General features: G+C 57.3%; 1 long non-coding RNA gene and 3 gene segments (V, D, J or C); all 4 read right to left on the bottom strand.

The window, feature by feature from the left end:
• Positions 1 to 4,872: 4,872 nt before the first annotated feature.
• Positions 4,873 to 8,353, bottom strand: LOC118714874. The segment is given in 3 exon segments: positions 4,873 to 5,086; positions 5,780 to 6,196; positions 7,882 to 8,353. Coding segments are annotated over 3 exon segments (1,035 nt in total).
• Positions 8,354 to 15,929: 7,576 nt separating this feature from the next.
• Positions 15,930 to 16,220, bottom strand: LOC118714877. Its single transcript, XR_004986705.2, has 2 exons — positions 16,025 to 16,220; positions 15,930 to 15,976 (listed from the first exon to the last, which is right to left on the bottom strand). It is a non-coding gene; the product is annotated as an uncharacterized LOC118714877 (long non-coding RNA).
• A 10,519-nt stretch (positions 16,221 to 26,739) lies between these two features.
• LOC123652026 lies at positions 26,740 to 40,906 on the bottom strand. The segment is given in 4 exon segments: positions 26,740 to 27,017; positions 29,065 to 29,481; positions 31,178 to 31,441; positions 40,852 to 40,906. Coding segments are annotated over 4 exon segments (1,014 nt in total).
• A 630-nt stretch (positions 40,907 to 41,536) lies between these two features.
• On the bottom strand, positions 41,537 to 56,033 carry LOC118714884. The segment is given in 7 exon segments: positions 41,537 to 41,603; positions 41,692 to 41,807; positions 44,167 to 44,499; positions 44,765 to 45,079; positions 45,321 to 45,656; positions 45,736 to 46,047; positions 55,699 to 56,033. Coding segments are annotated over 7 exon segments (1,728 nt in total).
• Between the last annotated feature and the right edge of the window lie 13,497 nt (positions 56,034 to 69,530).

The following is a 69,530-nucleotide window of genomic DNA, read 5'->3' on the forward strand; positions in this document are numbered from 1 at the left end:
TCTTTAGTCCGAGGCCAAGGCCCTATCCATGGAGCCAGACCAGCAGGTGCCACGATTCAGTGTTAAGTGGCAGGCTGTCTGATTGGACCATTTTCCAACATGGACAGAGGGCGGCCCCCAGGGACAGTGAGCTGGGTACGGGCTTGGGCACCTCTGGGGGCAGGGCTGGCCGGTGCAGGCTGCCTTTGAGGCCCCCTCACTTCATGGAGGGAAGGCCATGGTTCCTGTTTGTTTCTTGGGAACAGGAGTCTGGGAGCCGTGCCTGACGACAGGAGGGGCTGTGGTGCGTTTGGTCTGCTGTCTCAGCAAAGCACTCATGGCACTTCTCAGACTCTCTTCCCGGGAGCCCCAGAGGAGGGAGGTCAGGACAGGAGGTCACCTCGTTTGGGAAGCAGAAAGGAAGCGGCAGTCCTCAGGGTTGGAAGGTGGAGCAGTGCCCAGGCCCTGTCCGAGTGTGCTTGCTGCCGCTGACTTGCGGACCGGGCTTGTCAGGCCCTTGTCGAGGTGTGGGTGGGTGCGTGTCCTGTTGTCACAGCCGCTGGACCAGATGTTTATGCACTGAGGTGGGGGGGGCATCCCGAAGGGGGGAGGCCGCAGTGACGGGGGAGCGGCAGGGCGTGGGGGCCACGAGACCATCACACGCCTCTGGAGACTGATGCCCACTGGGCCGTGCCCCAGGCAGGGCCTGGCCGGGTCTGTGGCATGGCGGCACCAGGAAGGGGTGAGGGTGCGAAGTGCATCGGTGCCAATGTGCTTCATGCAGGGTGTCAGGGGCTGTCTTATAAATGTGTTTCCTGAACAGAATTGACCTGCAGCACTGGCTCTTGGGCCAGCCCGGCGCCCACGCACTCGGAACCCCGGGCCACCGACTGTGGGGCCCGGCCTCCCTCCTGGCTGCACGGGGGCCTGTGGCTGGGGCTCCCGGGTGCAATTCCAAGGGCAGAGGGAAAGGTCAGGACCCGCTCCCTTGGGAACAGCCAGGAGACAGCTGTGACCCTAAGGGGGGCTCTGGAGCGTGGGGCTCGGGGCAGAAGGCCCAGCAACAGTGCTTTTGAGGCTCTGAGATCTTTAGCCCCCAGTCCAGCACCCTGACCCTCTCCATTCATTCATTTGTTCATTCGTTCATTCATTGGTTCATTAATCCATTCATTCATTGGTTCATTCCTTCCCTCAGGGGGTGTGGGTGTTGGGGTGTCCAGTCGCACCTCTCAAGGAGCTTAACGTGGGCATGGAGGCAGGGCCGGGGGACACATAGGTTGAGAGAACTGGTGCGGAGGCCACGGTGAGGCGGGCAGCGGGCTGGCTGGGCGAGCTCTAAATTGGCGCTGGCGGGATGGGAACCCACTGGCGGGTTTGAGCCGTGGCTGCCAGGACAGTTCAGGTTGTAAAAGACCACCCTGTTCGAGGGTGGGGGGGCAGCCTGGAGGGTGCTGGGAGCTCTGGCGGGAGGCGTCTCAGTGGTGAAACATGAGGCCAGTGCACACAGCGTTGGACAGAGGGCCGTGGGTCCAGGCTGCGGGTGGCCATTTGCTCAGATGGCAGAGTGAGCAAGCGGCTCAGAGGGAATCACCTGAGAGAAGGACAGTGGCTGTCTCTGTGATGGCACACCAGCTGAGCGAGCAGAGATGGTGCACCAGGCCGTGGCTGAGCCAAAGGCATCCTGTTGCTGCCACTCCTGCCTGTTTGCTGAGAGCTTTCTACCTGCCTGGAGGTTCCTACTTGCCTGAGGGTCCCACCTGTCTGGTGGTCTCACCTGCCTGGAGGGTCCCACCTGCCTTAGAGGGTCCCACCTGCTGGGGGTCATTGGGAAGCAGCAGAGCCCTGTGCTTTTGGAGACAACTTTTTAGTGGAAAGGAGAATGGCCAGCAGTGTAATAAGTGAGCCACAGAAGGTGCTGGAAGGAGGCTCTGCGGGAGGTCTGAGGGCTGGCCTTTTGTGAGGCATTGAGACGTCATGCAAACCGGAAGGTGACAAGGGGGAGCCCTGGGGTCTGGACAGCCTGCAGGGCCAGAGGGGGATGGAACGCAGGAGGCCAGGGCTGGTGGCCCCACAAGGACCCTTCTGGTTTCTGATAGAATGTGAGGGCCTTCGGGCTTTGGGGGGCTGGGGTCTCATCTGAGGTCTTGGAACTGGGCTCCTGGTGGGAGGAGAGGGGAAGGGAGAGGGGACCCTGCGGTTGTGATCCTGGGCTGCTGCCACGGAGGCAGCGCAGGGAGGGGGTGAGGGAAGGAGTATGCAGGGCATTGGCAGGATGGGACGGGGTGGAGCGGCAGCCATGTGCTCGTTTTCCTCAGCGGCTGGGCCGATGTCCCGAGTGTGCCTCCTCAGCCTTGCTGAGCAGCGTTCAGGTGTGATTGAATCCCCCTCCCTCCCACAGGCTCCCAGGAGAACCCAGTTGGCCTTTTCCAGCTCCTGGGGATACCCATAGCCCTGTCTGTCCACATGAACCTCCCCATGGCCATCCCCAGGGCTGTCCCGTGGCTGTCCCCGTGGCTGTCCCCATGGCTGTCCCCATGGCTGTCCCTGTGGCTATCCCCGTGGCTGTCCAATGGCTGTCCCCATGGTTATCCCCGTGGCTGTCCCCTGGCTGTCCCCATGGCTGTCCCATGGCTGTCCCATGGCTGTCACAGTGGCTGTCCCTGTGGCTGTCCCCTTGGCTTTCCCCGCGGCTGTCCCCATGGCTGTCCCCATGGCTGTCCCCTGGCTGTCTCCATGGCTGTCCTCTGGCTGTCACCATGGTTGTCCCCGTGGCTGTCCCTTGGCTGTCCCTTGGCTGTCCCCATGGCTGTCCTCTGGCTGTCACCATGGCTGTCCCCGTGGCAGCTGGCTGCACAGCGAGAAGTACCAGCTTCTCTCTGTGACGATGCTGCCTGGCAACAAGAGGAACCCTCCCAGTCAATGTCCTGAGTTACAGGTTCTGGGAACATGTTCATGAAGTGTGCGTGCTGCCTGCAAACTGGCACACATGTGCTGTGTGCATGCACATGTGTGCACGTGTGTGTGCTGTGTGCAGGGGCGTGCTGCCTGTGTGCACTGTGCATGCTGCTTCTGTGTGAGTGGTGTGCGTGGACACACCTGTGCACCTGCCGAGTGAGCCTGCGTGCTGGGTTCGGGTGGAGCAGGGCCTCCAGGGTCCTGGGTGTGGCCCCAGCTGTGAATGGGCGCTCAGCACCCTGGTTTCGGGACCGAGGCATGTCCTGGCGGGCAGACAGACATGGAGACAGGTGGGAGGAACCAGACTGTTTATGGGGTAGCCAGCGGGCGGGTGGCAGGAGGGGGTGCCAGGGTCGGGGCCGGCTCTGCGGGCCGGCCGGGGGCAGTGGTCCCGCCCGGAGGCCTGTGGCTGAGGGGACCGGTGCAGGCCCCCCCACACGCTGGGCGGGCCGGGCGGCTCCCTCAGGCCAGGCCGGTGCCCACGGCCCACTGCCCTCCCGCCGGGGCCTCCCAGCTCCGCACGGTCCCGGGCCGGCTCCAGCGAGCCCCCCGGAGGGGCACCTTCTTGGCACAGCCCAGGGGGGCCGGGTCCCGGCCCTTCACCTTGACGCAGGTGACGAAGCCGCTGTAGAGCAGGGTGAGCAGGAAGAGGGCCACGAAGGTGGGCCACAGGCGGCCGGCGGCGTCCAGGGCGGTGTCCAGGGCGGCGGAGCCGTCACAGTCCTCGTCCACGCTCAGGGGCGCCCAGGGGGGCGGCGCCGGACCTGGGGGGGAAGGTGGCTGGGTGAGGTCGGGCCTGCAGCCTCCCCCACGGCAGCTGGGGCACACGGGGCCACAGCTTGCGCAGCCCAGCGCCCGCCCTGTCTCCCCCGGACAGGCACCTGCAACCCGCCTTCTCGTGGCCAGGCCTGGGCCCGGCCCGGCAGGACCAGGTGCTCACAGCACCGAGGGGGCGGGTGAACGAGAAGGAAACACGAGCACGTCAGTCAACACACGTGCGACCAGAGAGCCAGGGAGGCGCTGGCCGCTGTGCTCGGCTGCGTGGCTCAGGGGCTGAACGTCCACCTAGGAACCAGGAGGTCACGGTTTGATTTCCGGTCAGGCCACAGGCCTGGGTTGCAGGCTTGATCCCCAGTGTGGGGTGTGCAGGAGGCGGCCGGTCCATGATTCTCTCTCCTCATGGATGTTCCTATCCGTATCTCCCCCTCCCTTCCTCTCTGAAATCAGTAAAAATATTTAAAGTTTATATTTGGAAGTGGCAGCTGTGATGAGCTGTGGAAGACGAGATGTTGCCAGCCAGACAGAGTGGAACCGTATTCTACGCAGAGGACAGCAGGCATGGATGCCCTGTGTTGGGACGGAGAGGCCCCGTGTGGCTGGCATGGAGGGCTGGGACGTGTGGGGGGCAGGAGACCGGGCCCAGGAGGTGTACAGGCCCTGACGGCGGCCGGACGCGTGCCAGGGCTGAGCCAGGACACGCGCCCAGGCTGGAGGATGGCTGTTGTCGGCAAACTTATCAGACCGCAGAGCCTGATACCAGTACAAGGACTGAATTTTCTTTGGAGAGCCACATTTTTAAAACTTAAACTTCTTCTAACGCCACTTCTTCAACATAGACTCACCCAGGCCGTGGTATTTGGTGGAAGAGCCACACACAAGGGGCCAAAGAGCCGCATGTGGTTGGCGAGCTGCAGTTTGCCGACCATGGGAGTATAGCATCGTCTGGATGGGAAGGGGACTCGCCCAGTTGGGTCGGGTGCCAGGGCTGGGCAGGACGTGGCCTGGGAACCAGCACGCAGGGCAGCCCGGGGCCTGCTGTGCATGGCGTGGATGCGGGGTGGGCCGGGCACGGGTGAGCGCCACAGCTTTGCGGTCTGTGGGCTCTACCAATAAACAGCGGGCACAGCCTTGCTTCTTTGAGTAATTTTATTACTCATTTTATTCTTTGAGTAATTAATGATTGGTTCCTAGCGAGCGTGTGCTCCAGACTCGGGGTCCTTGACGAAATGGACATTTAAAGAACAGCGGTCCGTCGCCATGGAGACTGAGAGCCACCGGGGAGCCAGGCCGGGGTCCGGGGCCTGCTGAACGGATCCCTCGTGACCATCCCGGCAGGCAGGGCCGTCTTGGCAGCCCCGTGCAGCCTGTGGAGCTGTGGACACCGAGTGCGGGTCAGCAGTGGGCACCGGACCGCCTGGGTGGTGTCCTGTCCGCGGCCCAGCCCAGCGTGCCCACCCCATCCCACGGGGGCCAGGCGGGTGAGTACGGGGCAGGGTCTGGGTGCCCTGCCTGACGGGGCAGCCTGTCAGGAAGCTCAGAGGGGACACTGTGAGCCCTGGGCACTGTGAGCCCCACCCCGTGTATCCCTGTTCCCATCCACCGTCAGCATGGTATCTGGCCATCCCTCCTGGGTGCGCCCGGCTCCCAAGGCGCTGGCCGTGGTCTGGGATGGGTTCCGGGGCCCTGGGGCCTGGGGAGGCTCAGACACCCCTGGGGGACAGCCGTCTCCAGTGACCACCCTGTGTCTGCCCGGGGAAGGCCCTGCACCGTGGCTGTGAGCAGCGTGTCTTCACAGGGAATGGCTGCTCCCCGGGACGTGGCGGGGGTTGGGGGGACCCCACCTCCCGTCCACCTGGACCAGCACCCAGTGTGGGGACACCAGGAGTGTTTGGGACGAACCGGGGTCAGGTCCCGAATTCCCGAGTGTGGGGACAGCGAGTGCAAACTCCAGATACCAGTCAGCCGGGTGGGGCTGTACCGGGGGGTGACACAGACCCCCGGCCGCTGCCCGGCTGCCCGCCCCCAGCCCTGAGTCCGGGTGGGTGAGGGGGGAGAGGGGTCTCACCTGCAGCGTCCAGGCTCCAGCTGGCGTTGAGCAGCCTCCCTGAGGCCGGGTGCCTGACGGTGCACATGTAGGTGGCCGGCGGCCGGCGCGGGGCGGCCGGGACCCGCAGGACACTCCAGGTGCGGAACGTGCTGTCTCCAAGGTTGGCCGTGGCCTCCGCAGTGGCAAACCAAGCCGTGTCCACCTGGCGCGGGCCCTCCTGCCAGGTGAGGACCAGCTCCGTGGGAGAGAAGCCCGCCACCTCGCACAGGAGCCAGGAGGCCGCCCCGGCAGAGGCGTGAGCACCCGGCGTGGCCAGGACCCGGACGGCGAGGCTGCTGGGCGCCGTGGTGGCTGCGGGGAGGAGCCCGGGTGCGCCCTGGCCACGGACAGCCTCTGGAGGATGTGTGTCCTTGTGGGCGGAGGAGGCCGGAGGGGCTGTGGAGAGAGGACATGGGAGGCCCTGGCCCATTCCTTCCCTGCTTCTCCTTATCCGGCCCCCAGGCAGTGGCCTCGGAGAGAGGGGTCCAGCACCCCAGCTTCTGGCTGGAACCCAGGCCGAGTCTGGACATGCTGACCGGATCCCTCGTGACCCCTGGGTTTAGAAGGTCGGGGGCCCTGAGGGGGAAGTGGGTGGGGGAGGGAGATCGCCTCCTGGCCCGCCCTAGCCAGGGCTGTGGCCGTTCCGTGGCCCAGCTGAGGGGCAGCTCTGAGCCCCACTCCGGCCACATGGTCCCTGCGTCGGTGTCCGAAGTTCGCTCCGGTTCTGGTGGTCTGGTGGCCGTGACCGTCTGCCAGATGCTCAGGGACCACCAGTACGGCAACCTCTTCTGTGGTTTAGGGCGTGGACAGCCAGCAGGTGAACAGGCCACAGATGGACAGCGGCCCAGGAGCAGCGCGCTTGTAAAGGGACACACCCTGGCCCGTGTGGCTCAGTGGATAGAGTGTCAGCCCACAGATGGAAGGGTCCCGAGTTCGACTGCAGTCAAGGGGATGGGCCTTGGTTGCGGGCTCAATCCCCAGCCCTGAGTTGGGTGTGTGGGGAAGGCAATCAACCGATGTGTCTCTCACATCAATGTTTCTCTCCCTATGTTGCTCCTTCTCCCTTTCTCTCTCTCTAAAAATCAATGGGAAGAGTACCCTCGGGTGGGGAGGAACAGAAAATAAAAACAAAAAGGCAAAGGGCACAGTCAATGGGTCTTCGTCCACCTGAAATGGAGGGACTGTCCCCACGTGTTTCTGAGAGCACGCACACTGTGAGAGCCGCCGGCAGCCGGGAACCCTCGCCTGGCTGGGAGACCCGGGGTCCACCCCATAAACCCCGCCTTCAGGGGCGCCCCGATTTCTGTGAGGGGCAGTGGGGCGGGTTCTGCGCTCCTGGCTGCTCTGGCTGCTCTGGCAATGAGTCCCCACAAAAGCCCTCAGGACAAGCCTGTGTCTCAGCCAGGCCCACGGGTGGGGGCATCCTGGTGCTGGCCCGGGGCCCTCCTCGTCCACGGTGCACCCTGTGGTGTGACCCGGCAGGCACCCAGTGCCTGAAAGGCTGGGGCGGTCCTGGGCATAGCGCCTGGCATGGGGTAGGTGCTCAGGAGCAGTGAGTTCACGGCCCTGCCCTTCCTGACCAGGAGAAGGAGGCAGCCTAAGGCATGGACAGGTGGTGGGTAGGAGTACGCTGGCAGAGGGGCTCCTCACCTAGGGTTCTGGCAGGGCTGGGGGCTGTGGGGAGTTCCTTTGAGACAGCTGGCTTGTGGGACACGAAGGGGAGCAGCTCAGCCTCGTCCTTCAGGGTTTTCCAAGACGCTGAAATCAGAGGGGCAGTGGGCAGCCGAGGTCAGAGAGCATCGTGGACACAGGGGAACAGGCTGCCGGCTGGACGGGAAGACATGGGTAGGGCAGGGAGGGGATCCGGGAAGGGGCCTGGGAGAAGCTGATGCTTCCAGCCCTCTGGGAACAGGAGTGGAAGGGACTGGGTTCGAATGCTGAGCTGGAGCGGCTGAGGGCAGAGTCGGGGGTAGGGTGCGAGCCGCTCTGGGGTGCGGCTGGGTGCCCATTGGGCCCAGTCCCTGCTTTGGTCCTTGAGGTCAGGCCCTGGAAGATGCTGGGACATGCTGGAGGCCACCCACCTGGCCACTGGAGGGTCTTGGACATGTCATTGGCGCTGCAGATGACGGGGATAGGGTTCCAGGTGACGTTTTGGTAGTAGAGGTAGGTGACCCCTTCCGGGCGATTCACAATCACAACGTCCTTTGTGGACAGCTTCTCTGTCCCTCTGTGCCAGTTGACTGATTGGGTCCCCGTCACCAGGCAGGCCAGTATCACATTTCCGCCTGCTTCTGGGGCCTTGCAGCCCGCGACCATGGGGAGCACAGTCACCCCAGGAGTACCAACTGGAAGACAGACAGACGGGTTGTGCTTGTGAGGCCGGGCACTCCCAGGGCACAGGGCAGTGTGAGGGGAGAGGTCCCAGTCCTGGGAGGCCTGGCAGAGCCCTGGAGGGGAGGCCCAGACAAACTCTGGTCCCCTTGCTCTATGCATCTCCTGTCTAACCCCTCCCATGGCACCGTGAGGGGTGGAGGGATCCCCAGGGTCAGGGTGTGCCCTGGCGGATGGGCATGGGGGCCTCAGTTGCCCAGCAGGTGAGGCAGAGCCCAGCTGGATTTGAGTGTTATCACCTGAGCAGCAGTGAGGTCCACCCTTCCTGTCCCCATCTCTGCTCCCAAGGGCTCTGCTGCTTGGGACCAGCCTATCGATGGCTTTGGTCTCGGTGGGGTGCTCAGCCCTGTTCTGGGGGAATCTGGGGGCCCACAGCTCCATCAGCCAATATCCAGGCAGGCGACACCCTGCACAAGCTTCAGGCCTGGACCCTGGCAGGGCTGCCCCTCATGAGCACTGGGCTCTGGGACTGGCAGTTCCCTGGTGCGTTGGCTCACAGCTTCCTCGTCCTTTCTGTGGGGACCAAGATGGATGGGCCCATGTGGGGTCCCCAAAGGCACTGCTCTATCTTAGTTTCATGGCGCCTTTTCTCCCAGCTACCTCCTCCTCCCATGTCCCTGCATGCATACTGCCTGTCGGTGCTGGGATAGGGCCACAGGTCCCTGTGATTCAGCTGGCATGCGGGCTGTTGGGCTGGGCAGTGCACCGTGCTCTCTCTGAGGGTCCCCGGTTGCACAGCCCACCGCCCTGCTCTCCCAAGTGCCTGGTGATCCTGCTCTCATCTTTTCCTGGGCTTTCTCAGTGGTGCCATCTCCCTCCTGATAAGGTGATGAGGTCCTCCTGGAGTCAGGTGGCTCCAAACCCCATAGGAGTTTGTCCTCAAGGAGGGGGACATGGACACAGAGACACACACAGGAAGTGGCCATGCATGGAGAAAGCTCTACAGCAGGACACCAGCAGCTCCCAGAGCAGCAATGGGGAGGGCCTGGCCACCCCCTGACAGGCTGTGGGCACCAGCCCTGTGACCCTTGACCTCGACTCCCAGCCTCCAGGTCCACAACAGTAAATTTCTGTTGTTTAAGCCCACTGGTCTGTGGGACTACAGTACAGCTGATGTAGGAAATAAATGTGGTCCTTAGTACCAGGAGTGGAGTCTGATGGTGCCAGCACCTGAGTGTAGGCATGATTTAGAGTTGGGTGGTGGGTGGAGGCCTGGAAGGTCTGAGGTGAAGACTGAAAAAACCCAAACCTGGGAGCATTCGAGTTCTTGCTTTCCAGCATTGTTGTCATTTGGGTTCAAATAAATTCTTATAAAAATTCTCCACAGAGTGGGCATTGGAAGATGGTGGTGCTGTAGGGGGATCTTTCTCCCACCTCCTCCCAGAATCTACCTGAGATTGAAACTAAATTGGAGAATATTCACCCAGAAATACCAGATGAAGACTGGCTGGAGAAGAGACTTTGACACAAGGAAACGCAGAGACCACCTCAAGACTGCACCTGTACAACAGCTCAGCCTCACAGTTAGCCACCCTGAGAGGAGATCCCGACCAGAAATGGGACAACAATGTTCAAGATTCAATGATAACAGAAGAACCCAAATAATACACTAAAGGGTCACTCCTAGAGCACCCACCTCAGGAGTTCAAGGAGGCAGCACCATCTGGGTCCCACAGGATACTTACTACCAAAGGCTACACCACAAAGACTGGGAGTCATAGCAGGTATATCTAACACATAGAAACAGACACAAAGAGACAACTAAAATGGGGAGACAAAGAAATAACCACCAAATGGAAGAAAATGAGGAATCTCCAGAAAAAGACCTAAATGAATGGAGGTAAGCAATTTATCAGACATAGAGATCTGAGGAATGGTTATAACGATGCTCAGGAATTTAGTAGGAACTACAAAGAACATAGTGGGAACTACATCAACATGACAAAGAACGTAGAAACCACAAACAGGAACCAGCCAGAATGAAGAATAGTATATCTGACACAAAGTATACACTGGCAGGAATTAAAAGCAGGCCTAATGAAGCAGAGGATCAAATCAGTGATTTGGAAGACAAAGTAGGAGAAAACATTCAATTAGACAGCAAATGGAAAAAAAACAACCTAAAACACATGAAGAGAGTTTAAGGGCACGTTAGGTCAACATGAAATAAAAAAAATCTGCATAATAGGGGCACTAAAGAGAGAAGAAAGTGAACAAGTGATAAAGAACCTATTTGAAGGAACCAGGACATAAAACTTCCCTAATCTGGTATAGGAAAAAGCCACTCAGGTTCAGGAAGCAGAGTCCCAATCAAGATGAACACAAAATGACCTACACCAAAACACATCTTAATTAAAACGGCAAACATTAAAGGCAAAGAGAGAATTTTAAGAGCATCAAGCAAGAGATAGCCAATTATCTATAAGGAAGCTCCTATAGGCTGTTGGCCGATATCTCAGCATAAAAACTACAGGCAAGTAGGTAAAGTATTCAAAGTAATGAAAAGCAAGGATTTGAAACCTGGTTGAACTCCTAGATAAGGGGACAATTTGCATATTAGCCTTTTATTATATAGAATATACACTGAGTGGTGAGATTATTATGCGTTCAGAGATCATAATAATCTGGCCGGCTTCTGGCCAGCTCCTGCCCTCTCACCGACGCCCTGCTCACCTCCATAGCTCTGCCAGGTCTCACCCAGCTCCTGGCCAGCTCCTGTCCTCCCACGGCTCTCTGGTTACCTGCATAGCTCTGCCAGCTCCCACCCAGCTCCTACCCAGCTCCTGCCCTCCCACTGACCCCCTGGTCACCTGCATAGCTCTGCCAGCTCTCACCCAGCTCCTACCCTCCCAGGAGCCCACTGATCATCTGCATAGCTCTGCCAGCTCCCACCCAGCTCCCACCCAGCTCCTGCCCTCCCACCACCCCTCTGCTCTCCCAGCAGCCCCCTACTCACCTGCATATCTCTACCAGTTCTCACCCAGCTCCTTCCCTCCTCACCGCCTCCCTGCACACCTTCATAGCTCTGCCAGCTCCCACCCAGCTCCTGGCCAGCCCCCTGCCCTCCCACCAGACCCCTGCTTACCTGCATAGCTCTGCCAGCTCTCACCCAGCTCCTGGCAAGCCCTCTGCCCTCCCACCAGACCCCTGCTTACCTGCATAGCTCTAACAGCTCTGACCCAGCTCCTGTCCCCCATCTGCTCCCTGCTCACCTTCATAGATCTGCCAGCTCCCACCCAGCTCCTGGGCAGCTCCTGCCCTGCCACTGGCCAGCTCTGTCCCCTGCAGCCTCTGCTCACCCTGCCCTTGCCCAGAGGAGATCCCTCTTCACTCCCCACTGGGAGTCCCTCTGGACCTTTGCTCTTCCAAGTTGCTCTGTGCCCTGGACACTGTCACCTGCCCACCCCCATGGAGCTGTTGCTGAGCCTGTGCTGCCCGCTCTCTGGGCACAAGAGCCCAGATCCACCTCTCCTCCGGGCTCCACCACCGGCTGCCCTCAGCCCCGGGCTCCATGGCCTTGGCCTCTGACTCAGCCCATTGGCCTGGACAGCCCTTGGGCTACCCGGGCGTCCTCTTCCTCCGCTGCCCCATGTCAGCCACCTCCCTGTGCCCCCAGCTCAGACCACTGTGCATCCGGGCGGGGTCCTGTCCCCACTGCCCCAGCCCTGCCCTCTGGCCCGGGCAGCCTTGGGCTCCTAGCCCCCCCCCCCCCCCCCCCCCGCCCCGACTCGCTGCGTTTCTCTCAGGCCATGGCCCAACTGCTCCTGTCATTCTGTGGGTCCCCGAGGGCCTGGTCTCCCCTCAGGTCCTGGGGCCAGGTCCACTGTCCTCCCTCGGCTCTGCTCTATAGGAACCCCACTCACCCCGGGCTGAGCTGTGGAGACAGTGCCCCCGGCCTGCCCGCTCTTGCCCTCCGTGCATGTGGCTCCTGGTGGCGAGGCTGTGCCCACAGCCCACATCCTAGGAGTTGATAGCTGGGCCCCTGAGCCGTGACCTCCCCCATCCCTCCCCACTCCCCCTCGCCCTGAGAAGACTAAGAACGGGATTGAAACCGGTGGCAGGGCCGCTTCCCGAAGTTCCCTTTTTTCTGGGTGGTTTCTCTGTCAAGGGGCCTCGGGGAGTCTAGACGCCTCAGAGCGCCCTTCACGTGGTTGTGAGGGTTGGGGTGAGGGGGGCATCCAGGGCCCAGGGGACAGAGTGAGAACCCGCTGTCACGTGCTCTGACCCCCTCCCCCCAATGGGGCCAGGGTCTCCCTGAGGCCCCCCGGCTTCCCCAGCCTCATTGGCATCTCGCCCTGCCCAGGCAGCACTGGTGTGGGCACAGATATCTGGTCACAGTCTGCAGCCCAGCCCAGGCTCCCCATCCTCTCACCAGCGGCTGCCAGGAATCATCCGTCCTCCGGGTCCTGCCTCTGCCCTCCTACGCTCTCTGGCTCCATCATAGCCTGATCATTGACCAAAGGATGGTGCTGACCACGGCCAGAGGGACGCGGCCCTCCAGGCTCAGATGTGCAAGGACAGAGTTCGCCGTGGTCACCGCAAACAGCCCTGCACCGCCCTGAGGGCGCGGACCCACCAAAAGGGCCTTGGACCCTCAGTGTCTGCATCTGCGCTGCACGCAGCTCGGTCGTCCTGCAAGTCCGAGGTCTGGCCTTGGCTTGGGGGTGCTGGGAGGCACCAGAGCCCTCACCCCTGAAGTGCCAGGCGCCAGGAGGCCGGGCTTGTGCCCTTCAGGCTGGAAGAGCATCTGCAGGCCCCGTGCCCAGGTGCCCCGAGCACCCGTCCCGCTGTGTGCCGGCCAACAGTGCCCTGGGCCCCTCCGCCTGTCCTGTGTCCGGTCCTCACACCACCTCTCGAGGTTTGGGGTTTCTCACATCTAAGTCCCAGATCCTGGTCCAGGAGTGCACAGGAGCCTCAGAGAGGGGCTCGGAGGCTCTGCCTGGGGTATAGGCCCGGGACTGGGCAGGCTCCCCGCCTCTTAGCTGCACGGTGCCTGGACCGTGTCTCTGGAGGTCCTGCCTTCAAGGTCTGGTGGTCCTCCTGCGGCCCTCCCCGCAGAGGTGGTCAGCCAGCCTGTGGGCTCTGGGTTCCGGGGCAGGTCACGGGGCAGGAGCAGCCATGGCCATTATGACAAATATCAGGCAGCAGCCTCGGGGTAGGACGTGGCCCCTGGCCCCTCCCCAGAAATAGCTGATGGTCAACCCGGCTCCCTCCGCCCGGCTGCCTCCCCACAGTGCCCAGTCCGCCGTGCCTGGCTGTGCGAGTTGTGGGCGCTGCTTACTGCTGCCCAAGAAGCACTGGGTGGCTCACCCCATCTGGGACTTTGGCGAAACTCCGAGAGTGTCTAGGACCGTGGGTGTTTGCCCGTGGATTCCCACGGGTTTGCCCAGATTTCTGGGAAATTGTGACACCTGTGCTGGTCACTGGTTTGGAAACCGACTGCCAGTCCCCACAATGGGGTGACGGCAAGGAGACATGGCTCCTGGGGTCATTACAGGACATTGGGCACAGGTGCTGCCATTTGGATCAGGGGGGAGGGGTGGCCATGGTGGCTGGCGAGGGCATGACAAAGTGGCCGGAGTCCACACACGGGGCGTCTCAGGACCCTGGCACAGGCCCTTGGCAGGTTTCCAAGGCCCATGTGTTCCAGAAAGATCCTCTCACAAAAGAAAGCCGGCGAAGCTTGTGGCTCAGTGGTTGAGTGTTGACCTATGAACCAGGAGGTCACAGTTCAATTACAGGTTAGGGCACATGTGTGGGGGGCAGGGAAGAGGCAGCCGATCCATGATTCTCTCTCATTTATGTTTCTATCTCTCTCTCCCTCTCCCTTCCTCTCTGAAATCAATACAATATATTAAAAAAAGAGAAAGGGTAGGGAGTGGCTTTAGGATTAAGCATTGGACTGACCTGTTGGCAAAGCCACAAACAGGTCCCATCTTGGAGGGCACAGCCCTTTTAGCATAATTAAGCTTGACCTAATGACGCCAGGTAGATCTTTCCTGGGTAGCTACTGGGCTGTGGGAGGTGCAGCAAATGCTGCCAAAACAGGTGGAATTCACAAGAACATTATAACTATGGTGACCACTTCCTTGTTTACCTCTGGCTATCAAATAAAGGCTCAGCTTGCTGTCTGGATCCCTCTCTGTGGCCTCAGCCAGGAACAGGAGATCCACCTAGACCCAGCTTATTCTCTTTGTCTGTCTTTTCTTTAATCCTTTGCTACTCTCTCCCCCTCCCCCCGCCCAGGCTCACTGAACCTATGGCTGTGCTGGCACAGCACATGTGGCACCCATTGTGGGGTCCGAGTTTGGGGGAATTGCAGTTGTCAGGTGAAAGGACGCTCCAGTGAAGCATGGGCAGAAAGCAAAAAGGAAAGCAAGGAGCATAGTTTAGTACTAGCTAGGTTTAAAACAGAGAACATCCAGGATCGGAGGAAAAGAATTTATACATATCCATGCTTAAGGCTATGCTCCAAGCACGGGGCTGTTGTGTCAGGTATCAACAGCTTTTCCATTTGTTGGATTTTGTAAGTAAAACCTGCCCATGGTTTCCTGAGGAAGGAAAAGTGTAGGGAGCAGTTATAGGATTAATCCTCGGACTGACCTTCTGGCAAAGTCCCAAACAAGTCCCAGTTTGGAGGGCACAGCCCTCTAAGCACAATTAAGTTTGATCTTCTGATGGCTCCCTAGATCTTTCCTGGGTAGCTAATGGGCTATGGGAGGAGCAGGAAGTGCTGCCAAAACCAGTGAAACTTACAAGAACATTGTAATTTACCTTGTTTGCCCCTGCCTATAAATAAAGCATCAGCTTTGGAGTCTGGATCTGTTCTGTGTCCTATGCAAGGCACAGAAGATCCACCTATACCCAGCTTATTCTCTTGGACTGTCTTTTCTTCATCCTTCGCTGGTCCTCCCTCAGGCTTGCCTAACCCTTGGCTGTGCTGGTGAGGCTCAGAAAGGTAAATGTAGAGACAGGGGAGAAGGTAGGAAAGCACCTTAGAGATTGTTATATAGCTGAAGGTCCAGGGAGAATTCCTCTCTCTACTTTCAGTGTGTCATCCCTGATCCCTAAAGCCCACTCCTGAAAGGAAATGGATGAATGTGGCAGGGGAACTAAGACAGGTAGTGGAAGGTTACCAGAGGCTTAATATTGTCACAAAGGCTTGTCTCTCACCTGGAGACTACTGATTATGAAACTATTTTATTCGCGGTTGTGCTGACATTGGACCAGCCTACACTCAGGGAGTGGTATGAGCTGCTGCATTGAAGGAAAAGTTACTCTCTGGTCAGCAGAAAACGACAAGGGGCTGCTTTAACTGTGGCAAACTAGGACACTTTGCTGAAGACTGCAATGCCAGAAATGGAAGTTAAAGGGCTACAAGGGAGTGGGAACAAGCAGCTGGACTATGTCTGGGATGCAGGAGAGGAAAGCAGTGGGCACATGAATGCCGCTCCAAGACTGATGTTGATGATAATCCAATGCCCCCTTGGCAGGGAAACTTCAATCAGGGCCAGCCCTGGCCCACCATCCAGTAGGGGCCTTATCCTTGACCCCACTGAAGCCTTTCTAGCCAGCTCAGTAAACCTTCATCATGCCACCCTGGAAAGCACAGGATTGGCAAGCTCTCCCTGGGGTGATAGATCAGGATTCAGTCAATAGCAGAAAGAGACAATTCTACTCTTAAAAAGCAACTATAAAAACAAAAAAGGGGAGTTGGATGTTAGGTATTACATTTTTAAATTGCAATGCAGAGGGTTGTACAGCAGCCGAAAGGCATTGGGCCTCCTGTTCAATAGTCTCTGCCGGGTTAGCCTGGTGGAAGGATGCACAAACCAGACAAGGGTTTTACCAGATTCAGTAATGATGTGGGGAAGAGGCTGTGTTTTGTATCTTTCCAGAAGGAGCAGCACAGCCAATCTGGGTGCCAGAGCGTTACATGCATCACCACAATGGACCCAGAGCAACTTCTTTTCCCTTCGTTCAAAAGACTGAGAGTTTCCCCAATGATATCAAAGTGAAAAAGGAAGATGACAAAGACTACATAAAGGGTCGAGGTCCCAACATAGGGTCAGCTGAAGAAGTTAACAACTGAGGCCCAGCAGATGGTAGAAAAGCAGGAAGTGGAAGCTACTCCCTCAACCATGTTTCTGGCTATGCTAGCACTGGTTAGCTGCCCATCTTCAGTAAAGTCTTGCACAGCCAAGTCCAAGGACTCTGAGTAAATCAGCAAAAGAAACTTTCATTTATTAGAAAAATGTTTCTGTAGTTTAATTTCTCTCTTATTGCTGGGTTGCATTGGCATTGTTTTGTTAATAGCCATGGCTGGGTTTTGCATTGGCATTGTTTTGTTATTGTTTTAATAGCCAGAGCTTTATCGTTGATGTTTAAGTTTTACTTTCGTGATAGTAGCTTAAAAATAAAAAAAGGGTGAGATGTAGGGAGCGGCTATAGAGTTAAGCCTCAGACTGACCAGTTGGCAAAGCTACCAACAAATCCCAGCTTAGAGGGCACAGCCCTCTTAGCATCGATAAGCTTGACCTTGCCATTCCCTGTAAATATTTTTCTTTTCCCCGTCAGCACGGCTAGAGATCAGTCTGGTTCCTGATTAGGGGCTGCTTGGGATTGAGAAAATCAAAGAAAGAGACAGAAACAGATATAGAAGGAAAAAGCTGGGGCCAGGAGGGACCACTGTCCTCTGACAGGGACAGGAACAGGGACCCTGAGCCAATACAATGTCTTTATTTTAAAAAGCAAAACCCAGGAAGTTTTACTAAAAGTCAAGACAAAGGAGATTATGTGCGTTCTTGGGTGGGCCCAAATTGTATTCATTTCTGGTGGTTGGATGGATTTAAATAACAAAACCCACCCCCTGGCACCTGGGCTGAAGGTCAAGTTGACAACACTCCTGCCTCTGGCAAAATGTGTTTCCAGGACATGGCTTTGCCAACACCACTGGATTCAGCTGACAATCATTAAAGAAATGCCCATGTGCCTTCTCAGTTGCTCTCTACAGCCCACTACATTCTATCTGGGTAGCTAATGGGATATATGAGGTGCAGCATGTGTTGCCAAAACAAGTGAAACTCATAAGAACATTGTAACTATGGTGACCACTACCTTGTTTTCCTCTGACTATAAAATAAAGCCTCAGCTTGCTGACTGGATCTGTCTTCCTTCTTTAGGGCCTCATCCAGGCACAGGAGATCCACTGAGCCCCAACTGTATTCTCTTTGTCTTTCTTTAACCCTTTGATGCCCCCTCCCTCAGGTGAAGTTGAGTACCCCTAGAGTTGAATTGTGAGCTGTTGGGTTGGATCTGGGCCTGGCTTTCAGGAACCAGAGAAAAGAGAGGCTTTGAGGATATTCACAGGAACCCCTTCCTGTGGCCTCGTTCCCATTTGGGAATCAATTCTTTTATCATCCTTCTTGGCTGTCTTTGTTTCTGTGACTTCTTTATTTATTTATTTTTGTTAATCCCCATCAGAGGATATTATATTTTGTTTGGGTCATGTAATCTATTTACATTTATTTTTAATTTTTATAATAAGTCTTTATTGTTCAGATTATTACAATTGTTCCTCTTCCGCACCCCCCGCCCCCCATAGCTCCCCTCACCCCACTCTTTGCCCTTACACTCCCCCCCCCCCCGCACCTGTCCTCATCCATAGGTATGATTTTTGTTCAGTCTATCCTGAATCCCTCACACCCCTTTCTCCCTGTGAATTGCCAGTTCACTCCCTTTCTATGACCCTGATTCTGTTATATTCACCAGTTTATTTTGTTTATCAGATTTTTTTATTCATTTGATTTTTAGATTCATTTGTTGATAAATGTGTACTTGTTGTTCATAATTTTTATCTATACCATTTTCTTCTTCTTCCTCTTCTTTCTCTTCTTAAAGAATACCTTTCAGCATTTCATATAATACTGGTTTGGCAGTGATGAACTCCTTTAGCTTTTTCTTATCTGTGAAGCTCTTTATCTGACCTTCAATTCTGAATGATAGCTTTGCTGGTAGAGTAAGCTTGGTTATAGGTTCTTGCTATTCATCACTTTGAATATTTCTTTTCACTCCCTTCTGGCCTGCGTCGTTTCTATTGATAATAAGCTGACAATCATATGGGTACTCCCTTGTAGGTAAATAACTGTTTTTTTCTTGCTGCTTTTAATATTCTCTCTTTGTCTTTGGCTGTTGGCATTTTAATTATGATGTACCTTGATGTGGTCCTTCTTGGATTTCTTTTGTTTGCGGTTCTGTGTGCTTCCTGGACTTGTAAGTCTATTTATTTCACCAGCTGGGGAAGTTTTCTGTCATTATTTCTTCAAATAGGTTTTCAGCATCTTGTGCTGCCTCTCTTCTTCTGGTGTGCCCATAATTCTGATGTCGGTACACTTGAAGTTGTCCCAGAGGCTCCTTACACTATCTTCATAGTTTTTCATTCTTTTTCTTTTTGTTTTTCCAGTTGGGTGTTTTTTGCTTCTTCATATTTCAAATCTTTGACTTGATTCTTGGGATCCTCTAGTCTGCTGTTGGGTCTCTGTATATTATTCTGTATTTCAGTCAGTGTATGCTTAATTTCTAGTTGATCCTTTTTTATATCCTCCAGTGTTTCACTAAATTTATCAGCAGTTTCTAGTAGATTCTTGAAAAACCTTATTACTGTGGTTTTGAACTCTATATCCTCCATTTCTGTCATTTGTGACCTGCTTCTTTGTCTCTGCATTTTGGCTGTTTCCCTGTGTTGATAGAGTGGCTTTGTGTGCTAGATGTCCTATGGGGCCCAGTGACTCAGCCTCAGATACCTGAGGTAGACACGCTTGTGCACCCCTTTGTGGGCTATGTGCTCAGTCTTGTTGAAGTTAAAACTTTATTGTTGTTGGTATAACTGGGAGGAATTGACCTCCAGGACAGTTTTCTGTGAGGATCAGCTGTGTGTATGATGGGAGAACTTATGTGCTGATGACACATTTATGGGGCAAGACTTGCTTTGGTGCTCACTGAGTCTGCCCCTTGAGTGTGTCCCTTATTGGTCTGAGGAGTTTGTTTTTTCTTTTTAAAAAATATATTTTATTGATTTTTTACAGAGAGGAAGAGAGAAGGATAGAGTGTTAGAAACATCGATGTGAGAGAATCATTAATCAGTTGCCCCTTTCACACTTCCTACTGGGGATGTGCCTGCAAACAAGGTATACACCTTGCACCAGAATCGAACCCAGAACCTTTCAGTCCGAAGGCTGAGGCTCTATCCACTGAACCAAACCGGTTTTGTCAGATTTGGCGAGTTGTAATCTGGATGGTCCCAGTCTGACCACTGGGAACACTGGCTCTTGAATCTCTAAGGAGGTGCTAATTTAACATCTTCCCGAGGCCACCCAGCAGGAGCTAATTTAGCCTCTGCCTGAGGCCACCCTGTAGATTTCTATTCTTTGTTTGGGTTTTAGAGGTGCCCAGATGAGGCCCAGCTGTGAAGCAATGCAAGCTGCCAGGGGACCTTGGGCCTTGTTTTGGATGTTTGTGTCTCTCATAATCAGTTGCAGTTTGTTAGGTAATTTTAGGTTGCAAAGAGCCAGGCCATTCATATGCAAAAGCTTCTACACACAGCTTGGGTGGGGTGGGGGTCTAAGCGTGGAGCAAACACCCCAACCAGATCCTCAGCCCTGCCCTAAGAAGCCCCCTGGTCTCAGTGTCCCTCAGTAATCGCTACAGGCACCTCTGAGAGAAAGCTGCCCTTGAGTTCCACCCAAAGCCAGACAGTCCAGTTTCTCCCAGTATGAGTCTGGGTCCCCAGAATCTCCCCCAGAACTGGAGTTCATAGCAGTCGGGAGCTTTTGTCTCCCTTCTGATTGAAAAAGACAACAGTGCACCCAGTTGCCAGCCCTTTCTGCTCTTGCGCCTCTATACCTCCACTCTTCACTTCTGCACCTTCTCTGAGTCACAGTGTGCTTTTCTCTTCCCTTCTAGTTGTAGAATTTCCACTCAGCCAGCCTCCTTGTGGTTCTGGATGATGTCCTTTTTGTCTTTTAGTTGTAGTTTTGAAGTGGTTGTGCGAGGCAGCAATTTCAGGTGTTTACCTATGCCGCTATCTTGGTTTCTCTCCATTTACATTTAGTTTAATTATGCACAGGGAAGGGCCTACTTTGGCCATTTTGTTACTAGTTTTCTGTCTTTCTTGTAGCTAGTTCACTCCTCTTCTTTCTTGCTGTCTTCCTCGGCGTTTCATTGATTTTTTCTGTTGGTGGTGATAGTCTTTGATTCCTTTGTTGTTCAATGTATGTAAAGTTGTAGTTATGCACCATAGTGTCTGCACCTGAACATTTGTTAAAAGGGTAGATTTTATATTAAGGCCTGGAGTGGGGTAGGACCTGGGTGGAGGGGTGATATGTGGGGAATAAAAGGAGGACATCTGAAATACTCTCAACAGTAAATATTAAAAAAAGAACTTCCTATATAATAAAAGAGTAATATGCAAATTGACCAGCACACCAAGACACAAGATTGCCACCCCTATGTGGTAAAAAATGGCTACCCCTTGTGGACACAAGATGGCTGCCACAAGATGGCCTGTAGGGAAAGGCAGTTGTGGGAAGTTATGGGTGACAAGGCCAGCAGAGGAGGGAAGTTGGGGGAGACCAGGCCTGCAGAGGAGGGCAGTTGGGGGGATGAGGCCTGCAGGGGAGGGCAGTTGTTGATGATCAGGCCAGCATGGAGGGCAGTTAGGGGTGACTGGGCCAGCAGTCTAATTAGCATATTATCCTTTTATTAGTATAGATAATATATATTTAATATATTTTAAAATTTTTATTTTATTTTTTTCAATACTCACATGATGATATTTTTTCATTGATCTTTAGAGAGAGTGAAGGGGAGGGAGGATATATGTATATCCTCCTTTAGAGAGAGAGAGGGAGAGAGAGAGAGGGAAACATTGACATGAGAGAGACATCTATTCGTTGTCTCTTACACATGCCCTGACTGGGGCTGAGAATCAAACCAATAACTGAGGTATATGCCCTTGACTGGGAATTGAACCCGAGGCCATTTGGTGTGAGGGCTGATGCTGAAACCACTGAGATAAACCAGCCGCAGCAATAATGTTGAAATTTTGGTTCTTTGTTTATAACAAGTGATCATAAACACCAATGCAAAGACACAACAGGTAGGGTTGTGCCCGGCTGCATGGCTCAGTGGTCGAGCATCCACCTATGAACCAGGAGGTCACGGTTTGAATCCCGGTTAGGACATGTGCCCAGGTTGTGGGCTCCATCCCCAGTGTGGGGCGTGCAGGAGGCAGCTGATCAGTGATTCTCATCATTGATGTTTCTCTCTCTCTCCCTCTCCCTTTCTCTCTGAAATCAATACAAATATATATTTTAAAAAAATAAGTAAAGATGTGTTGTTTGAGGGGCACTGGAGTATGATGGGAACTCTGTACTGTCTGCTTAGCTCATTTGTAAACCTGAAATGATTAAAACAAAACAACAAAAAACAGTCTCTTTATTTAACCTCCCCTCAACACTGCCATTCAGAAAAACAGGAGCAGCATCGTGGACAGAGGCTCCTCAGGCAGTGGGCCAGGCAGCACCACGGACAGTGGCTCCGGGGTCTTGGGGGTGTACACCTCACAGCCCTTGTCTCAGGAGTTGGCAGCGGAAGAAAGCATCTGGGACCTTTGTGCCGTGACCTCATGCACCTTAAGGTCACCGGCTACACCCATGTGTAGTCTAGGAATCGTGTGTATTACCCATGAGCGCCCTGCGGAGAAGAAAGATGTTGTGCATGCAGTGTGGTGGGTGGAATTCTCAGATGGCCCCTCGTTTTCCTTTTCTCCCCCCCCCCCCTTTTTTTTAGGTTAATTCTCACCTGAGGATATTTTCCCATTGAGTTTTAGAGAAAGTAAAATGGAGGTAGGGAGGAGAAGAGAGAAACATTGATGTGAGAGAGAGAGAAACATCGATTGGTTGCCTCCTGCATGCATCCTGAGCAGAGCTGGGGAACGTGTAACGGAGATAAGTGCCCTTGACCAGATTTGAACCCAGGACTCTTTTTTCTTTTTTTTTTTTTTTAAAAAAAATATATTTTATTGATTTTTTACAGAGGGATAGAGAGCTAGAAACATCGATGAGAGAGAAACATCGACCAGCTGCCTCCTACACACCTCCCACCGGGGATGTTCCTGCAAGCAATGTATATACCCTTGACCAGAATCTACCATGGGACCTTTCAGTCTGCAGACCGACGCTCTACCACTGAGCCAAACCGGTTTCGGCATGAACCCAGGACTCTTTAGTCCGAGGCCAAGGCCCTATCCACGGAGCCAGACCAGCAGGTGCCATGGTTCAGTGTTAAGTGGAGGCTGTCTGATTGGACCATTTTCCAACATGGACAGAGGGCGGCCCCCAGGGACAGTGAGCTGGGTACGGGCTTGGGCTCCTCTGGGGGCAGGGCTGGCCGGTGCAGGCTGCCTTTGAGGCCCCCTCACTTCATGGAGGAAAGGCCATGGTTCCTGTTTGTTTCTTGGGAACAGGAGTCTGGGAGCCGTGCCTGACGACAGGAGGGGCTGTGGTGCGTTTGGTCTGCTGTCTCAGCAAAGCACTCATGGCACTTCTCAGACTCTCTTCCCGGGAGCCCCAGAGGAGGGAGGTCAGGACAGGAGGTCACCCCGTCTGGGAAGCAGAAAGGAAGCGGCAGTCCTCAGGGTTGGAAGGTGGAGCAGTGCCCAGGCCCTGTCCGAGTGTGCTTGCTGCCGCTGACTTGCGGACCGGGCTTGTCAGGCCCTTGTCGAGGTGTGGGTGGGTGTGTGTCCTGTTGTCACAGCCGCTGGACCAGATGTTTATGCACTGAGGTGGTGGGGGCATCCCGAAGGGGGGAGGCCGTAGTGACGGGGGAGCTGCAGGGCGTGGGGGCCACGAGACCATCACACGCCTCCGGAGACTGATGCCCACTGGGCCGTGCCCCAGGCAGGGGCCTGGCCGGGTGTGTGGCATGGCGGCACCAGAAGGGGTGAGGGTGCGAAGTGCATCGGTGCCAATGTGCTTCATGCAGGGCGTCAGGGGCTGTCTTATAAATGTGTTTCCTGAACAGAATTGACCTGCAGCACTGGCTCTTGAGCCAGCCCGGCGCCCACGCACTCAGGGAACCCCGGGCCACCGACTGTGGGGCCCGGCCTCCCTCCCGGGTGCACGGGGGCCTGTGGCTGGGGCTCCCGGGTGCAATTCCAAGGGCAGAGGGAAAGGTCAGGACCCGCTCCCTTGGGAACAGCCAGGAGACAGCTGTGACCCTAAGGGGGGCTCTGGAGCGTGGGGCTCGGGGCAGAAGGCCCAGCAACAGTGCTTTTGAGGCTCTGAGATCTTTAGCCCCCAGTCCAGCACCCTGACCCTCTCCATTCATTCATTTGTTCATTCGTTCATTCATTGGTTCATTAATCCATTCGTTCGTTGGTTCATTCCTTCCTTCAGGGGGTGTGGGTGTTGGGGTGTCCAGTCGCACCTCTCAAGGAGCTTAGCGTGGGCATGGAGGCAGGGCCGGGGGACACATAGGTTGAGAGAACTGGTGCGGAGGCCACGGTGAGGGGGGCAGCGGGCTGGCTGGGTGATTTCTAAATTGGCGCTGGCGGGATGGGAACCCACTGGCGGGTTTGAGCCGTGGCTGCCAGGACAGTTCAGGTTGTAAAAGACCACCCTGTTCGAGGGTGGAGGGGCAGCCTGGAGGCTGCTGGGAGCTCTGGCGGGAGGCGTCTCAGTGGTGAAACAGGAGGCCAGTGCACACAGCGTTGGACAGAGGGCCGTGGGTCCAGGCTGCGGGTGGCCATTTGCTCAGATGGCAGAGTGAGCAAGCGTCTCAGAGGGAATCCCCTGAGAGAAGGACAGTGGCTGCCTCTGTGACGGCACACCAGCTGAGCGAGCAGAGATGGTGCACCAGGCCGTGGCTGAGCCAAAGGCATCCTGTTGCTGCCACTCCTGCCTGTTTGCTTAGCGCTTTCTACCTGCCTGGAGGTTCCTACTTGCCTGAGGGTCCCACCTGTCTGGTGGTCTCACCTGCCTGGAGGGTCCCACCTGCCTAAGGGTCACACCTGCCTGGAGGGTCCCACCTGCCTGGAAGGTCTCACCTGCCTGGAGGGTCCCACCTGCCTGGAAGGTCTCACCTGCCTGGAGGGTCCCACCTGCTGGGGGTCATTGGGAAGCAGCAGAGTCCTGTGCTTTTGGAGACAACTTTCTAGATGGAAAGGAGAATGGCCAGCAGTGTAATAAGTGAGCCACAGGAGGTGCTGGAAGGAGGCTCTACGGGAGGTCTGAGGGCTGGCCTTTTGTGAGGCATTGAGACGTCATGCAAACCGGAAGGTGACAAGGGGGAGCCCTGGGGTCTGGACAGCCTGCAGGGCCAGAGGGGGATGGAACGCAGGAGGCCAGGGCTGGTGGCCCCACAAGGACCCTTCTGGTTTCTGATAGAATGTGAGGGCCTTCGGGCTTTGGGAGGCTGGGGTCTCATCTGAGGTCTTGGAACTGGGCTCCTGGTGGGAGGAGAGGGGAAGGGAGAGGGGACCCTTCGGTTGTGATCCTGGGCTGCTGCCACGGAGGCAGCGCAGGGAGGGGGTGAGGGGAGAGGGAGTATGCAGGGCATTGGCAGGATGGGACGGGGTGGAGCGGCAGCCATGTGCTCGTTTTCCTCAGCGGCTGGGCCGATGTCCCGAGTGTGCCTCCTCATCCTTGCTGAGCAGCGTTCAGGTGTGATTGAATCCCCCCTCCCTCCCACAGGCTCCCAGGAGAACCCAGTTGGCCTTTTCCAGCTTCTGGGGATACCCATAGCCCTGTCTGTCCACATGAACCTCCCCATGGCCATCCCCATGGCTGACCCCATGGCTGTCCCATGGCTGTCCCCATGGCTCTCCCCAGGGTTGTCCCCGTGGCTGTCCCCGTGGCTGTCCCATGGCTGTCACAGTGGCTGTCCATGTGGCTGTCCCCTGGCTGTTCCTGTGGTTGTCACCTGGCTGTCCCAATGGCTGTCCCTGTGGCTGTCCCCTGGCTGTCCCCTGGCTGTCCCCATGGCTGTCCCATGGCTGTCATAGTGGCTGTCCCATGGCTGTCACAGTGGCTGTCCCTGTGGCTGTCCCCTTGGCTGTCCCCTGGCTGTCCCCTGGCTGTCCCCTGGCTGTCCCCATGGCTGTCCCATGGCTGTCCCATGGCTGTCACAGTGGCTGTCCCTGTGGCTGTCCCTGTGGCTGTCCCCTGGCTGTGCCCTGGCTGTCCCCTGGCTGTCCCCATGGCTGTCCCATGGCTGTCCCATGGCTGTCACAGTGGCTGTCCCTGTGGCTGTCCCCTGGCTGTCCCCTGGCTGTCCCCATGGCTGTCCCATGGCTGTCCCATGGCTGTCACAGTGGCTGTCCCATGGCTGTCCCCATGGCTGTCCCCAGGGCTGTCCCCGTGGCTGTCCCCGTGGCTGTCCCATGGCTGTTCCATGGCTGTCACAGTGGCTGTCCATGTGGCTGTCCCCTGGCTGTCCCTGTGGCTGTCACCTGGCTGTCCCCATGGCTGTCCCTATGGCTGTCCCCATGGCTGTCCAATGGCTGTCCCCATGGTTATCCCCGTGGCTGTCCCCGTGGCTGTCCCCTGGCTGTCCCCATGGCTGTCCCATGGCTGTCCCATGGCTGTCACAGTGGCTGTCCCTGTGGCTGTCCCCTGGCTGTCCCCTGGCTGTCCCCTGGCTGTCCCCATGGCTGTCCCATGGCTGTCCCATGGCTGTTACAGTGGCTGTCCCTGTGGCTGTCCCTTGGCTGTCCCCTGGCTGTCCCCGTGGCTTTCCCCATGGCTGTCCCATGGCTGTCCCCATGGCTGTCCAGTGGCTGTCACCATGGTTGTCCCCGTGGCTGTCCCTTGGCTGTCCCTTGGCTGTCCCCATGGCTGTCCTCTGGCTGTCACCATGGCTGTCCCCGTGGCTGTCCGCAGGCTGTCCCCGTGGCAGCTGGCTGCACAGCGAGAAGTACCAGCTTCTCTCTGTGACGATGCTGCCTGGCAACAAGAGGAATTCTCCAGGTCAATGTCCTGACGTACAGGTCCTGAGAACATGTTCATGAAGTGTGCGTGCTGCCTGCAAACTGGCACACATGTGCTGTGTGCATGCACATGTGTGCACGTGTGTGTGCTGTGTGCAAGGGCGTGCTGCCTGTGTGCACTGTGCATGCTGCTTCTGTGTGAGTGGTGTGCGTGGACACACCTGTGCACCTGCCGAGTGAGCCTGCGTGCTGGGCTCGAGTGGAGCAGGGCCTCCAGGGTCCTGGGTGTGGCCCCAGCTGTGAGTGGGCACTCGGCACCCTGGTCTTGATACCGAGGCGCGTCCTGGCGAGCGGACAGACACGGAGGCAGGTGGAAGGAGCCAGAGCTGTTTATCGGGTACCAGTGGGCAGCAGAAGGGGGTGCCAGGGTCGGAGCCGGCTCTGCGGGCCGGCCGGGGGAAGTGGTCCCGCCCGGAGGCCTGTGGCTGAGGGGACTGGTGCAGGCCCCCCCACACGCTGGGCGGGCCGGGCGGCTCCCTCAGGCCAGGCCGGTGCCCACGGCTCACTGCCCTCCCGCCGGGGCCTCCCAGCTCCGCACGGTCCCGGGCCGGCTCCAGCGAGCCCCCCGGAGGGGCACCTTCTTGGCACAGCCCAGCGGGGCCGGGTCCCGGCCCTTCACCTTGACGCAGGTGACGAAGCCGCTGTAGAGCAGGGTGAGCAGGAAGAGGGCCACGAAGGTGGGCCACAGGCGGCCGGCAGCGTCCAGGGCGGCGTCCAGGTCGGCGGAGCCGTCACAGTCCTCGTCCACGCTCAGGGGCGCCCAGGGGGGCGGCGCCGGACCTGGGGGGGAAGGTGGCTGGGTGAGGTCGGGCCTGCAGCCTCCCCCACGGCAGCCGGGGCACACGGGGCCACAGCTTGCACAGCCCAGCGCCCGCCTTGTCTCCTACCGGATAGGCACCTGCAACCTGCCTTCTCGTGGCCAGGCCTGGGCCCGGCCTGGCAGGACCAGGTGCTCACAGCACCGAGGGGGCGGGTGAACGAGAAGGAAACACGAGCACGTCAGTCAACACACGTGCGACCAGAGAGCCAGGGAGGCGCTGGCCGCTGTGCTCGGCTGCGTGGCTCAGGGGCTGAACGTCCACCTAGGAACCAGGAGGTCACGGTTTGATTCCCGGTCAGGGCACAGGCCTGGGTTGCAGGCTTGATCCCCAGTGTGGGGTGTGCAGGAGGCAGCCGGTCCATGATTCTCTCTCCTCATGGATGTTCCTATTCGTATCTCCCCCTCCCTTCCTCTCTGAAATCAGTAAAAATACTTATATATTTGGAAGTGGCAGCTGTGATGAGCTGTGGAAGACGAGATGTTGCCAGCTACACAGAGAGAAGGGAACTGCGTCCTACGCAGAGGACAGCAGGCATGGATGCCCTGTGTTGGGACGGAGAGGCCCCGTGTGGCTGGCATGGAGGGCTGGGACGTGTGGGGGGCAGGAGACCGGGCCCAGGAGGTGTACAGGCCCTGACGGCGGCCGGACGCGTGCCAGGGCTGAGCCAGGACATGTGCCCAGGCTGGAGGATGGCTGTTGTCGGCAAACTTATCAGTCCGCAGAGCCTGATACCAGTACAAGGACTGAATTTTCTTTGGAGAGCCACATTTTTAAAACTTAAACTTCTTCTAACGCCACTTCTCCATCACAGACTCACCCAGGCCGTGGTATTTGGTGGAAGAGCCACACACAAGGGGCCAAAGAGCCGCATGTGGCTGGCGAGCTGCGGTTTGCTGACCATGGGAGTATGGCATCGTCTGGATGGGAAGGGGACTCGCCCAGTTGGGTCGGGTGCCAGGGCTGGGCAGGACGTAGCCTGGGAACCAGCATGCAGGGCAGCCCGGGGCCTGCTGTGCATGGCGTGGGTGCAGGGGTGGGCCTGGCACGGGTGAGCGCCACAGCTTTGCGGTCTGTGGGCTCTAACAATAAACAGCGGGCACAGCCTTGCTTCTCCTCATTTGATTCTTTGAGTAATTAATGATTGGTTCCTAGCGAGCGTGTGCTCCAGACTCAGGGGTCCTTGACGAAATGGACATTTAGAGAACAGCGGTCCATCGCCATGGAGACTGAGAGCCACCGGGGAGCCAGGCCGGGGCCCGGGGCCTGCTGAACGGATCCCTCGTGACCAGCCCAGCAGGCAGGGCTGTCTCAGCAGCCCCGTGCAGCCTGTGGAGCTGTGGACACCGAGCACGGGTCAGCGGTGGGCTCCGGGCTGCCTGGGTGGTGTCCTGTCCGCGGCCCAGCCCAGCGTGCCCACCTCGTCCCATGGGGGCCAGGCGGGCGAGGACGGGGCAGGGTCTGGGTGCCCTGCCTGACGGGGCGGCCTGGCAGGAAGCTCAGAAAGGAGGGTGAGCCCTGGACACTGTTAGCCCCACCCCGCGGGTCCTGTCCCCTCCACCGTCCGCATGGCGTCGAACTTTGTCCCTCCTGGGTGCGCCCGGCTCCCAAGGCGTTGGCCGTGGTCTGGGATGGAGGCCTGGGGAGGCTCGGACACCCTGGGGGATAGTCGTCTCCAGTGACCACCCCGTGTCCACCCGGGGAAGGCCCTGCTTCGTGGCTGTGAGCAGCGTGTCTTCACAGGAAATGGCTGCTCCCAGGGACCTGGTGGATTGGGGGGACCCCATCTCCCGTCCTCCTGGACCAGCACCCAGTGTGGGGATACCAGGAGTGGGTGGGACGGACGGGGGTCAGGTCCCGAATTCCCGAGTGTGGGGACAGCGAGTGCAAACTCCAGATACCAGTCAGCCGGGTGGGGCCGTCCTGGGGGGCGACACAGACCCCCGGCCGCTGCCCGGCTGCCCGCCCCCAGCCCTGAGCCCGGATGGTGGGGGGGAGAGGGGTCTCACCTGCAGCGTCCAGGCTCCAGCTGGCGTTGAGCAGCCTCCCTGAGGCCGGGTGCCTGACGGTGCACGTGTAGGTGGCCGGCGGCCGGCGGGGGGTGGCTGGGACCCGCAGGACACTCCAGGTGCGGAACGTGCTGTCTCCAAGGTTGGCCGTGGCCTCCGCAGTGGCAAACCAAGCCGTGTCCACCTGGCGCGGGCCCTCCTGCCAGGTGAGGACCAGCTCCGTGGGAGAGAAGCCCGCCACCTCGCACAGGAGCCAGGAGGCCGCCCCGGCAGAGGCGTGAGCACCCGGCGTGGCCAGGACCCGGACGGCGAGGCTGCTGGGCGCCGTGGCAGCTGCGGGGAGGAGCCTGGGTACGCCCTGGCCTCGGGCAGCCTCTGGAGAATGTGTGTCCTTGTGGGCAAAGGTGGCCGGAGTGGCTGTGGAGAGATGACATGGGAGTCCCTGGCCTGTTCCTTCCAAACTGCCCCTGGTCCAGCTCCCAGGCAGTGACCTCTGAGAGAGGGGTCCAGCACCCCAGCCTCTGGGTGGGACCCAGGCCGGGTCTGGGCATGGTGACCAATCCCTCATGACCCCTGGGTTCACGGGGTCGGGGGCCTTGAGGTGGAAGTGGGTGGGGGAGGGGAGTAGCCTCCTGGCCCGCCCTAGCCAGGGCTGTGGCCGCTCTGTGGCCCAGCTGTGAGGGGCAGCTCTGAGCCCCACCCCGGCCACATGGTCCTTGCATCGGTGCCTGGAGTTCGCTCCGGTTCTGGCGGGACCCTGCTGGCCTGGTGGCCGTGACTGTCTGCCAAGTGCTCAGGGACCACCGGTACGGCAACCTCTTCTGTGGTTTAGGGCGTGGACAGCCAGCAGGTGAACAGGCCACAGATGGACAGCGGCCCAGGAGCAGCGCACTTGTAAAGGGACACACCCTGGCCCTTGTGGCTCAGTGGATAGAGTGTCAGCCCACAGATGGAAGGGTCCCGAGTTCGACTGCAGTCAAGGGGATGGGCCTTGGTTGCGGGCTCAATCCCCAGCCCTGAGTTGGGTGTGTGGGGAAGGCAATCAACCGATGTGTCTCTCACATCAATGTTTCTCTCCCTCTGTCGTTCCCTCTCCCTTTCTCTCTCTCTAAAAAATCAATGGGAAGAGTACCCTCAGGTGGGGATGAACAGAAAATAAAAACAAAAAGGCAAAGGGCACAGTCAATGGGTCTTCGTCCACCTGAAATGGAGGGACCGTCCCCACGTGTTTCTGAGAGCACGCACACCGTGAGAGCCGCCGGCAGCCGGGAACCCTCGCCTGGCTGGGAGACCCAGGGTCCACCCCATAAACCCCGCCCTCAGGGGGACCCCGGTTTCTGTGAGGGGCAGTGGAGCGGGTTCTGCGCTCCTGGCTGCTCTGGCTGCTCTGGCAATGAGTCCCCACAAAAGCCCTCAGGACAAGCCTGTGTCTCAGCCAGGCCCACGGGTGGGGGCATCCTGGTGCTGGCCCGGGGCCCTCCTCGTCCACAGTGCGCCCTGTGGTGTGACCCGGCAGGCACCCAGTGCCTGAGGGGCCAGGGCAGACCTCGGCATAGCGCCTGGCATGGGGTATGTGCTCAGGAGCAGAGTTCAGGGCCCTGCCCTTCCTGACCAGGAGAAGGAGGCATCCTAAGGCATGGACAGGCGGTGCGTAGGAGTTCGCTGGAAGAGGGGCTCCTCACCCAGGGCTCTGGCAGGGCTGGGGGCTGTGGGGAGTTCCTTTGAGACAGCTGGCTTGTGGGACACCAAGGGGGGCAGCTCAGCCTCGTCCTTCAGGGTTTTCCAAGACGCTGAAATCAGAGGGGGCAGTGGGCAGCTGAGGTCAGAGAGCATCGTGGACACAGGGGACAGGCTGCCGGGTGGACGGGAAGACATGGGTAGGGCAGGGACGGGATCCAGGGAGGGTCCGGGGAGAAGCTGATGCTTCCAGCCCTTCGGGAACAGGAGTGGAAGGGACTGGGTTCGAATGCTGAGCTGGAGCGGCTGAGGGCAGAGTCGGGGGTAGGGTGCGAGCCGCTCTGGGGGGCGGCTGGGTGCCCATTGGGCCCAGTCCCTGCTTTGGTCCTTGAGGTCAGGCCCTGGAAGATGCTGGGACATGCTGGAGGCCACCCACCTGGCCACTGGAGGGTCTTGGACATGTCATTGGCGCTGCAGACGAGGGGGACAGGGTTCCAGGTGACGATTTGGTAGTAGAGGTAGGTGACCCCTTCCGGGCGATTCACAATCACAACGTCCTTTGTGGGCAGCTTCTCTGTCCCTCTGTGCCAGTTGACTGATTGGGTCCCTGTCACCAGGCAGGCCAGGGTCACGTTTCTGCCTGCTTCTGGGGCCTTGCACCCCGCGACCATGGGGAGCACAGTCACCCCAGGAGTACCAACTGGAAGACAGACAGACGGGTTGTGCTTGTGAGGCCGGGCACTCCCAGGGCACAGGGCAGTGTGAGGGGAGAGGTCCCAGTCCTGGGAGGCCTGGCAGAGCCCTGGAGGGGAGGCCCAGACAAACTCTGGTCCCCTTGCTCTATACATCTCCTGTCTAACCCCTCCCATGGCACCGTGAGGGGTGGAGAGATCCCCAGGGTCAGGGTGTGCCCTGGCGGATGGGCATGGGGGCCTCAGTTGCCCAGCAGGTGAGGCAGAGCCCAGCTGGATTTGAGTGTTATCACCTGAGCAGCAGTGAGGTCCACCCTTCCTGTCCCCATCTCTGCTCCCAAAGCTCTGCTGCTTGGGACCAGCCTATCGATGGCTTTGGTCTCGGCGGGGTGCTCAGCCCTGTTCTGTGGGAGTCTGGGGGCCCACAGCTCCATCAGCCAATATCCAGGCAGGCGACACCCTGCACAAGCTTCAGGCCTGGACCCTGGCAGGGCTGCCCCTCATGAGCACTGGGCTCTGGGACTGGCAGTTCCCTGGTGCGTTGGCTCACAGCTTCCTCGTCCTTTCTGTGGGGACCAAGATGGATGGGCCCATGTGGGATCCCCACATGGGCCCACTAAGATAGGCACTGCTCTATCTTAGTTTCATGGCGCCTTTTCTCCCAGCTACCTCCTCCTCCCATGTCCCTGCAGGCATACTGCCTGTCGGTGCTGGGACAGGGCCACAGGTCCCTGTGATTCAGCTGGCATGTGGGCTGTTGGGCTGGGCAGTGCACCCTGCTCTCTCTGAGGGTCCCCGGTTGCACAGCCCACCGCCCTGCTCTTCCAAACGCCTGGTGATCCTGCTCTCATCTTTTCCTGGGCTTTCTCAGCGGGGCCATCTCCCTTTCCCATAAGGTAATGGGGTCTTGCTGGAGTCAGGTGGCTGCAAACCCCATAGAAGTTCGTCCTCAAGGAGGAGGACACAGAGACACACACAGGAAGTGGCCATGCATGGAGAAAGCTCTACAGCAGGACACCAGCAGCTCCCAGAGCAGCAATGGGGAGGGCCTGGCCACCCCCTGACAGTCTGGGGGCACCAGTCCTGTGACCCTTGACCTCGACTCCCAGCCTCCAGGTCCACAACAGTAAATTTCTGTTGTTTAAGCCCACTGGTCTGTGGGACTACAGTACAGCTGATGTAGGAAATAAATGTGGTCCTTAGTATCAGAAGTGGGGTGTGATGGTACCAGCACCTACGAGTGTGGGCATGATTCAGAGTTGGGTGGTGGGTGGAGGCCTGGAAGGTCTGAGGTGAAGACTGAAAAAACCCAAACCTGGGAGCATTCAAGTTCTTGTTTTTCAGCATTGTTGTCATTTGGGTTCAAATAAATGCTTATAAAAATTCTCCACAGAGGGTATTGGAAGATGGTGGTGCCGTAGGGGGATCTTTCTCCCACCTCCTCCCAGAATCTAACAGATTGAAACTAAGTTGGAGAATATTCACCCAGAAATACCAGATGAAGACTGGCTGGAGAGGAGACTTTGACACAAGGAAAGGCAGAGACCACCTCAAGAGTACACCTGTACAACAGCTGAGACGATGTGTTTGGGGCTGAGCCTCACGGTTTGCCATCCTGAGAGGAGATCCCAACCACAAATGAGATAACAATAATCAAGATATAATGATAACAGAAGATAAAGGGTCACTCCTGGAGCACCCACCTCAGGAGTTCAAGGAGACAGCACCATCTCTGTCCTACAGGATATTTACTACCAAAGGCCAGACCACAAAGACTGGGAGTGGTAGCAGGTATATCTAACACAGAAATAAACACAAAGAGACAAGTAAAATGGGGAGACAAAGAAACAACCACAAAATGGAAGAAAATGAGGAATCTCCAGAAAAAGACCTAAATGAGATGGAGGTAAGCAATTTATCAGACACAGAGATCACAGGAATGCTCAGGAATTTAGTAGGAACTACAAAGAACGTAGTGGAAACTACTTCAACATGACAAAGAACATAGAAACCATGTACAGGAACCAGCCAGAATGAAGAATAAAATATCTGACATAAAGAATGCACTGGAAGGAATTAAAAGCAGGCTTGATGAAACAGAGGATCAAATCAGTGATTTGGAAGACAAGGTAGGAGAAAAAATTCAATTAGACTGCAAATGGATAACAAAACAAAACAAAACAAAACAAAACAAAACAACAACCTAAAACACATGAGGAGAGTTTAAGGGGACTTTAGGTCAGCATGAAATAAAAAAATCTGCATAATAGGGGCACTAAAGAGAGAAGAAAGTGAACAAGTGATAAAGAACCTATTTGAAGGAACCAGGACATAAAACTTCCCTAATCTGGTATAGGAAAAAGCCACTCAGGTTCAGGAAGCAGAGTCCCAATCAAGATGAACACAAAATGACCTATACCAATACACATCATAATTAAAATGGCAAATATTAAAGGCAAAGAGAGAATTTTAAGAGCATCAAGCAAGAGATAGTCAATTACTTATAAGGAAGCTCCCATAGGCTGTCGGCCGATATCTCAGCATAAAAACTACAGGCAAGTAGGTAAAGTATTTAAAGTAATGAATAGCAAGGATCTGAAACAATGACTACTCTATCCATCAAGGCTATCATTCAAAATTGAAGGTGAAATAAAGAGCTTCCCAGACAAAAAAAGATTAAAGGAGTTTATTACCATCAAACCAGCATTGCAAGAATACTAACGGGACTGTTGTAAGAAGATTATATATATATACTAGAGACCTCGTGAATGAATTCATGCACATTGAAAGTAAATTAATCAGAAGCAATATTTTAATATTGCTATTCGCCCTTTCTCTATAATAGAAGTGTCAACCAAATTCATGATTGACAATGACATATCAAAACACATGCATGTGATTGGTGCCAGTGAGTGCTTTATTCACTGAGTGGCCAGATTATTATGATCTCTGAATGCATAATAATCTGGCAACTCAGTGTATAGCCTATATTATAAAAGGCTAATATGTAAATTGTCCCCTCAACTAGGAGTTCGACCAGTGGGCAGGCTGGCCACAGCCAGGCCAGGGGGAGGGGACATGGGCAGTTGGCCAGCCTGCCCGCTGGTCGAACTCCTAGTTGAGGGGACAATTTGCATATTAGCCTTTTATTATATAAGATATACACTGAGTGGCCAGATTATTATGCGTTCAGATATCATAATAATTTGGCCACTCAGTATATTTATCACCCATGCACAAGTCAACATAGCTATATATATTAAACTTGTTTAATTAGACCTGCTTTCTGATTTAGCTAAACTTTTTGCAGCCCAGTGAAGCATCGCTTCTCTTTCAGGCAATTATTAGCAACACAGCAGGAGATATCAACATGAAGCAGATTATTATTGTAGATCATGCAGGGAAAACAAAGGGTAAAATATTTAACAGCAACAGTGTCTATATTCTGTGCAGTGAGAAAACCTGAAGTCATTTTCAAGGTCCACCATTTCTTACTTCATTTCAGTTGGGTCAAGTTTCTAAACTTTCTAAATCTCCATTTTCAGGGCTAATGAAAAAAAAAAAATAAGATTTTACTGAGCCTCCTATCTACCCATTCCAGGACTTATGTGAGGATAAAATGAGATGAGGCATGGGAAAATGCTTCACAGACATTTGGTTAAAGTGTGAAATGTTTCCACCTGGCTATAAAGCAAGTGGTGTTCCTGGGCTGAAGAAACTGCAAGGAGGCTAGTCGTTGCTACGGTGAGAAAGCTGGCCGTTGCTACATGATATCATTACCCACACTGACACTTAGATATTAGCGCTCTCTCTCTCTCTCTCTCTCTCTCTCTCTCTCTCTCTCTCTATATATATATATATATATATATATATATATATATATGACATTGGGTATCTAATAGATAAAAAACATCACCCATATATATGCTATTTATAAGAGACCCACCTCTGAACAAATGATTCATACAGATTGAAAGTGAAGGGATGGAGAAGAATTACCAAAGCAAACTGGAAATGAAAATAATAAGTGGGGATAGCAATACTGACATCTTACAAAATTTACCTCAAAATGAAGGCCATCACAAGAGACAACGAAGGTCACTGCATAATAGAAAGAGATCACTCAACAAGAGGATATAACCCTGGTAGATGTATATGAACCCAGTATAGGAGCACCTAAAAATATTAAACACCAGCTGGAGGACTTTAAGGTAGAGATCAATGGCAATAGAGTCATCATAGGGGACTTTAACACCTCGCTGACTTCACTTGATACATCTTCTAGACAAAATACAATCAACAAGGAAACAGTGATTCTACATGGAACACTATATCAGATGGATTTAATTGACATTTACAGAACAATTTACCCCAAAGCAGCAGAATAAACTTTCTTCTTAAGTGCACAAGAAACACTGTCAAAGGTAGACCACATGTTAGGACACAAAACAAATCGTTACAAGTTCAAGGAGATTGAAATTACATCAAGCGTCTTCTCAGATCACAATAGCATGAAATTAGAAATGAACTGCAATAAAAAAAACACCCTAAAACATTCAAACACATGGAGGCTAATTAGTATGGTATTAAACAATGAATGATTTACCAATGATATCAAGGAGGAAATAAAAGAACTTCCTGGAAACAAATGAAAATGAACACACAGCTACCTCAAATCTATGGGACACAGCAAAAGCAGCTATGAGAGAGAAGTTCATAGCATTGCAGGCCTACCTGAAGAAACAAGAAAAATCTCAAATAAACAATCTAACCCCACAACTAAAAGAATTTGGAAGAGAACAACAAGAATAGCCCAGAGTAAGCAGAAGGAAGGAAATAAAGATCAGAGTGGAAATAAACAATATGGAGAATAATAAAATCAATACAAAAGATCAGTGGAACCAAGAGCTTCTTCTTCAAAAAGATAAAAAGGTTGTTGACCATTTGCTAGACTAAACAGGACCCCAATAAAATCAGAAATGAAAGAGGTGAAATAATAGCTGACACCACAGAAATATAAAATGTTGTAAGAAAATACTATGAACATCTCTATGCCAACAAACTAGCAACCTGGGGATAAATAGACAAATTCCTGGAAATATATGATCTTCTACAATTCAACCAGGAGAAATCAGAAAAATCTGAATAGACCAATAACAATTAGTGAAATTGAAACAACTAGCCTCCTTGCAGTTTCTTCAGCTGGGGAACACCACTTGCTTTATAGCCAGGTGCAAAGATTTTACACATTAACCAAATGTCTGTGAAGCGCTTTTCCATGCCTCATCTCATTTGATCCTCACAGAAGTCCTGGAGTAGGTACTTAGAGACTCAGTGGAATCCTATTTTCTTTTGATTAGCTGGAAAATGGAGATTTAGAAAGCTTAGAAATTTGACCCAACTGAAAAGAAGTAAGAAATGGTGGACCTTAAAAATGACTTCAGGTTTTCTCACTGCACAGAATATAGTCAAAAGTTCTGGGCCAGATGAATTTACCGGAGAACTTTACCAAACATTCAAAGAAGTACTATCACCTATCTTTCTCAGACAATTAAAAAAAATGGGAGGGGGGGCCGGCTTCCAGGCTAATATGAAAAAAGGCCAGCGTTACCATTATCCTAATTCCAAAACCAAAGAAAGACATTACAATGAAAGAAAAATCACAGGCCAATCTCCCTGATGAATGTAGATGCTCAAATCCTCAACAAAACATTAGCAAATCAGATACAGCAAGACATTAAAAAGATCACGCTATCACCAAGTGGGATTTATTCCAGGGATGCAAGGTTGGTATATTACCAAATGGCATTTGAAAGTCAATTAATGTGATACATCATATAAACAAAATGAAGGGTAAAAAATCCCATGATCATATCAACAGATGCAGAAAAAGTATTTTAGTAGGGGTTGTATTGACTCTGTTGATCGTTTTGGGTAGCATGGACATTTTAATGATGTTGATTCTTCCTATCCATGAACATGGTATGTTCTTCCATTTGTTTATGTCTTTCTATATTTCTTTTTTCAATGCTTATTGTTTTCTGAGTATGGGTCTTTTACCTCCTTGGTTACGTTTATTTCTAGGTATATTTTCTGGTTGCAATGGTAAATGGGATTTTTTTTTTAAAGTCTCTCTTTTTGAGAGTTCATTATTGGTGTATAAAAATGCCACTGATTACTGGATGTTAATTTTGTATCTTGCTCCTTTACTAAATGTATTAAATAAATCTGGTAGGTTTTTGGTGGAGTCTTTGGTTTTTTTTTTTTTATATATAATATCATGTCATCTGCAAATCATGAGAGTTTTACTTCCTGCTTTCTAATTTAGATGCCTTTTACTTTTTCTTCTTGTCTGATTGCTATGGCTAGGACTTCCAGTACCATGTTGAATAAGAGTGGTGAAAACGGACATCCTTGTTTTGCTCCTGATCTTAAGGGAAATGTTCTTAGCATTTGCCCATTGAATATGGTGTTGGCTGTAGGTTTGTCATATATGGCCTTTATTATGTTTAGGCATGTTCCCTCTAATCCCATGTTATTGAGAGTTTTTATAAAAAATGAGGGCTGGCCCAGCTGGTGTGGCTCATTGGTTGAGCACTGATCCATGAACCAAAAGGTCACCAGATCAATGCCTGGTCAAGGAACATGCCCAGGATGGGGGATCAATCTCCAATTGGGGCATGCAGGAGGCAGCCAATCCATGTTTCTCTCTCATCGATGTTTCTGTCTTTCTATTCCTCTCCCTTCTTCTGTCTCTAAAATCAATAAAAACATATACTTTTTAAAAATGGGTGTTGAATTTTGTCAAATGCTTTTTCTGCATCTGTTGACACGATTATGTGATTTTTATCCTTCATTTTGTTTATGCGATGTATCACATTTATTGACTTGCAAATATTGTACCAACCTTATATACCTGGAATAAATCCCACTTGGTGATGGTGTATGATCTTTTTCATGTCTTGCTGAGTCTGATTTGCTAATATTTTGTTGAAGATTTTAGCATCTATACTCATCAGGGGTATTGGCCTGCAATTTTATTCCTCTGTAGTGTCTTCCTCTGGTTTTGGAATTAGGATAATGCTGGAATCACATAGTTCACACACATCTAGAAAAAGTATTCAAAAAATTTACACGGAACAACAACAACAACAACAACAACAAAAAAAGACCCCAAATAGCCACAGCAACCTTGAGAATGAAGAACAAAGTTGGAGGGATCACAAAACCAGATATCAAACTATACTACAAGACCATTGTAATCAAAACAGCCTAGCACTGGCACAAGAACAGGCATATAGATCCATGCAACAGAACAGAGAACCCAGAAATTGACCCAAGCCATTATGGTCAGCTAATATTTGACAAAGGAGGCAACACCATACAATGGAGTCAAGACAGTCTCTTCAATAAATGGTATTGGGAAATTTGGACAGATACATGCAAAAAAAAAAGTTGGAACTGGGTTACCAACTTATACCACACACAAGAATAAACTCAAAATGGATAAAAGACGTAAATGGACGCCCCCAAACCATAAAATCCTAGGAGAAAACAGGGGCAGTACAGTCTCAACCATCTCGTGTAGCAGAATTTCACCGATGCATCTCCGAGGGCAAGAGAAACAAAGGGAAAAAATTAAACAAACCACATCACACTAAAAAGCTTCTGCCCAGAAACCATCATCAAAATGGGAAGGGAATCCACTGCATGGGAGCACATACTTGCCAAGGATACATCGAGTAAGGGGTTAATTTCCAAAATATGTCAGGAACACTTACAACTCAACAGAAGGGAGGCAAACACACCAATGTAAAAACCAGCGCAGGACCCATGTAGACACTTCTCCGGAAAGGACGTGCCCATGGCCAAGAGACAGATGAGAAAATGCTCAGATCCACTGATGGTCAGAGATGCACATTGCGATGATAATGACCTCTCACCTCACACCTGCACTGATGGTCAGAGATGCACATTGCAATGATAATGACCTCTCACCTCACACCTGCACTGATGGTCAGAGATGTACATTGCAATGATAACCTCTCACCTCACACCTGCAGGGATGGCTCCCCTCAACAACGAATGCGTGTCAGCCGGACAGCACATCGAAGTCTCTTGCAAACCCATGACAACCATCGAATGGGGCTTGGACTTGCTTGGGGCCGTGGCCTCCCTCTCCCTTCCTTCCCTCTCCTCCTTCTGGGGTGGGAATGCCGGCCATGGGACCTTCCTGCCTGCAGCCCCCGAATCTGCGCCCGCCACAGTCCTCGGGTGGGGAGGCCCCTGGTCCCAGGACCCCTCACTCTCACCGCTCCCCTGCCTGGTTTAGCTGAGATTTGGGACTGAGAGGGGATGCTGGGTGAATCAGACCTGCAGGGGTGTTGGGATGGGGTATGCTGCATGTGAGGAAGATGTGTTTGGAGAGCCAGAGGGCGGGCTTCCATGGCCTGAGCTGTGTCCCCCCCAATGTATATCCTGATGTCCTACCCGCCGGCACCACAGAAGGCAATTCGTTAGGATGATGGAGGTGTGATCAGCCAGTTCAGGGGAGGGTTCCCTGGACTGGGCTGGGCCCCCAGCCAGTGTGACCCCAAGTTTATGAGAAGGGGCTTGGGGGACAGACACAGGCACAGGACGCGTGGTGGAGGCACAGAGGCAGGAAAGGAGGGTGGCGGCGATCAGCCCGCCCTCTCACCACCCCACGCAGACACCTGCTCCGCCTCCATCTGACCCGGAGGCAGCTGGCAGGATACACTCCTGAGGTCTAAGCCCCTGGCCTGAGCTGCTTCCGTGATGGCCTTTGGACACTCATGGTGCTGCCTGAGGACCAGCCCCTGCGAGGAGAGCCGCCAGCAGTGCTGGGTGAGCCTCACGCTGCCTGAGCCCTGCTCCCCCCCCCGCCCCCCCAACCTCCCTCCTCTCCACACAGCCCATGGGCTGGGCCCAGACGGAATTCGCTTAACATAGTGGTCCGCAAGCTCCTTAGTCCCCAGAGCCAAATATCAACAGGACAATGACTGACATTTCTTCGGAGAGCCACATTGTTTAAACTTAAACTTCTTCTAATGCCACTTCTTCAACATAGACTCGCCCACGCCGAGGTATTTTGTGGAAGAGCCACACACAAGTAGCCTGTGGCTCGTGTGCCACAGTTTGCCGACCACGGACTTAATGGAAATGGAGCCGGGGCCTGGAAGCTGTCCCCGTGGATCCCGGGCCAGGGGAGCCTTCCCCTCGGACCCGCGACCTTGCCCAGTTCTGCCGTGGACAGTGACCCGCAGGGCCAGGCGGGCGCTCAGGCCGGGACACCCATGCGGTGTCTCAGCTCTCGGAAGTGCCTCCTCCCAAAGCCAGGCTCAGCAGCACTGCCCTGGCCCTTCCGGGGACCCTGGCCCTGCTGGTCTGCCCTGCCTACCTGTCCCGGCTGCCTCTCCCAGGCCCGGCCACCACAGCGGGTGGGGATGCGGCATGGCCTCTGGCCCCCCGGCTGTGCATCCTGGGCCCCTGTGCATGGCTCCTGCCTCCCGCACCTCACGCCCACGTGGCCCCTGGCCTGGCTGCCACCTGCCTCGTTTTCGCCCCAGGGGGTATTGTGCCTCCCCTGCTGTCCTGCCTCCGGCCATGCACGCTCTAGACTGGACACGGGTCTTCCGGGCACCCCCCAGACACTCGGCGAGGGTGGACAGACGGCGCGGCTGGCTTTCCAGGAACGGCAACAGGCAGTGAGGCGCGTCCTGAGGGTGCCCCGGGCGAGGCCCTACTGACCACAGGGAGGCCGAGCCCAGCTCCACGAAGATGGTGCCGGGGAGCCTGGCCTGCATCCCCCCAGCTCAGCCTCGCCCTTCAGGCTCCTCTGCCCCCAGCCCTCCCTTTCCCACGCGCCCGTCAGAATCACACACACACACACACATGTCACAAGATAGCACACGTATTTATTTCAAGGCGACACGGGCACACACTGCGAGCCACCCGGGCCGCACTCGGCGGTGGGCGTCCAGGGAAGCGGCTTCCTGGCACTGGAAGCTGGAGGCGCTTGGGGAAGGGGAGAGGGGGAGAGGGGAGGGTATGTACAAGGGGCCCAGCACGCAGGCCCAGCACACAAGGCGGCGGGCACCCCCTCAGCTCCGTCTCCTTGTGTCCACGCTCCTGCCTGGCGGGTCACTTCACCTGTGGACGACAGAGGCAGCGTGAGGCACTGCTCGGGGCGGGTCTGGGTGCCCGGACCCCCAGCCCGCCCGCCTGCTCAACCGCCCACCTTGAACAGAGTGACGGTCGTGCTGTAGAAGAGGCTGAGCAGGAACAGGACGATGAAGGTGGAGGCCATGGTGTTGAGGTTCTCAAAGCCCTCCTCGTCGGCGCTCACCTCCCCCCCTGCAGGGACACAACGTGGGGCTCAGTGCTGCACCCCAAACCCCCTCCCAGCCACCCATCCTCCTGCTGCCCAGGGCCCTGGCGGTGCTGCCCCCGGAGGGCGGGGCAGGGTGGGGCAGAAGCGAGGGCAGCAGGGCAGGTCTGAGCCCGGCAGAGCTGGGCTCCCACAGCCGCCTGGAGGCCAGGCAGAGTCCCCGTCCTGAGGCCCTGGGCACAGGGTGACAGCAGCTCACAGACACAGGGGTGGGTGCCACACAGGGCCGGGATAGGGGGCCCAGTGGAATGCATTCAGGGTCCCGGGCTCTCCTCGAGGGGGTACGGCCAGGGCCACTTGGGGTGATGAAGCTGGGAATGGGGCCTCCTGTCCCCTGCGAGTGGGGGTGGCAGTGGGGGCAGGCACAGGTCTGGGACCGAGGGACCCTCCTTGCTTCCTCAGCGGGACTCTCACTCTCTCCTTCTCAGAGTGGAGGGCGAATGTAGGAGGCCATGGGGGGCTCTGGCTGGCGTGTCTGCCCCACTAGGAATCATATCTCTGGGACCCAGAGGTCTGACAGACACCCAAGGCTCGGGGCAGAGTGAGGCTGGATGGACAGACAGACACATACAGTGGGGTCTGGAGCCCCAACACAGATGGGCCTTTGAGGCAGCTTCTGGAGTCCAGGGCCCCAAAGGACCAGGAGCACAGGGTGTCTAGGGGTTGCCCAGGGGCCGAGCTCTCTGCTGGGAACGGGCCCCCCCGGGTCCCTGTGCCCCTCACTCCCTGCTGCAGGTGGCTTCTGTCCCCACCAGGTTCCAGGGCCAGGTGTCTGCGGGGCAGAGCCCGTGGATCAACCTCCCTGCCTCCGGGACACGCCGACCACTTCTGTTCACTGGGGTACAGGGCCTGCTGCTTCATCAGCCGCCTGCCCAGAGGCCCCTGAGCCCCTGCCCAGGCCTGGGCGGGTGCCTGGTCAGAGTCCTGGTGGGCTGGCCCCTGGGTGTACCTCCAAGGGCAGACAGAGGACAAGCAGGCTGGACAGGAAGCCGTGCAGCAAGCGTGGCACAGAGGCAGGCGTCAAAGGCACCGAGTGACCTGGGCGCACAGGGTGGACATCTGTGTGTGTGTCTGTGCTGTGTGCACATGAATGTGTGTGTCTGTATGTGCTTGTGTCTGTGCAAATGGGTCCATGTGCCCGTGTACACCTGTGCACCCATGACTCATCTGTGTGAGTGCCCAGGTGAGTATGTGACCGTGTGTGCATGTGTATATGAGTGTGCATTAACTGTGTGTCTGCCTGCATGTTTGCATGTTTGCACACATGTGCAGATATCTGCGTACATGTGTACATCCCTGCACACGTGTATGTGTACACATGCCAGTGTGCTCATGTCTCTCGCATGTGTGTCTCTAGAACAATGTGCATTCGTGCTTCTCTGTGTATGTGTCCACATGTGTGGATGTATATATGAGTGTGCACATGTCTGTGTACACATGTTTGAATGTGTAGATATTTGTGTGTGTATCCATGTCTTTGCATGTCTCTGTGTTCCCACATCCACTGCACATGTCTCTTTGTTCATATTCATTTGTGTATGTCTATGCCTGTGTGCCTGTGTGCTTCTTTGTGCATGTGTCCATACTTTGCATGTGTCTATGTGTATACACACACGTGGCACCACACACACACACACATGCACAGCAAACACACGTGTCTATGTATTTGCACACACCTGCACATGTGCATGTGTTTGTGTGCTCATGTTATAGTATATGTGTCTGTGTCCGCATCCATTTATGTACATGTGCCTGTGTGCCTTTGTGTATGTCCATGCCTGGGCATGTGTCTGTGTGCATGCATGCATGTGTGCACATGTGCATGTGTTGTGTGCCAATGTCCACGTCACGTGTAGCTGTGTCCATGTGTGTGCATATCTGTTTATGTCTGTGTGCATGCATGCATGTGTCTCTGTGTGTGCATGTGTGCATGTGTGTTGTACACCCATGTCCCTGTGAGCCCATAGCAGCTGTGGAGAGGCGGTGAGCATTGCACTGTCTGCTGTGAGCACTCTGCAGGGCTCAGGGCTTTGAGAGGCGAGTGGGAAGCCAGTGGGTGAAGCAGGGGTGGGGGCAGCACAGCCGTGGCCCCAGCGGGCGAGAGCATTGCTCACTCGGACCAGCATCTTTTGAACAGACATTTTTATTTCTGGTTTTTATAGAATGCAACACCCCACCCATTGACACAGTCAGTTTGCATACATGCACACACAGCGACAGGTCAGCCAGAGGCTCCGGACCGCCCTGGAGGGGCAGCCTGGGGTCAGTGGCAGGTGCTGGCCAGGTCAGACATGACCAGGGACACGTTGTACAGGGTGGGTTTACCGGTGGACTTGTCCACGGTCCTCTCGGTCACCGAGTAGGGCAGGGCCTCGTGGGCCACGACGCAGGTGTAGGTCTCCCCGGCGCTCCAGTCCTCCTCGCTCACCGTCAGGACGCTGTGGACGAAGTACAAGCCGGGGGCCTGGGGCTCGGGCACTGGGGCGCTGGTCACATACATGTCGGAGGACACAGGCTGCCCTCTCTGCAGCCACTGCACAAACACGTCAGGGGGCGAGAAGCCCTTCACCAGGCAGGTGACAGAGGCCGACTCCCGCAGGCTCAGCTGCTCCCGGCTGGGTGGCTGCACGTACACCGAGGGCATGTGCTTGGCGACGTCTGTGGGAAAAGGGGCGGGTGAGCTCAGGTCGGGGGCGGCGGGGTTCAGCCCCCGACAACAGGGGAGCAGAGGGCATGTGTGTCTGTGTGTCTTAGTGCATGATTGTGCAGGTATCTGTGTGCATGTCTCTGTGTGTGCCTGTGTCCGTGTACCTGTTGCATGCCTATGCATGTGTGCCTCTTGCTTCCGGGCCTACCATGGGATCCCCAGCGCTGGATGCCATGTGTGGGAGGGTCTGGGGTGGCGGGAAGGGGGGAAGCCTACCCTTGGGCCTGAAGATGGTATGCTTCAGCGGCGAGGGCAGGTCCGTGTGGGTCACCGTGCAGGTGAACTCCTCGCCCGACTCCCAGTCCTCCACGCACACCGTGGCCTTTCCCATGGCACTGAAGGTGGCGTTGGGGTGGCTCACGGAGATGTTGGTGTAGGTTTGCATCTCAATGCCATTCTTGCGGGTCCAGGAGATGTGCAGGCTGTCATAGGTGGCCAGGTCCGTGACCAGGCAGGACAGCGTGGCCTCCTTGGTGAGGAAGATGCTGGCGAAGGTCGGGGGGATGGTGAAGACTCGGATGGTGGACGTACCTGGGACAGGACAGGGGTGGTCAGGCCAAGGCGTCGACTTGGCGGAGCCTCTCCTGGGCCCTGGGGTCCTGCCAAAGGGGATACCGGGTCCCGCCCGACAAGCCTCCCTGGGGGCCCCCCTCCCCGCCCCTGGCCTCTCCGGGAAGCCAAGGCTCGGGGAGCTGCAGGCCCGTCAGGGGCAGTTCTGCCGACCGAGAGGACACCTGTGTGCTGGGGGCTCTGCCAGGGCGGGATCACTCACTGGGGCCGCACATGGAGGACACGTTCTTCTGGAAAGTGAGTGCCTGGTGTTCTACTTGGCAGGTGAACACGCTCTGGCTCAGCCAGTCGCTCTCGGTGACGGTCAGCGTGCTGGTGACCCTGTAGGTCAAGGGGCGGGCTCTGCGCTCGACCTCTGGCTTGTCCGTGACGAAGCCGGAGGTCAGCAGCTTCCCCTCCTTCAGCCAGGACACGGCGATCTTCTTGGGGCTGAAGCCCGAGGCCTGGCAGATGAGCGAGGACGTGCGGAGGCCGGGGCCGGTGAAGGAGTCGCGGGGCGGGATGAAGACGTTCACGTGGGGCGGCAGCACTTCGCTGTCTGCGGGGAGGAGTCAGCGTCATGGGCCGCTGCCCCCCTCGCCCTCCCGGCAGCCCACCCGCAGGGGAAGGCCGCTCACCTGGGATGGCAAACTGCAATACTTTTTCGCCGTTGGGGTGTTTGACCTTGCATGTCACAAACTCGTCCGGGCCCTGGAGGATGTCGGCCGTGGGCAGGAGGACCTGCGAGCTGGCCTGGTACTTGCCCTCCCTCATGACCGAGGGAAAGTTCTGGACGGCACTGATGGCGCTGGCGTTCTTAAAGCTCCAGGAGAAGGTGACGGTGTCGGGCAGGAAGTCCTTGGCCAGGCAGCCCATGGCCACCAGGCTCTCCTCGGGCAGGGAGTTCCCGCAGGAGACGAGGGGGAAGAGGGTGGGGGCAGCAGCAGTCCCTGAGGACCCGAGCGAGCGGGACAGAAGAGAAAGGGGTGTGAGAGGAGGACTTCCCTGACTCGGCCGGTCAGGGGTCAGGCCCGTCGCCCCTCAGATGCCTCACGGGGCCAAGCCCATGACGACGGGTCCCCCAGATCTCGCCACCTGTGTGGGGCAGGCAGTGTGGCCAAGGCTCCGGCTGAGGAGGCTGCCACAGCCCCCACCCCGCAGGAGCCGGCTCTGAGCCTGGGGGATGGGAGCGGCTCTTACAGACATGTGCGCCCAGCTCCCGCCTCACACGACCCAGCCCCAGACCAGCGCGGCCTTCCCTCTGACCCCTGCAGCCACATGCTCAGCCCCAGTGCCTGGGACCCCCAGGCAGCGGCCGGCCAGCGAGAGAGGGGCCCCTGCGAGCCCAGCCCTCACTGCCGCGGCTCCGCCACATGGAGCCCTGCCCTGGGTGCCTGGGTCCAAAGGATGGTGTGTGATGGGGGACGAATATAGACTCAACTCAACTCATCCCAAGCACATCCAGGTCACGGGGTCAGCCCAGCCAGCTCAGCTCACCCAGATAATCCAGCCTAGCTCACCCTGCTTACCCAGCCTAGCTCACCCAGCTCAGTTCACCCAGCCCAGCTCACCCAGCTCAGCTCATCCAGCTCAGTTCAGTTCACCCAGCTCAGCTCAGCTCAGCTCACCCAACTCAGCTCAGCTCAGCTCACCCAGCTCAGCTCTGCTCAGCTCACCCTGCTCAGCTCATCCAGCTCAGCTCAATTCAGCTAAGCTCATCCAGCTCAGCTCCCCCAGATCCCCCAGCTCAGCTCCCCTAGCTCAGCTCCCCCAGCTCCCCCAGCTCAGCTCAGTTCAGCTCCCCCGGCTCCCCCAGCTCCCCTAGCTCCCCAAGCTCACCCAGCTCACCCAGCTCAGCTCACCCGGCTCAGCTCAGCTCACCCAGCTCACCCAGCTCAGCTCAGCTCAGCTCACCCAGCTCAGCTCAGCTCACCCAGCTCACCCAGCTCACCCAGCTCAGCTCAGCTCAGCTCAGCTCACCCAGCTCACTCAGCTCAGCTCACCCAACTCACTCAGCTCAGCTCAGCTCACCCTGCTCAGCTCACCCAGCTCAGCTCAGCTCAGCTCACCCAGCTCAGCTCAACTCAGCTCACCCAGTTCAGCTCAGCTCAGCTCAGCTCCCAGCTCACCCCAGCTCAGCTCACCTGCTCAGCTCACCCTGCTCAGCTCACCCAGCTCGGCTTACCCTGCTCAGCTCAATTCAGCTCAGCTCACTCAGCTCAGCTCACCCAGCTCAGCTTAGTTCAGCTCAGCTCACCCAGCTCAGCTCAGCTCAGCTCAGCTCCTCCAGCTCCCCCAGCTCAGCTCCCCTGGCTCCCCCAGCTCCTCTAGCTCCCCAAGCTCACCCAGCTAAGCCCAGCTCACACCAGCTCACCCAGCTCACTCAGCTCAGCTCAGTTCAGCTTACCCAGCTCACTCAGCTCAGCTCAGATCAGCTCACCCAGCTCAGCTCTCCTGGCTCCTCCAGCTCCCCTAGCTCCTCCAGCTGACCCAGCTCACCCTGCTCAGCTCACCCAGCTCAGCTCAGCTCACCCAGCTCAGCTCACCCAGCTCAGCCCAGCTCATCCAGCTCAGCTCCTCCAGCTGACCCAGCTCACCCTGCTCAGCTCACCCAGCTCAGCTCACCCAGCTCAGCTCACCCAGCTCAGCTCAGCTCACCCAGCTCAGCTCACCCAGCTCACCCAGCTCAGCTCACCCAGCTCAGCTCACCCAGCTCCGCTCAGTTCAGCTCAGCTCACCCAGCCCACCCAGCTCAGCTCAGCTCACCCAGCTCAGCTCAGCTCACCCAGCTCAGCTCACCCAGCTCCACTCAGCTCAGCTCAGCTCACCCAGCTCAGCTCAGCTCACCCAGCTCAGCTCACCCAGCTCCGCTCAGCTCAGCTCAGCTCACCCAGCTCACCCAGCTCCGCTCAGCTCAGCTCAGCTCACCCAGCTCAGCTCACCCAGCTCACCCAGCTCAGCTCACCCAGCTCCACTCAGCTCAGCTCAGCTCACCCAGCTCACCCAGCTCCGCTCCGCTCAGCTCAGCTCACCCAGCTAAGCTCACCCAGCTCACCCAGCTCAGCTCACCCAGCTCCGCTCAGCTCAGCTCAGCTCAGCTCACCCAGCCCACCCAGCTCCGCTCCGCTCAGCTCAGCTCACCCAGCTCCACTCAGCTCAGCTCAGCTCACCCAGCTCAGCTCAGCTCACCCAGCTCACCCAGCTCAGCTCAGCTCAGCTCACCCAGCTCACTCAGCTCAGCTCACCCAACTCACTCAGCTCAGCTCAGCTCACCCTGCTCAGCTCACCCACCTCAGCTCAGCTCAGCTCAGCTCACCCAGCTCAGCTCAACTCAGCTCACCCAGTTCAGCTCAGCTCAGCTCAGCTCCCCCAGCTCAGCTCAGCTCAGCTCACCCTGCTCAGCTCACCCAGCTCGGCTTACCCTGCTCAGCTCAATTCAGCTCAGCTCACTCAGCTCAGCTCACCCAGCTCAGCTTAGTTCAGCTCAGCTCACCCAGCTCAGCTCAGCTCAGCTCAGCTCCTCCAGCTCCCCCAACTCAGCTCCCCTGGCTCCCCCAGCTCCTCTAGCTCCCCAAGCTCACCCAGCTAAGCCCAGCTCAAACCAGCTCACCCAGCTCACTCAGCTCAGCTCAGTTCAGCTTACCCAGCTCACTCAGCTCAGCTCAAGCTCAGCTCACCAGCTCAGCTCTCCTGGCTCCTCCAGCTCCCCTAGCTCCTCCAGCTGACCCAGCTCACCCTGCTCAGCTCACCCAGCTCAGCCCAGCTCACCAGCTCAGCTCCTCCAGCTGACCCAGCTCACCCTGCTCAGCTCACCCAGCTCAGCTCACCCAAGCTCAGCTCACCCAGCTCAGCTCAGCTCACCCAGCTCAGCTCACCCAGCTCACCCAGCTCAGCTCACCCAGCTCCGCTCAGTTCAGCTCAGCTCACCCAGCCACCCACGCTCAGCTCAGCTCACCCAGCTCAGCTCAGCTCACCCAGCTCACTCAGCTCAGCTCAGCTCACTCCAGCTCAGCTCAGCTCACCAGCTCAGCTCACCCAGCTCGCTCAGCTCAGCTCAGCTCACCCAGCTCACCCAGCTCCGCTAAGCTCAGCTCAGCTCACCCAGCTCAGCTCACCCAGCTCACCCAGCTCAGCTCACCCAGCTCCACTCAGCTCACTCACCCAGCTCAACCAGCTCCGCTCAGCTCAGCTCAGCTACCCAGCTACTAAGCTCACCCAGCTCAGCTCACCCAGCTCCGCTCCAGCTCAGCTCAGCTCAGCTCACCAGCCCACCCAGCTCCGCCTCTCAGCCTCAGCTCAGCTCACCCAGCTCCACTCAGCTCAGCTCAGCTCAGCTCACCCAGCTCCGCTCAGCTCAGCTCAGCTCACCCAGCTCCGCTCAGCTCAGCTCCGCTCAGCTCACCCAGCTCACTCAGCTCCGCTCAGCTCAGCTCACCCAGCTCAGCTCAACTCAGCTCACCCAGTTCAGCTCAGCTCAGCTCAGCTCCCCCAGCTCAGCTCAGCTCAGCTCACCCTGCTCAGCTCACCCAGCTCAGCTTACCCTGCTCAGCTCAATTCAGCTCAGCTCACGCAGCTCAGCTCACCCAGCTCAGCTTAGCTCAGCTCAGCTCAGCTCCTCCAGCTCCCCCAGCTCAGCTCCCCTGGCTCCCCCAGCTCCTCTAGCTCCCCAAGCTCACCCAGCTAAGCCCAGCTCACACCAGCTCACCCAGCTCACTCAGCTCAGCTCAGTTCAGCTTACCCAGCTCACTCAGCTCAGCTCAGCTCAGCTCACCCAGCTTACCCTGCTCACCCTGCTCAGCTCACCTAGCTCAGCTCAGCTCACCCAGCTCAGCTCTCCTGGCTCCTCCAGCTCTCCTAGCTCCCCAAGCTCACCCAGCTCACCCAGCTCAGCTCACCCAGCTCAGCTCACCCAGCTCAGCTCACCCAGCTCAGCTCAGCTCACCCAGCTCAGCTCACCCAGCTCAGCTCAGCTCACCCAGCTCAGCTCACCCAGCTCCGCTCAGCTCAGCTCAGCTCACCCAGCTCAGCTCACCCAGCTCCGCTCAGCTCAGCTCAGCTCACCCAGCTCCGCTCAGCTCAGCTCACCCAGCTCAGCTCAGCTCAGCTCACCCAGTTCAGCTCAGCTCAGCTCAGCTCCCCCAGCTCAGCTCAGCTCAGCTCACCCTGCTCAGCTCACCCAGCTCGGCTTACCCTGCTCAGCTCAATTCAGCTCAGCTCACTCAGCTCAGCTCACCCAGCTCAGCTTAGTTCAGCTCAGCTCACCCAGCTCAGCTCAGCTCAGCTCCTCCAGCTCCCCCAGCTCAGCTCCCCTGGCTCCCCCAGCTCCTCTAGTTCCCCAAGCTCACCCAGCTAAGCCCAGCTCACCCCAGCTCACCCAGCTCACCCAGCTCCGCTCAGCTCAGCTCAGCTCACCCAGCTCACCCAGCTCCGCTCAGCTCAGCTCAGCTCACCCAGCTAAGCTCACCCAGCTCACCCAGCTCAGCTCACCCAGCTCCGCTCAGCTCAGCTCAGCTCACCCAGCCCACCCAGCTCCGCTCCGCTCAGCTCAGCTCACCCAGCTCCACTCAGCTCAGCTTAGCTCACCCAGCTCAGCTCAGCTCACCCAGCTCCGCTCAGCTCAGCTCAGCTCACCCAGCTCAGCTCACTCAGCTCTGCTCAGCTCACCCAGCTCAGCTCACTCAGCTCCGCTCAGCTCACCCAGCTTACCCAGCTCCGCTCAGCTCAGCTCAGCTCACCCAGCTCCACTCAGCTCAGCTTAGCTCACCCAGCTCAGCTTCACCAGCTCCGCTCAGCTCAGCTCAGCTCACCCAGCTCAGCTCACTCAGCTCTGCTCAGCTCACCCAGCTCAGCTCACTCAGCTCCGCTCAGCTCACCCAGCTTACCCAGCTCCGCTCAGCTCAGCTCAGCTCACCCAGCTCCACTCAGCTCAGCTCAGCTCACCCAGCTCCACTCCGCTCAGCTCAGCTCACCCAGCTCCACTCAGCTCAGCTCAGCTCACCCAGCTCAGCTCACCTGGTTCAGCTCAGCTCAGCTCAGCTCACCCAGCTCCACTCAGTTCAGCTCAGCTCACCCAGCTCACCCAGCTCAGCTCACCTGGTTCAGCTCAGCTCAGCTCCCCCAGATCCCCTAGCTCACCCAGTTCAGTTCCCCCAGATCCCCCAGCTCAGCTCAGCTCAGCTCAGCTCACCCAGCTCAGCTCAGCTCAGCTCACCCAGCTCAGCTCCCACAGCTCACTCAGCTCACCCGGCTCAGCCCAGCTCAGCTCCCCCAGCTCCCCCAGCTCCCCCAGCTCACCCCAGCGCAGCCCTGCTCAGCCTGGTGTTTTTGGTCAGAACGCTCAGGCCACCCGACATGCTCACCTCAGCGGAAGCGCCTCTCCCCGGACTTCTGTGCAGCTGGGCTCGGCCAGGTGGGCTCCTTCCCAGGGCCTCTTCCTGCCTCTCGCCCCTGATACGCCCGCTCCCAGCCCCAGCCCCGCTCCCGCTGGCATCTGGCTCCCAAGCAGCGCCCGTCACTGCCCTCCCCGTAGCCGGTCAAACACTCTGCCCACTTCAAGTCAGTGTACATCTGGTGGGGCTTGAGGAGCCTTGGGTTGGCAGAGTGCTCCCCCGCCCGCGCCCCACCGTCCGCCACCGGCTTTACCCACGTTCCCTCCAGAGAAAAATCACCCCTGGAACGGCCAGGACACGCATCTGCCTGACCTCGCACTCAGAGCCCCGCTCGGCGGCACACGGCGTGGGCCCTTCCTAACGCGCGGCCGTGACTCAGACCGGAGCTGCGCTCACAACTTAGGGGCAGACGGCAGCGGGGACAGACAGTGCTGCCCCGTGGCCAGCCACCCCGCCCGCAGCTGGTCGGCCACGGGGCAGCACTGGCCACTTTCCCTGGAAGGTTCTCTGGGGAGAGATAACTGGGAGGGACCCCCACAGGGGCAGCTTGGGGTGTCACACACCCAGCCCTCTCTGCCTCCACTGAGCACCAATGGCTCAAGCTCTCCTTCAGGTGGAGGCAAAGCTGTCAGACCTCTCTCACTCGCCTGCCGCTCACTCCACGTCTGGGGGGAGGAATGGTGGTGAAGGGGGCCTTTGTCCTGCAGCCATTCCTCCAACTCCACCGCCCACTCACTCGCTCACTCACTCGGGACTCAGTCTGGGACCCAATGGGCTTCCGCTTAGTCCACTGAGCTAACCCTAACCCTCCCACACATCCCACTGGCCTCGGGCCTCAGGGGCGTATTGGAAATCGGTCTGAAACAAAGGTGACTTTATCAGAGGTTGCAAAGTGCCTCTTCCTCACGGGGAGGAAACACTAACTTAAAAAGCCGGAGGGTCCCTGTGACCCCGGCTGTGGGGACAGGGGCCCTCGGAGTGAACGCGGGCCACGGGCTGACGGCCCCGCCCGAGGCGGTTTCACGGCTCACACGCCTCGCTTTGGACATGAACGCAAACAAGACGCTGGCGAGCCGAGTCCGAGAAACGAAAAACGAAACCCGGACCTAAAAGCGGAACTCCCGTCCCTGCCTCGGCTTATCTCACGGCCCAGCCGCAGGTGCTGTTTGCTCCGGAGACACGTTTAGATTTGTGGGCAAAACCCCGAAACCGCGTCTCGAAACCAGAAGCTATAAATGTGTCAACCGTGCTTCCTGGCCTCCGAAAATAGATGCCGGCCGGCCCGCTTCCGGCCGCTGGCTGCAGGTGTGTGCCCCTCTCACCCCCCGACAGCCGCCACTGGCTCTGCTCCGTCCAACAGCCTCAACTCGGTGAAAACTAATTTATCTTCATCAAAACTCAGCCCACGGTTCCCTGTCACCGCATCTGGCCAAACTGGCACCACTCTCCACTCCACAAAGACCTGACTTCCAATTATTAATTAAATAATGAGATTAAAAAAAAAAAAAAAACGACCAAAAAAACCAAACCAGTGACCTTAAAACCTCTCACATTTTAAAGTCACCCTTTTCTTGCCCTGGCCGGTGTGGCTCAGTGGATAGAGCGCCGGCCTGTGGACTTGAAGGGTCCCAGGTTCAATTCCTATCAAAGGCCACAGGCCCAGGTAGTGGGGCTTGATCCCCAATGTGGCTTGTGCAGGAGACAGCCGACCCATGGTTCTCTCTCATCACGGATGTTTCTATCTCTCTCTTCCTCTCCCTTCCTCTCTGAAGTCAATAAAAAGTAATTAAAAATAAAATAAAATAAAATAAAATAAAGTCACACTCTTCCTAACCATGTCCTTCAATGTGGCCCATTGCGGCCACCCGGCTCTCCTGGCGGGTAAAGAAGTCTACATACAATCTGGCATTTAAAAGAATTAAATCATAGAGAAGCCATGGACTTGGAAGAAATTAGATTCTAGCAAAGCAACGGACTTGAAAAGAATGAGAATGTGCAGCCTCCCTCCGCGGGCAGAGTGCCCCCGAGCCGCCTGCTCCTGGTCTGCAAACCCCCGGTTCTGACCGTGAGAAGGTCCCGCGGCCCCGCTGGCCCTCGGCCGGTCCAACCTCTCACCCGGCGCGGCCCTTCAGGCCCGCAGCCTCTTCCAGGGGCTCCGTGACCCCAGAAAAGCCTCTTAATTTCAGTCTCCGAAAGGCACCCGAAAACCAAGAGGCTCTGCAGTCCCTGCGCCCCGGCCCCTGTCCTCCCTGGCCAGCCTGCCTGGCCCCGGCCCTGGCCCCGGCCCCGGCCCCGGCCGGGGGTCACGTCCGAGGACCGGCCACTGATGCCCAGAAAGACCCAGCGAGAGGAGCGGGAAGGAAAGGCCCGAGGAGGGCATCGGTCTTACCTGAGGAGACGGTGACCTGGGTCCCCTGGCCCCAGTAGTCCATACCATAGTAATCACAGCCTTGCAATCTCCATCCTCGCCCCACAAAAACCGGGGCGCCGGCCCCTCACCGCCGGAGGCCGCCCGGGGACCCGCACCGTCTCTGGGCGCCGATGGAAGGTGGCCACCCAAGTCTCTGTGGCCGGGAGGGCCCTGAGCCCCTCAGCCCGCGGATGCCCTAGCCTGGCCCCGCGAAGCCGGGTCCCGCTGCCCGGCCGCCGGCCCTGAGCCCACAGCCCCAACCGGGACTCGGAGGTCCAAGTGACGACACTGGCCACCGCCCACGGCGGAGCCCTGGAGCCGGGCAGCCGGTCCCACGGCCCCGAGGCCTCGCTCGCTGTCCTTGGGGGAGGGACGGACGGTCTCCGGCCCCGCTTGGGGAACCCTCTCCCCGGCTCCCTTTCCTGACCTCCGAAATGCCTCGGCGTCTCCTGACCCGACCCCCACCTCCCCGACCGGAGGACTCACCGGAGGAGACGGTGACCAGGGTGCCCTGGCCCCAGACATCGAGCCAGGAGTCACATTGTGACAGTCGCACCCGGGTCCCGGGCAAGAACCGGTGTCCGGCACGGGCCTCCCGTCCCCTCAGGGAACGCCCAGGAGGGCAGAGGGGGCCTCAGGGCCCGGAGGCCAAGGGCGGCCAAGACCCAGAGAGACCCCGGCCTCAGAGCCCGGAGGAGCGGGTTCAATCCGTCCTCTGACCCGGGAGCCGCGGTGCCCCAGGCCCTTCCTGAGTCCCCAGCCCGGCCCGGACCTCCTGGACCCGAGACCCGACACACTCATTTCCCTCAAAAAGCACCAAAAACCCTCGGAGAGAGAGAGGAGAGAGAGAGGAGAGAGGGGGTGGAGGACTCACCTGAGGAGACGGTGACCATGGTGCCCTGGCCCCAGTAGTCGAAGTAGTCACATTGCCACCGGCTCCCCAAGGCCGCGTACAAAAACCCTGTCCCACCTGGCACCAGCCACCTCAAACCCCTCTCCTCAGGACTCCGCACCCCAAGATCGCAGCCCCTCTGCCTCCACCGCCCTGTCCCCCACGAGAGGCCGTCCGTCTGCAGTGGCCCCCGACTGGGGCCCCCGGCTGGGGACTCCGCAGAACCCCTCACGGAGCAAAAAAAACCAAAGTCTCTGGAAAGTTTTTCCCACCCGGACAGAGAGGAGAGAGGAAGCCGGCTCACCTGAGGAGACGGTGACCATGGTGCCCTGGCCCCAGTACTCGAAGTAGTCACATCGCCCCGGGCTCCCCAAGGCCGCGTACAAAAACCCCGTCCCGCCTGGCACCAGCCACCTCAAACCCCTCTCCTCAGGACTCCGCACCCGAGAACGCAGCCCCTCTGCCTCGCCGCGAAGGCCCCGGCCCCCACGAGAGGCCGCCTGCCGAGCGGAGACCCAGGGGCGGCCCCCGGGGAGGAAAAGTGAAATCCCTGGAGAGTCCCTTCCAGCCGGGACAGAGGAGAGAGGAAGCCGGCTTACCTGAGGAGACGGTGAGCGAGGTCCCCTGGCCCCACACGTCGAGAGCATCGCACGGGGACACAGTTCCCGGTCCCCCCAGACAAAAACCTGCCCCGGCCCCGGCGGCCAGACGCTGTCCTGCCCGGGGCCACAGGGACCCCCGGCTGGGAGGGCGACAGGCCGAGAGCGCAGCCTCCTGTCCCACAAGGACGCACCCGCCCTCCTGTCCCTCGTCTGAGACCAGACGGGGCCTCAGGCTCCGCACACCCCAGCCCGCTACCCGCCTGCCCCGCCATGTCCCCGTCGGACAGGACAGTGGACGCCAGACTCACCTGAGGAGACGGTGACCTGGGTGCCCTGGCCCCAGTGCTCGAAGTCAGCATAGGCACAGTGAGCGGGCCCGGGCCGTGGCCTCAGAAATCCCCGCAGCAGCCGGGGTCCCCGGGGAGGGAGCCGCAGGCGACGCCAGGCTGCTCGCTGCTCACAAACACCCCCCCACCCCCTGGGGCCCCGGCAGGCCCCCTCCAGCCCGGGTCCCCAGGGCTGGGTTTGGGCCTCCTTCCTGACACCTGGCTCACCCCTGCTGACCCTGCCCAGCTGCTTCCCTGCACCCAGCTGTGCCCCTTGGTGGGACGGCATCCCCGTCTCCTGCTCCCTCCCAGCCCCCAGCGCCTGGCCCTGGCCCTGAGCCCCGGGCGGGTGGGCTGCGGCTGGCTGGGTTTTTGTAGAGCTGTCAATCACTGTGCCCCAGTTAGCACTGTGGTGTCTGGCTTAGCCAAAACCTCCAGGCTGGGGCGGAGGCGGATCTCACACTGGGGGCCAGCCAGGTGGGGGGCTGGGGGAGGGGGGACACAGAGCAGAGGAGACCCCCCCCCCCTGACAGCCGGTCCTGCTTTCCCCTTTTCTTTAGAAACAAGAGCAGACTCAAGGCTGCGCTGAGTCTCTCTCACGCCCCTCCCCCCTCACACACGTTTGGGTTGTTCTCAGTGGAGAAAGGCCTCTTGCTGGGGAGTTTGGGGGGCTGATGGAACCCCCAGTCCATCGCTGACCTGTGGGGCGGCCCCCTGGGGTCTGTCAGGGGCTCAGCCGAGAGGCTGCTTTCTCTCTCTGGCCACATCTCGTCAATTCTACCTGCTAGCTGCCCCACAGGTGCGGGGTCCTGGGGGCGGCTGCTGAGTCACGGTGTCCCACAGGGTGGTTCCCGCCCAGACCCCTGGGGCGGCTGGTCCTTGGGGAGGGGTCTCAGGAGGGCAGTGCAGGGAGGGTTTCTCCCCCATACTTGGCAGGCTGCCGTCCTTCAACTCCCAGCCACAGATAGGGAAGGAGGATGGCACCAGCTCCTGTCAGAGGGGCTGGTACCAGGGGGAGAAAGGGCACAGGCTGGTGGGGGCAGGGGCTGGCCTGCAGGTGTGCCCAGGGGCAGGTTGTGCTGGGAGGACAGGAGCACAGACACAGCCCCATGGCCCCATGGCCTCACAGCCCTGAGGGCACGATGGTGCCCTGACCGCTGGCTGGGGGAGGGTGAGAAGTCCGTGTGTGTGTGTGTGTGTGTGTGTGTGCGCGCGCGCACGCACGCGTGTGTGAACATGAGTGTATATGTGTGCACTGGTGTGTACATGTGTGTACGTGTACACGACGTGCATGAGTGGGGTATGTGAGTGTACACGTGTGTAACTCCAGGCAGAGGCTGGCCTGGTGCCTGGACAGCTCAGAGGTTGGATGAGCTGGTGACCTGAGGCCCCGTGAGGGGCTGAACATGTCGGGGACTTTGCTTAAAGTCTCCTCCAGAAGGTTCTGCCTGGTCCCGTGTGGACGGATTTGGGTTGGGCTGGGCGTGTGGGGTGGGAGGCCTGTGCTGAGAGAGGTTAGGTTGCCCAGGGATGGTGAGCGGGACCATGGGCGCCCATGGGGCCAGGGAGAGCAGGACTCAGCAGAGCAGGCTCCCAGAATCCCGGGTCTGGAGAGATGGGGGGCCCTGGGGTGGGGCTGCAGATGCAGCGAGGGGCACAGTCAGGGTGGGGGACGAGGATGAGGATCGGGTTCTGGCCTTTGAGCCCTGGGTGGGTGAGGGGAGAGGTGCGGCCTGCCAGGTCCTCGGGCGTGAGTCCTGCCCTCAGGGCATGTGGGGGTGGCTCACAGCCCACAGGAGGCTCCTCAGCCCTCAGCCCTCTGCAGGCTCTTCCTGCAGCGGCCTCTGCTCTGGGCCTCCTGCCTCCCGCTCAGGAATAAGGGTGGGGCCACTCCAGGCCCTTCAGGAAGCACCTGTCAGGCTCCCCAGCTTCTGTGCCTGATGGGGGAGGGGAGGGGCCCACTCTGCCCTGCCGGCCCCTTTCCTCCAGCTCAGCCCCATCCATCATCCTCAGCCCCATCCCTTATCCTCAACCCCATACCTTCATCCTTAGCCCCAATCCCTTATCCTTAGCCCCATCCCTCATCTTTAGCCACAATCCCTCATCCTTAGCCACAATCCCTCATCCTAGCTCAATCCCTCATCCTCAGCCCTATCCCTCATCTTTAGCCTCATCCCTCATCCTTAGCTCCATCCCTCATCCTTAGCCCCCATCCATCATCCTTAACCCCATCCCTCATCCTTAGCCCATCCCTCATCCTTAACTCCATCCCTCATCCTTAGCCCCATCCCTCATCCTTAGCCCCCATTCATCATCCTTAACCTCATCCCTCATCCTTAGCCCCATCCCTAATCCTTAAGCTCATCCCTCATCCTTAGCTCCATCCCTCATCCTTAACCTCATCCCTCATCCTTAGCTCAATCCCTTATCCTTAACCCCATCCCTCATCCTTAGCCCCCATCCCTCATCCTTAACCTCATCCCTCATCCTTAGCTCCATCCCTCATCCTTAGCCCCATCCCTCATCCTTAGCCCATCCCTTATCCTGAGCCACATCCCTCATCCTTAACCCCATCCCTCATCCTTAGCCCCATCCCTAATCCTTAACCTCATCCCTCATCCTTAGCTCCATCCCTCATCCTTAGCCCATCCCTCATCCTTAGCCCCCATCCATCATCCTTAACCTCATCCCTCATCCTTAGCCCCATCCCTAATCCTTAACCTCATCCCTCATCCTTAGCTCCATCCCTCATCCTTAGCCCATCCCTCATCCTTAGCCCCCATCCATCATCCTTAACCTCATCCCTCATCCTTAGCCCCATCCCTAATCCTTAACCTCATCCCTCATCCTTAGCTCCATTCCTCATCCTTAGCCCCCATCCCTTATCCTTAGCCCCCATCCCTCATCCTTAACCCCATCCCTCATCCTTAGCCCCATCCCCAGATTCTTGACCGGAATAGAACCCAGGACCCTTCGGTCCATAGACCAACATTCTGTCCATTGAACCATACTAGCAAGGGCTGTGTTGGAATCTTTCCATTTCTCTTGATTGGATAAAGTTTATCTTTATTCAAATAAATAATTTTTCCCCAATAGTCCATATTATACATGTTGAATACTGAATATGTTTATATATGCACATGTACATGTATACACCCAAGTTCAATATTCAATATGTAATATAGGCTAATAAAGGTAAACTTATAAAAAAACTAGAGGCCTGATGCATAAAATTTGTGCACTGGAGAGGGGGTGTCCCTCAGCCCAGCCTGCACCCTCTCCAATCTGGAATCCCTTGGGGGATGTCCAACTGCTGGTTTAGGCATGATCCCCAATGTGGGACCATACCTAAACCAGCAGTCAGACATCCCTTTCACGTTCTGGGACTGCTGGCTTCCAACTGCTCACCTGACTGCCAGTCTGATCACCTCCTAACCACTCCCCTGCCAGCCTGATTGATGCCTAACTGCTCCCCTTTTGACCCAGTCGCCCCCAACTGTCCTCCCCTGCCAGCCCAATCGCCCCCAACTGCCCTCCCTGCCAGACTGGTTGCTTCCAATGGCCCTCCCCTCTAGGCCATCTTGTGACAGCCATCTTTGACCACAGGGGGGGCGGCCATCTTGTGTGAGGGCATGAGGGTGAATTTGCATATTACCTCTTTATTATGTAGGATATTAATGTATGTGAGTGTTTATACAGTGGCTCCGTAAGGAAGCACATGGCACCAATGTCCGTGTTCACGTGAGTGGTATTTGAATGCTACTGTGCAGGGCATGAGGTTCTTGGATCACGTTTTGTCTCCAGCCATGTTTTATGGAAGCTGATAAAGTTTTTGTTTTTGTTTTTAGGAATCAGGCCGGATTTATTATTGTCTTATAAATCAGCTGGACATCTGCTTGTTTTGAAGTCCAGGGACTCGAATAAAATATATTTGCTATTGACTGCTCGGAGGGGTGGGTGTTTTTCTGGGAATTTAAAGAAATTTCTGGGATGCTGTTTTGAGTCAGGTCTGGGAACATTGGTGCTGGGTCCCTGGCTGCCCCTCCCTGCAGCTGGCCAGCGATGCGCAGTGAAGGCCTGCCTGTGCGTGTGGTCTGCTGTCCTTCACATGAAGGCACAGGATGGGCAGGCAGCAGACAGCGAGCCACACTCTGGACACCCTACCTGCTGACCCCACTCACATTTCCCTGGGCAGACATGGGCTACAGGGGCACTGTTGGCTGTGTGTGAAGGGTGTGGAGACCATGGGTGCTGGGGCACTTGGATGGCCTGCCAGAGAGGGTTGGACCAGGAGCTGTGACAGTGGCCTTGAGGGTCCACAACCCACTTCAGCCTGTGGCTGCCAATTCAAAATGGCAGGGAGAGAGAAGAGGGCCTGGGGAGGGGCTGGAGGAGGGCAGAGGTGCAGGTCGAGGGGCATGGGTGCTGCAGGGTATGAGCTGGAGGAAGGAAGGGTGGGTGGATGCTGCAAACTGTGATTCTGGAGGCGAGCAGAGGGTGCCACAGAGCCCAGACGCTGGGAGAGGGGCTGGTGGAGGAGGAGGATAGGTCTTTGGGAAGAGGCCCAAGGACCTGAGGGTGTCTGTCAGGTGACAGAAATGTGGGGGAGGGACTTGGAGGAAGGCAGTGCTCGCTGCTTGTTGTGTGTGAGTGTGTGTGTGAGTGTATAGAGTGTGAGTGTGAGGAGTGTGGTGAGTGTGAGGAGTGTGAATGTGAGTGTGTTATGGTGTGAGGAGTGTGAGTGTGAATGTGAGGAGTGTAAGTGTGTGAGGAGTGTGAGTGGGTCTGACTGTGCCTGTGTCACTCTGAGGCCGAGGCTCTGAGGGCAGTTAGGAGGGAAGAGTGAACCAGCACCAGAGTGGGGGGATGGTGGAGGATTAAAGCAGACAAGAGAATACAGCTGGGGCGAGGTAGGACACTGCTCTCAGATGCAGTGACAGTGCCAAGGCCTGCAAGCCAACTCTTTACTTTATAGTCAGTTCCCAGGAGGCAAAGCTAGGGCGTGGTCAAGATGTTTACCATGTTCTCCTGGGTCTCAAATCTACTTACTTACATGCACCTGAGAACTTGACCAAGCTTTGTTTCAGCAGCACTTGCTGCACCTCCCACAGCCCACATCACTCAGCCACCTGGGAACACAGGTTTGGACCATGAGGTCAAGCTGACAGCCACAGCCTTTGGCTGTAATTGTGCTGGGAGGGCTTTGCCCTCCGAGCCGGGACCTGCACGTGGCTTTGCCATGAGAGGATCATGCTCTCTCATTAACCCCAAGCTTGAACCTGTCTAAACACTATCGCTGCTCTCCACCAAAACCCTGGAGGTGGCTATGGGGTCGCCAAAAGGGACACGTGGGCAGATGGCTGATGGGGGAAGGGGACAGGGAGTGGGAATGGTGTCCGTGCAGCCTCCTCACATCACGCTGCCTTGCCTGAGCTGAGTGGAGACTCCTAGCGGGGAGGACATCCCTGTCCAGGCCCAGCTCGGGCTGTGCTGTGCTGTAATGTGCGAGGGGTTCCCTGGGCCCCCATCTATTCCCTTCCCTTCAGGACCAGTGGCAGCAGCATGGTCTGAGGCATCTGAGCCGGAGGCGATTCCCCGGTGACACTGGGCATTGGAGTGCAATGTGCTGAGCTTAGGGACCCACCCTCCATGCTCCCCCTCGGCTCCCTCGGGGCCTCACGGGGTCACACGCAGGGCCCGGCTCAGGCCCTCTGAGGAAGGAGTGCTGGGTGAACCGAGCTTTGCTGCATTGGGAGGGGATGAAGAAACATATTATTGACCAGAAGAAGCAAACAAACTGCAGAGACACCCAGCCAGAGCCATGACGGCAGCTCCATGGAGAAGCGTGTGAAGCCTCCCAGGCTGAGTGGGGAGCGCTGGGGGCAGGAAGGGCCTCCAGGGTTGGTGGTTTGGAGACTGAGCCCGCCGGGAGCTTATCTGCTTCCTGCCTGCTGGCGGCCCCCCTCAGTGCCCGGGTCACCGCTGGGGAGCAGCTGTCTGGGGCTGTCCGTGCTGCCCGCTGGGACCTGGGTGTGAGGCGCCTGTGGCCATGAAGGGAGCTGGTGAGTGCAGCCCTGAGCTCCTGCCTGGGCCGGACCCTCTGGGGACAGGCTGGTCATGGGAGACTGGCCTGTGGATCTCCTGGCCAGAAGGGCGGCGCTGCACCTGGGGGCCGGGAGGGTTTCAGGCCGGGCGAGTGTCACTGTGGTACCCACTACCACTGTACCACGGTGACACAAGCAGGACCAGAAACCCCTGGCCTTGGGGGCTCAGCACACCCCGCGCTCTTCAGCCTGGAAGGGGGCAGAGTGCTTGCTCTCTGGATGCATCTCCTGAGCCTCGGGTCCCAGTGCCTGCGGCTCTGCAGGGGTTCCAGCCGGGCCGTGTGGGAAGGAGCCCCGTGGCCCTTGGGCTCTGCACAGAGACGCCCTGGATCAGGGGGCAGCCTGAGCCCGGTCTGGTGTGGGACGTCACGGGGGCGCTGTGGGAGGGAGGGAGGAGATCCCCAAGGAGCAGAGGCTCAAGGAGGAGCTTTGAGGTCTGCCCTCAGCCACTGTGAGGGGGGTATTCGCACCTGAGAGGGTTCCCTGCACAATCCCCTCTGGCCGGGCGGGGCGGGGCGAGGCAGAGCAGGGCATCCTCAGCTGAGCTCCTGCCCCCTGCCGCTGCCCGGCCCTGCCCTGCACCGGGCATGGTCCACACTCAGCTGCCCAGCTTCCGGGAACTGCCAGGGAGCTGGGTCTGGAGAGCCGGGAAGGTGCCATGAGGTTGGTGGGAAAGTGGGGATGTCTTGGCACTCTTGGGGGACCAGCTCAGCTCTAGACCCTCGTCACCCCCTCCCCACTGAGGGGTCCTGGTGCATCCAGTGCAGAGATCAGGGGTGGGCGGTGGGCGGAGGAGGCTGGGCCCTGGAGGGCACTCGGGTTGGGCTCCCTGTGCATCAGTCTGCGAGGAGGGCTCCGCCCCATCCTGTGCCCTGGCCTTTGGACGGGGTGTGGGCTTTGAGGGGTCCCTCCTGGGCATGGTTTGGGCAGGAGGGGTGACACTTGGAGGCCCGGTCAGCGCTGCCCAGGGCACCAGCACTGGACACCAGGGAGGTGGCCTCTCTCCCTGCAGCTTCCTGCGTCTGCTCAGAGCTCGGGCAAGGTCACTGCCTCTTGTGACAGGTGGAGGGCACAGGAGGGCGGCCGCCCCGGGCAGGGCAGGGTGCCAGCGGGCGGGTGAGTTCTGAGCACAGGCTGAGTCACTGTGGAGCTACTCCAGTATCCACAGTGACACAGGCCGTGACAATATGGCCTGTCACGGCCCCTCCAGCCATCCCCCAGGGACCAGCCGAGGCAGGCGTTGCCTCTGGAATCCGAGCTGCAGACAGGGCTGGGGGTGGGCTCCGCTGAGGTGCCTCTGGGTGCCCCGGGGCCCTGAGCTTCACCTGCAGACTCATTTTCAGGAGAGGGTGCCTGGGGCCTGGTGGGCAGGGTGCTGGGCAGGCAGAGGTTGTCTGGGGCCCGGTGGGCAGGGTCCTGGGCAGACAGAGGGTCTTTGGGTTCTGATGGGAAGGGTGAAGGGCAGGCAGAGGGTCCTTGGGGCTCAGTAGGCAGGGTGCTTGTTAGACAGAAGGTCTCTGGGGCCCAGTGGACAGGGTGCTGGGCAGGCAGAGGGTCTTTGGGTCTTGATGGGGAGGGTGCAGGGCAGGCAAAGGGTCCCTGGGGCCCAGTATGTAGGGTACTGGTGGGCAGGGTGCCTGCAGGCCGAGGGCTCTGACCTGCTGCCTGGGCTCCCAGACTCTGCCATCCCGGTTGGGGTGGGCCCGCTGTGCCTGGAGGACAGCAGGTCCCTGGGAGCAGCCCCTGGCGGCCGAGGCCTGCCGCGTGGCTAGGTTTATGGCGGCGGGTGTGTCACTGTGGTAGTTACCGTATAACCCACGGTGGGAGGGGCCGTGGCAAAAACCTGCTGTGTGTGGTCGGAGGCCCCAGCCCAGGAGCCTGGTGGGCAGTTGGCACGGGGTCCACTGGTTTCACGGTCCCTGCGCTGGCCGGACGGCCCCTTAGGGGGAGCCGAGCGCGCTCACTGTGTCCGCCCCCCCGGGGCTTTGAGTGTCGGGCTGTACCGCGCGGCACCACCATACCCGTGGGTTGGGCCCCGTCCAAATTCCAGGGGCGGTGCCGCAGCGAGCAGAGTGCAGGCTCACCCGGCTGCAGCGAGGTTTTTGGCGGGCACTGTGCCACTGTGGCTGTAGCAAACACCACCAGAGCAGTATGTAGCACAGTGACACAGACCCGCCCCTAATCCTCTCCCCGCCCTGGGGGTCCGGGCCTGAGGGGGCTGCGGTGGGTGCAGGTGGGGCTCCTGGGAGGCCTGTCTGGCGGGTGGACCAGACCTTCCAGGCTGGGTCCCAAGGCTCTCGGTCCCCGTGGGGGCAGGACTTGGAGGAAGGCAGTGCTTGCTGTTTGGTGTGTGTGAGTGTGAGTGTGCATAGTGTGAGTGTGGTGAGTGTGAGGAGTGTGAGTGTGAGGTGTAGTGAGTGTGGGGAGTATGAGGAGTACTAGTAGTGTGAGTGTAAGGAGTTGTGAGAGTGAGGAGTGTGAGTGTGAGGAGTGTGAGTGTGAGGAATGTTTGGAATATGAGTGTGGTGTGTGTGAGTGTGAGAAGTATGAGTGTGAGGAGTTGTGAGTGTGGGGAGTGTGAGGAGTGTGAGTAGAGTGAGTGTAAGGAGTGTGAGTGTGTGAGAAGTGTAAATGTAAGTGTGAATGTGAGTGTGGTGAGTGTGAGGAATGTTTGGAGTATGAGTGTGGTGAGTGTGCGTGTGAGAAGTGTGAGTGTGAGGAGTGTGAGTGTGAGGAGTTGTGAGTGTGGGGAGTGTGAGGAGTTGTGAGTGTGAGGAGTGTGAGGAGTGTGAGTAGTGTGAGTGTGAGTAGTGTGAGTGTAAGGAGTGTGTGTGTGAATATGTGAGAAGTGTAAATGTGAGTGTGGTGTGGTGAATGTGAGTGAGTGTGAGGAATGTTTGGAGTATGAGTGTGGTGAGTGTGAGTGTGAGAAGTGTGAGTGTGAGGAGTTGTGAGTGTGGGGAGTGTGAGGAGTTGTGAGTGTGAGGATTGTGAGTGGAGTGAGTGTAAGGAGTGTGAGTGTGAGTGTGTGAGAAGTGTAAATGTGAGTGTGGTGTGGTGAATGTGAGTGTGGTGAGTGTGAGGAATGTTTGGAGTATGAGTGTGGTGAGTGTGCGTGTGAGAAGTGTGAGTGTGAGGAGTTGTGAGTGTGGGGAGTGTGAGGAGTTGTGAGTGTGAGGAGTGTGAGGAGTGTGAGTAGTGTGAGTGTGAGGAGTGTGAGTGTAAGGAGTATGTATTGGGTCGGCAACTAAGTAATTGCTGGTTTCACACATATATGGCTTCAGTTGAATTTTTAGGTTTGCAGACGTAGTACAAATGTAAAACACATTTTGTTATTTGATAGTTGGCTATTCAGCTGTTAATCAGTAAAAAAAGTTTTTTGATCTGTTTTGTAGTTTTCGTTTGGCATTCGTTGAAAAATGGAAAATCAAAAGGAACATTTTCGTCATATTTTGCTTTTATATTTCCGCAAAGGGAAAAACGCATTGCAAGCTCATAAAAAGTTATGTGCTGTTTATGGTGACGAAGCCTTAAAAGAACGGCAGTGTCAAAATTGGTTTGCCAAATTTCGTTCTGGTGATTTTTCACTCAAAGATGAAAAACGCCTGGTCGTCCAGTTGAAGTTGATGACGCCCTAATCAAAGCAACAATCAATCCGGACTGTCACAGTACAACACGTGAGATTGCAGAGAAGCTTCATGTATCACATACATGCATTGAAAATCACTTAAAACAACTTGGCTATGTTCAAAAACTCGATACATGGGTTCCTCGCAAACTGAAAGAATCACAGTTAACGCAACTCATTAGCAGCTGCGATTTGCTAAAGAAATGTAATGAAAATGATCCATTTTTAAAATGACTGATAACTGGCGATGAAAAATGGGTTGTTTACAACAATATCAAGCGGAAAAGATCGTGGAGCAGGCCAGGTGAACCAACTCAAACAACATCAAAAGCTGATATTCATCAAAAGAAGGTTTTGTTATCAGTTTGGTGGGATTACAAAGGAATTGTCTACTTTGAACTCTTACCACCCAACCGAATGATCAATTCTGATGTCTACATTGAACAACTAACAAAATTAAACAATGCAGTTGAAGAAAAGCGGCCCGAATTGACAAATCGAAAAGGTGTTGTATTCCATCATGACAATGCAAGGCCACACACATCTTTGGTCACTCGGCAAAAATTAATGGAGCTTGGTTGGGATGTTTTGCCACATCCACCATATAGTCCTGACCTTGCACCATCTGATTACTTTTTGTTTTGATCTTTACAAAACTCCTTGAATGGTAAAAATTTCAATAATGATGATGATGTCAAATCGTACCTGATTCAGTTTTTTGCTAATAAAAACCAGAAGTTTTTTGAACGTGGGATTATGATGCTGCCTGAAAGATGGCAAGAGGTCATTGATCAAAATGGGCAATACATTACAGAATAAAGTTATTTAGTTCCATGAAAAAATTGTCTTTGATTTTCTTTAAAAAATCCGCAATTACTTAGCTGCCGACCCAATAATATGGTATGAGGAGTGTGAGTGTGAGGAGTGTGAGTGTGTGAGGAGTGTAAATGTGAGTGTGGTGTGGTGAATGTGAGGTGGTGAGTGTAAGGAATGTTTGGAGTATGAGTGTGGTGAGTGTGAGTGTGAGAAATGTGTGAGGAGTGTGTGATATGGTATGAGGAGTGTGAGTGTGAGTGTGAGGAGTGTGAGTGTGTGAGGAGTGTGAGTGTAGGTGTGAGTGTGCCTGTGGCACTCTGAGGCCGAGGCTCTGAGGGCAGTTGGGAGGGAAGAGTGAACCCTGTCCAGCTCGGTGAGGGGTGCACCTTAGTGGAGGGGGAGGGGGGTTGGGGAAGGATTAAAGCAGACAGACAAGAGAATACAGCTGGGGCCAGGTGTAAACATTGTTCTCGGATGGAGAGACAGTGCCACGGCCTACAAGCCGTCTTTACTTTATAGTCAGTTCCCAGGAGGCAAAGCTAGGGCGTGGTCGAGAGGTTTACCATGTCCTTTCAGGTCTCGAATCTACTTACTAACATGCACCTGAGAACTAGCTTTGCTTTGGCAGCACCCTCCATGCCCCCCTCGGCTCCCTCGGGCCTCACGGAGTCACACGCAGGGCCCGGCTCAGGCCCTCTGAGGAAGGAGTGCTGGGAGAATAGAGCTTTGCTGCATTGGGAGGGGATGAAGAAACATGTTATTGACCAGAAGAAGCAAACAAACTGCAGAGACACCCAGCCAGAGCCATGAAGGCAGCTCCATGGAGAAGCGTGTGAAGCCTCCCAGGCTGAGTGGGGAGCGCTGGGGGCAGGAAGGGCCTCCAGGGTTGGTGGTTTGGAGACAGCCCACCGGGAGCTTATCTGCTTCCTGCCTGCTGGCGGCACCCCTCAGTGCCCGGGTCACCGCTGGGGAGCAGCTGTCTGGGGCTGTCCGTGCTGCCCGCTGGGACCTGGGTGCGAGGCGCCTGTGGCCGGGAAGGGAGCCGGTGAGTGCAGCCCTGAGCTCCTGCCTGGGCCGGACCCTCTGGGGACAGGCTGCTCATGGGAGACTGGCCTGTGGATCTCCTGGCCAGAAGGGCGGCGCTGCACCTCGGGGCCGGGAGGGTTTCAGGCCCGGAGAGTGACACTGTGGTGCCAGCCAGTCTGACCACGGTGACACAGGCAGGACCAGAACCCCTGGCCTGTGCGGGCTCAGCACCCCCCCCCCCCCCTGGCCCGGGCTCTTCAGCCTGGAAGGGGGCGGGTGCTTGCTCTCTGGGGCGGTGGGTACAGGCTTCTGCGGCCCAGCTGTGGGCTGGGGCCCCGGCTGCCTGGTGTGGCCAAGCTCCGGGGGCCGGGACAGAGGCCCTGTGAGGCCACGGGAAGGGCTGTGTGCTGAGGGCTCCGTGGAGGACGCCCCCTGGGTGACTGTCCCCCATGAAGGAAGGGCGGTCGGCTCTGTTGACCGCTGACCGTCAGCTTCTGCACTGGCCGCCTGCCTGGCTTTCTGAAAGAGGGAAGACCGGTGAACCTCCTGTGAGTCCCTCCCAGGGGCCCCAACATTCATAATGGGGGGGGGGGTCTGTGGTCCCAGTGGGGGTGGGGCCTTCCGGGCTCCAGGGTCTCCTGGGCATGGGTCCCCGGCCTGGGGTGTCTGTGCTCCTGCACTTGGCTCTGGAAGACATAGGTGGGGGTCATGTCTGCTGGCACCTCAAAGGTCAGCTTTGGCCAGGGTCCCCGGAGCGGTGTCCACTGTCCGGCCCAGTACCCATGCTCGCCATGGAGCGGGACACCGAGGGGTGCCCGGCTGTCTCACCGTAGTAGCCCCCGTACCCACTGGGACTCAGAGCTGCTCAGAACCCCTGGTCCGGGCCAGCCTGGCCTCTTCCCTGGGGGTGGGCTTCGGGGCGTGGCCTCCTGTGGGCAGGGCTGGGCCCGCCGAGGTGGGCTCAGGGGGCCACGGGCAGGTTTTAAGAGTGGCCTGTGGCACTGTGTGCCCAACCCGTAGTTATACCCACACTGCCTGAGGCCCGCACAAATTCTGCCGGGTCCCAGGCGGTGTAGGGGCCCCTTCTGGAGGTGGTGACCCATGTCCTGGCCCAGGAGCCCCCCAGGCTCTGGCCGTCCCCTGGGGAGGAGGGGGCAGCGCATCTCCTGGCCACAAGGGCGGCGCTGCACCTCGGGGCCGGGAGGGTTTCAGGCCGGGCGAGTGTCACTGTGGGACCAGCTACCACTGTACCACGGTGACACAGGCAGGACCAGAAACCCCTGGCCTTGGGGGCTCAGCACACCCCGCGCTCTTCAACCTGGAAGGGGGCAGAGTGCTTGCTCTCTGGATGCATCTCCTGAGCCCCGGGTCCCAGTGCCTGCGGCTCTGCAGGGGTTCCAGCCGGGCCCTGTGGGAAGGAGCCCCGTGGCCCTTGGGCTCTGCACAGAGACGCCCTGGGTCAGGGGGCAGCCTGAGCCGGGTCTGGTGCGGGACGTCACGGGGGCGCTGTGGGAGGGAGGGAGGAGATCCCCAAGGAGCAGAGGCTCAAGGAGGAGCTTTGAGGTCTGCCCTCAGCCACTGTGAGGGGGGTATTCGCACCTGAGAGGGTTCCCTGCACAATCCCCTCTGGCCGGGCGGGGCGGGGCGAGGCAGAGCAGGGCATCCTCAGCTGAGCTCCTGCCCCCTGCAGCTGCCCGGCCCTGCCCTGCACCGGGCATGGTCCACACTCAGCCGCCCAGCTTCCGGGAACTGCCAGGGAGCTGCGTCTGGAGAGCCGGAAAGGTGCCATGAGGTTGGTGGGAAAGTGGGGGTCACAGCACTCTTGGGGGACCAGCTCAGCTCTAGACCCTCATCACTCCCTCCCCACTGAGAGGTCCTGGTGCGTCCAGTGCAGAGAGGAGGGGTGGGCGGTGGGCGGAGGAGGCTGGGCCCTGGAGGGCACTCGGGTTGGGCTCCCTGTGCATCAGTCTGCGAGGAGGGCCCGCCGAGGGGCGGAGCCCCATCCTGTGCCCTGGCCTTTGGACGGGGTGTGGGCTTTGAGGGGTCCCTCCTGGGCATGGTTTGGGCAGGAGGGGTGACACTTGGAGGCCTGGTCAGCGCTGCCCAGGGCACCAGCACTGGACACCAGGGAGGTGGCCTCTCTCCCTGCAGCTTCCTGCGTCTGCTCAGAGCTCGGGCAAGGTCACCACCTCCTGTGACAGGTGGAGGGCACAGGAGGGCCGCCGCCCCGGGCAGGGCAG

The sequence above is a fragment of the Pipistrellus kuhlii genome, unplaced genomic scaffold (assembly GCF_014108245.1).
Source record: "Pipistrellus kuhlii isolate mPipKuh1 unplaced genomic scaffold, mPipKuh1.p scaffold_m20_p_107, whole genome shotgun sequence".
In the NCBI taxonomy this organism is placed as follows: domain Eukaryota; kingdom Metazoa; phylum Chordata; class Mammalia; order Chiroptera; family Vespertilionidae; genus Pipistrellus; species Pipistrellus kuhlii.